The following is a 72089-nucleotide window of genomic DNA, read 5'->3' as shown; positions in this document are numbered from 1 at the left end:
CACACATACTAAGTTTCGTTAAAATACGTCAAGAATTGTGCCCTGTAGAGTGTTTACGAGCAGTTGTGGATGGACGGACGGACCTACGGACATGGGTGACGACAATATACGCCCCCCCCATTTCATGTGGGCGTATAAAAATGAGATAACAGTAATAGTGCTTGCTCTTGTTCACATTCATTTCAACACAAAGTCTAACACCAAGACTAACAGTTTAAATTCAAAGCTGATATTCCAATTTTTTTAAAATAATCATTCTACTTTGATTTGATTACTGCGAAAATAGTTCTAGATACATTAAAACGTTACCTTTGTTAAATATAATCCAGTTTCTTGGTCTCTGTCTGAATTAGGAGTAATCTCCCCTGTTTCTCTCATATCAGCGGGTTCTGCCATCTCACTCGTTGATGGCTGATCGGAACTATCAAAAAAAACAGAATACACAACATTTTTAACTGGGCTTTTTCTTAGTATTAACCTTTTCAGGATTCTCTATAAATCCTTAATATTTCGTAGTTTTCTCTTACGTTTCCAACCAATCTTTTACATGTCGGAAAATAATATTTGACTGAATTAGATAACTTCACTTATTTGTCAAAAGATTTTATGCTAGACTACAAAGCGTCTGAACAATTCTAAAATTACCCCAATTAGGGTAATTACACTCAGATTGAACCCCTGCTTTGATGGGTCCGAATTTAAATATTTAAATTTTAAGTTTTTTTTTTTCCCTTAGAGAACTTTTGCCAGGAGAGCAGCATCAGCCATTTTAACAACTGACCAGGAATTTTAACATCCACAGTCTGCAGCACATGGGATCTTGTTTCATTTTCCAAATCAGCATTATGACGCTTTATTCATTTCAACCTTTCCTACCTCCAACACTTACTGAGCATGTTTTGTGAAGAAAAAAATCGTATGATGTCTCCACCTATGTCATGTTAGCAAACAATGTCTAATTCACCTAAAGCCACTCACAATTAGCAACTCATATGTCCTAATTGGCAATTTATAAACCTGTAGAGGAGACATTCAAAATGGAGTAAAACTATGGCAAACCTGTTGACTGTGATTAAAGGTAGAGTATGTGGCACTTTATTTCGGGGGATGGCTGGTAAAATTCGAGTAGCGTCAATTTGTGTCACAGGAGCAGGGTATGCTTTCTTTTCTGTTGCACTTTCAGTCTTCTTGATCCCCTTCACTTCCAACTGCATGATTCCTCCATTATCAGCAGCAGTCTACAAAAAAGTAATAATTTGAAATTCTTTAAAGTGACAATCTGATTTAATTTCAACATATAGAATTGCGATTATTAGTTTTCATAATCCAATGTCTGCTTGAATAGAAATAAAGGAGCCTATAGGCTCGTAAATGTTTACGTAAATAGACTATTTTTTTTTTTTAGCTGTTTGTGATATTCTTAGTAGGAACTTTAAAATAAAAAAGGGACATATTCCTCTATATGATGGCATGCAGTTTTAAGTATTACATGATTAACACCTTTAATACTGGTTGAGACAGTCCCGCTAAGGAAAGGAAAACTAGACTTAAACAATCTAGGATGGCTATATCTACTTCACTGACTGATTTTGTTGCAGCATATCAATAAGTCTACTTTCATTTTGTATCAATATACTTCTATACAATGAAATGGAGTTTTACATCCTACTTTTGTTTTTCTTTTAGGGCTATAAAGACACACAATACTATGCTATCAAGACAGAACCAGTACAGTAAGACAGAGTCCTGCTATATAGACAGACAAAGTTTCTGATGGTCTGGGCTGAACTGACACCTACACTTTCCTTTGTCGTTCATTTGATACCAATGATGGCTAATAAAAACATTTTATGTTTCTATCTTATATTTTGTCATCTTGACTTTATGGATTGCTTAAAAGGTCAAGGGTCAGATAGAGTCTAAGGTTTCTTTATTCTTTATTTCCAACTGTTGAGGTATCTTACACTACATCACAACACGAGGAGACACTTCGATTCAAGTCCAATCTGTTGGACAAGATACTCAGGGGGAAATAATCTTATAGTTCATTGAAATGTTAACTGTTCTGTTCTCAACAGTTAAGAAGACATGAATTTGACTTACCTTCATGGCTTCAAACAGTTCATCTTGTGTGCTCATCATAATCTAAAATAACATAGCAAAATTAAGTTTTAGAGTTGATAAACTGCAGGTAAGTGTTTTTTTTTTTTCATATAGCCAATCACATTTCTTTCCTCTTCAACGGTGTATTCTAAGAAGCATTAGACAATGCAGCTTTTGTTGTCATCACCAAATCCTATCTACTCAGAAAGCAAACATATAAATAATAAAGTAGAAATACACAAAAAGAAAATAATTCCTTCAAAAATACCTCAAACTAGGAATTTCACTTTCTATTTCTATATAAGCTTATGTTTTTATTGCAGAGTCTCAAGAAAAAGAGTTGTACCGGTATTCTTAACATTCTTAACCTGTTCCTTTAAATCAAATTTAAAAAGAAAAATTTTAATTCTAACCATATCATTGTCCTCATCTGAATATTTGATGATCACATCATCTGGAGGGTCTTCATATTGAGCTATAACCTACAAATACAAATAAATAATTCTAACATACCAAGATATATGGATTACAAATGGGATAAGTGAAGGTTTGACATGAGAAAGTCATTTGTTCTACATTTGTCTTAAAGCAAGGTCATTGGAGGTGATTAAATCAGTATAATAGATATCTTTTGTTTTCATGTGACTTGATTCAGATTATCAATACCAGTACGGTAATACAAGTGATTATCTGATTGCCAATAAGTGACTAAGTGATTTTTTCTGTTTATCCAAACCACTGATTAGCGTCGTTATCATTTACAGAACTCAGATGTGGTCTACTGTAAATCAGACCAATTTTTAAAAGATAACTCTCCAAGATGTCTTTAACATTGGTCCATGATTATTAAAAAGTGTCCTGAGTTGCAATTTTGTATTTCGAGTTGTTTTGAATTTGTCACAAGTAAAAATACTACTGATGTATAATTTCAATAAAACATTATTTATTATTTGAATGACAGATCATTCTTGATTGTGAAAAGTCATAGTCTATTTATAGTTTCTGATGTAAGTAGCAAATGCAATACCCCACCATCACATGTTTCAGAATCAACTTAACATCTAACATTGAGTTAGGCTAGGCAGTTGTACATGTTTTAATTCTGATATGTGCCATCATGTTAAGAGTTTCCAGTTCAGTGCCAGTTGCTAGAGCCTACACATATGATCCTATCTAGGGTTACCAAAAATTACAACGAGCAACTTCCTTCAGGTGTAAGATCCCATATAACATAACATATGTGGGCTAGAGACAAAAACAGAATGGACTTTTAACCCTATCAATGGCTTCCCTTCCATAACAATAATTAATAATAAAAAAAATTATGTAACCTCAACTTTGCTTTAAAATATTAAGATATCAAAAATTGATAGACAATTATATATTAACATGTAGTTAAATTCTCCATGGTATTATAACACAAAAGACCATAAAAATATATCACATAAAGTATAAATATCTAAGACACAGCTGATTAAAATCGCACCAACCAATCGCCAATCGTTATTTGTTTAGACACATTTCTTTAGTAAACAAACACATAAAAACAATGCCCGAGGGCAGAAGCATTCAAATGGACGACAAACTATGCTGGCAATCTAGCCTTCAACCATAATTCGTCTTTGCACAAGTTGAAAATTTTAGCATGACATTGTAAATTATGGACAATTAATATGGAAAAGAAGGCCTCACCACAGCTTTAAAATCTGGCCACATAATATTCGGCTCGACTCGAAAAGGTTCTGGCTGCTCATGATCCTCTTTGTCCAAGTGTCTAGCAGTAGCTATCAGGTTTTCCGACATGTTTCCTCTCGACCCTTCGTCAATTAATTTCTATCTACAATTTTGACGCCAGGATCACAAATAAATTAGAAAAAATACGACGCACAAAATGATAAAATTTTCTGCTTTCTCCTTCAAGCCTTAGTACTTATTTGAGATATTCATGTGCAATAAATATAGTGCGTTGTTTTTTTACCATGATTATTCTTCCATTTTTCGTGAAAATTTGATGACAGTCTCCTTTCACTTGATTTATTCAATATCTAAACAATTTCAAAACGTCAAATGACATTTTGATTTTAAGTCGAAACTTTTTCTGAAAATTCTGCAATGTTTTTGTTTTTATTTAGAGTGTAGGAATATATAATATCTATTTTTAGTAAATGACGTTGAAGACAGATGACGTAACGAGACAGATAGATTCGATTGTCCAGACTCTAACTTTACTATATTGAAGTCAATGTGATAACAGAGACTATAATCATGCTGAAATTACTAGTCTAAAATAAATATTTAAAACAAAAGTGTAGAATCACATGTTATTGACTCAGTAAGCTACTATTTTCTAATAGAGTATGAACTAATAAAGGTATGCTGAAGGCTTGTTGGCCCACTGAGGATATCATTTCATTTACGGAACCAACTCCGCATAAATACCAGTCCTTTTATTTTCTGCGTCGTTGCCTATTAGTTTGTTTTCAGATATCAAATTGTTCCTGTTTGACACAAACCGGATACCGTACTTAATAAGTTATCCTAGGTATAAACGTTTTGCCGACGATTCTTATATTCAGTGTAGCACATGTCACAGCTCAAACATGGCAAGAGTAACATTGTTATCAATTTGTTTAGTATTTTCGTTTCTTTTATTTTTAAGTAAGTATCTAGACTTATTTATACTTTTTTAAGATTTCAAAATTTAGACCAAGAAGTTAACTAGCTAGCTGATAAAGCTAAATATCAACTAGGCCTACCCGGGTCACCCGGGTCATAATGAGCTTAATCTCAGGTTCTCCTACAATCAACGAGATGTTCACTCTCTTTGCTTCAGACCCTTTTACCAATAAGAAAGTTAACGCTCTGGCAATAGTCTACAGTTGAGCGGAATTCTAATTTTGATTCTAAAAAGTGTAATGGGATAGCTGAAAGTAAGCTACACGAATTGTGAGGAGAATATTACAATTTGTTTTGATGGCAATAACCCTTGAAAACAAGATAAATCATTTGAAGATTTGCTTTTAGTTAATGGAGAAAAAGTAATACATGTATATACTGTATCACTGATGATTCAACAAGTGGTTTATATACAAACAGTCTAATGTCGTGACTGTCTTCTTTATTTCAGATGTAGTGACTAGTGTTCCTACGGGATTTGATGTTCGCGATTTGCATGGCGTAAGTACACAATGTATATTATATTTGTGTTAAAAATACCAGAACATTGGGTAAGGGGAGAAGGAGAAGAGGGAAAATATTTAATTCTATTTCATGCTGCTATGTGTTTTCTTATTCTCACATTCTGTCCCCTTCTCTTAAGATATCGCTGATATGAAATTATGCATCTTGTGATGGGCTAACGAAGACAGGTAACGCAATGAGGGAATTTTTAGGACAGCTGCATTAGCCTACTCTTTTTCGATTTCCAACTGTCGAGGGATATTTAACATACACTGCAGTCTGTTGCACACGGGCCTCGATTTATTGTCCCATCCAAACATCTACACCTATCTATTTCCATGTCAGCCCCTCCGACCAGCATCATCATCATCAACCAATCGGGTGTTACTTTCTCGACCTATGCCGGGATGGAACCCTGGAATCTGAGGATAGCGCAAAAATATGCTTTATTCATAAGGTCCTTCGCAACGTCATTCAACACTTTATAGTGTAAGTGGAATTGCAGGAACCAAAATTTGAATAATGCTAACTGTGTCTCCGATATACACACATTTTTTAGACAACTTCTGTACAATTCCTTTAACTACTTGTCTACTTTAATATATATATACATAGAAAAAGCGTCTAGTCGTTCGGATGGGACAATAAACCGAGGCCCCGTGTGCTACAGGCTTTGCACGTTAAATCGACAGTTGAAAATCGAAAAAGAGCAGGTTAATGCCGCTGTCCTGGCAAAATTTCCCTCATGGCACTCTGCATGGCGTTGCCCGTCTTCATTAGCCCACAAGGTGCACAAAAGTAGAACGTAAAACTCCATTCATTTCATTTTTCATTTCATTTTACTTTAATATATTATGCTATGAATGTGAATGTCTGAATAAGAATCAATTTATTTCCTTTCATTTATTTATCTTTTTAGGTGGTAAAAAGAAGTCTAAGACCTAAAGGAATATGTCCTCAGTATGTTTGTCGTGAACTGGATTGCCCAAAATCTAACTACATTCACAGACAATACAAGATACAGGGCGTAGTCTGTCATCAGTGTCCGATCTGTAGGCTATAGAGGGTCCACACTCTTTTCCACGGACCTCCGGTCTGCTATTCTATAAGATCTTGAAGAACTCCTCAGACAGTAGATATAGCAAACGATATTATTAGATCTATGGAGTTAATTGGATTAAATTTCATGTGCACCGGGGGCACTGATATCATCAATTTGCTCAAGTATGTGTTAGAAAAAAAATGATACACAAGTTCTGTATTGGATTCTGTGTTTAAAGTACACAAATCTTGTGTAGATTTTTCAATTATTTTTGAATCTTGTGGTCATGTGACTAATAAAGTCATGTGACAAAGCCGTCCATCCACAATGTTTCTTTTGTCCATCGTGTGCGGTCTATGTAATTAAAGCATATTTTGAAAACACTAATTTTTAGCTGAAATTGCAGGAACCACATACGTCTGACAAGAAATTGAAACGGTGAAAATTGATCAGTGTCCCCGACAAACATTAAAATATTAAGAAAACCCCGTTATTATTCCTTTAAAAGAGTTCATATAGCCAATAATATTATATTTTGCTATATCTATTACATGTACCTTAAGTGAGTGCACATAGTTTATTCTGTTTGTGTAGAGGTGTATTTACGTATTATATTTGTGTCTGTATATTTGATAGTTCGACGAGGTATTAAAAAAGCGTACATATTTGAGTCTTTATAGTGGGTGGTAAAATTAGAGTTACGTCCCCTTAACTATTCTGCCATTTTAGACAGCTCTTGCTAATTAGATTTAAGAGTTATCGTAAAGTAGAATATTAACGTTTATGACTTCGCTTACTTATTTGAAAGATAACTTTTGAAGAGATAGTCACAATGCCAAAACTACAGATCCGACCACTGGCGGTTTTATGTTGCCTATATTAGATGTGATGCCAGAGAAAGGGACCACAGAATTAGCCTACCAACGAGCTTTACAGCTTCATTTAAGAACGTAAACTTGAAAGTGGCGAGGGGGATGAGCCACGGACATGGCTGCAGTCTTAATTTTGGGTAGGGAGGTAGAAACGTCACTACAGATACAGGTCAGCGTAGACCTACCAGATTTATCTAACAAGCAAGGGTTTGCCCTCACAAGCATTGGTCGTGAATTAGAAATTTTTGGGAACGTCGTTTGTAAAGGCAGTACAAACCTGTGACCAGTGTCTTACAAAGACTAAACATTTTGAACATCACACAACACAAGTAGAAATTGAAAATAGTACGCTAACGGGGATGGCCTTAACAAAATTCCTTCATCGCATACTGCATGACGTATAACAGCATCATTATTCCCACTCTAACAATCTTATTCGTCCACATTCAGTCAATTTCATTATTCGATTCCCAATCTTCAATTTCATACCGGGTTCTGGATTCCGTCAATTTACAGCCGTCATGAATTTGGCGTCAGAGTTATCTACTAATCTTGGGCCGGAATAAAGCGCTCTTTGATAAAAACAGTTTTCAAAGCAACAGTCGATTGTAATACTGATATGCTGTAGTCAAGTTTCTGACAAACTCATTCCCAGCACAAGGCCACCACAGAGCAAAAAGTAATGTACTCTATTATATGAAACCTCCATTATAAGTGATAATCCGGATATCCTGTAGTCATGTTTCTTGAAAACTCATTCTGAACAATTATTTTTACATATATTATGAATATTCGTTCTAATGAAAAAAATCCTATTCCTCTTTTAACAAAAATCCCAACATAAGCCAAGTCACATTAAAACAACTTCGGACTATTTCCGAATTTTACACTACACTATAAACAGTTTGCATTTCATTATGTGGAAAGACCGAGGTAGGGCCAAAAATTGGTAAAAGGGAGGGGGGACTTACGGGTAATTACCCCATGACACCCCCCCCCCCCACCCCTCCTCCCCCTGCCCCCCTTCTCCCAAAGACGGCATTCTTAGGGTTGTATACATTTACAACGAGATCTTGCCATCGCCTACGTCATTTCCTGTGATAGTAGACAGGCGGGTGTGGGGAAGTATAGTGTCGTAAGATAGCTCTCAGTAAATATGTTTTTATATTAGTAATTCATTTGCCATCTGTTGCCATGTTAAATCACAAAATTCAACCTTCTATAACTTTTTCCAGAGATCTCGTTGAAAACTTTCCAATTTGTGACATAGAAGCTTAATACTTAGTTTCTGGAGAAAAATTCAATATATCATGACCGTGAAAAACTAGCCAAACTGAAAGTAAACCACTACAATTTATCAACATCTGTCACTGCACACTATTTTTAGAATTACACCTTCCGCATGAAAATGCAATTTCAGGCATCAAATCCCAAATCTAGACCAAATATTAATCAAAAATAGGCAGCGAAAAACCCAAAAGAGAGGGAGAAAGAGGATTTCTCTTAATAACATTCGTGTTAGTGGTTCGAGTCCTTTAGAATTGCAGGCTGAATACTACAACTATGAAATTGTAAAAAATGAAATAAGATGGAATTTAACGTCCTACCAATCTTTCTGTGATTAATACAATAAGATTAATAAAGCAATGCGATGTTGAATTCTGTGAAGACATTAGGCTTAATCGAAATAATATTAATTCCTAGATATCGAAGGAGCGTCTGAGAGGGTGCTCTCGCGAATTGATATGGTGCATTCTGGCACATATATTGAGACAAATACGTATAAAATGTGATTGAGGAATGTATAGCACACAGGGTCTCTATTTAACGTCCTATCCGAACGGAGAGACGCTGTTTTCATGTCAGTACATCCGACCTGCGTGACAACCGATCCGATGGTATATCTAGACCTATTTCGAGATACAAGTCTTGACCACACTCAAAACGCGTTGTACTTGTCTTAGCGGTCATCGCTTCGATATACTCCATAAGAAAGAAAGACCGGTTGCGAATCATTTCAATTTACTCAATCATTCCATTGAAGACCTTCTTGTTATGCCTATAGGAAAAGTACCTGTATCAACATTGAACAAACCAAAAACCAAGCGATTGCAAAGGTATTTGGATAGACCAACTACAAACAGTCATACCTAACGGCCTAAATATCCAACACTATAACGTTTATACTAAAGGTTTGGTCACTGCATATAAAAGAAATAAAAACTTTAGTAATGTATTGGTTCATGGTAGATTAGAACCCCTTTCATCAACTCCCTGAAACAATTGCATTGGAATTTGAGTTGAATATATTTTTTCTTGTAATCTCTCCAGAAGTAATAATCTATGAATATCTTCAGTAGAACGTATCCTGTTTGAATTGAAATAGTTTTCATGTTGAAATCCATAGTCTCTACTTGTGACCTGGGCCAGTGCTTCTATAGGAGAGTATCTTCTATAACACCTATAACCAGGTCAGCGAGCAAACGACTTTAGTAATGTGCAATAATGAGGGAATCCCAAATGGAAATTTACTAGTAAATACTATTTAGTGACAAATAAGTTGGCCACAACATCAGAAGTTCAAGAACTCCCAAAATTATTGGAGAAAAATGATGACCATGATGTCAAATATATTGGCAGACATTAAGGAGGGCGACGAATAACAACAGACATCAATTATTTTTAATTTGGTGTTAATTTTGACACATCCATTAGTGCCCGAGGGTAGTGGCTGGAGTGTTTGTGCACTTAAACATAAAAGTGGCAAAGAATATTGGATTAATTTGGATTATCATTATCGAAGTAACGTGAATATAAAGAGATTTATCGCCCTTTAATTAAAATGCAATCAAGATTAAGGATTTTCAAGTGATGCTTTTAAAGTGTTAGTAATGACACTTGTCCGTTTAAAAATGGACACTGTCAGTCGTTTGATTTTAAAACAGAAGATAAATTCCGAGATCATTAGAGGATGGGGGCAGGTGGGAGTGGCCCACATGGAAAGAGCGTCTAGTTTTTTGGAAGACCTCTACTAAATACGCCACCGCTCATTACGAACTACTTCTAAAAGAACTCAATGAAAAAAGGTCCCAAATCAAATTGTCAAAAACAAATATATAAACGTCACATTAACAATAATCTTTTTGACATTACAGGGCCTGCTTCCTTTCCCACCTCCCGAAGACACTCCGAGCTTGGTGGCCATCTTGCTATTATAGGCGTAGGCATATTAGCCTACAATCCGCAACAGACTTCGACCCGTACTATGCATCTCGCCGGTATACATTAAAGCTAATGATAATTATTAGGTTTACGTTTCCTTTGATTTTAAACAACTAGAAATTTTATAACCTGCCGTTTATTTTAACTCGTAATTGTCCGAGTCTAACGAGACAGAAAGGGTTAATGAGTATTGACTTTTCATCGACATCTCACTCGTTATAAATTTTCAATTGCAACAAAACGTCAGCTTTAACGATACAGAACTCTTTGAATGGTCAAATATAATAATAACACCTGTAGGGTCAGTATCAGATGACAGCTAAAGGGCAAATAACTCTTAATGCCTTATCATCAAAAGGACACTAGATTAATATTGACAAATTGGAGACAATAACATTTCGTTTCATGCGCACCGAATGTATTGTGAAAGTGTTCTTGCCTCTAACGATCCGAGTCACAGGGACCTGTTAACGCTACGAGACAATGTAATTAAAAGATTAAATAAATCTTAAGTGCGTAACCTTAGAAGTGTGAGGTTTTCGAGGACCTGTGATATATGAGTCTAGACGTACATTGTCCGTTTTATGGACGTCATCGCGAAAACGTATTATTTCATCGATTTTTTTTCATTTCTTAAGAAATCAAACTTTATATCATTGAACCTAGTCGACATAATTATATAGTCACATATGTTTATATGTATATTTCGACACCCAAGAAAAAAGTGTAGCCAGGCAAATCTAGCCGTGATATTCGGATGATTTAGGTTTAGGTTCCTGATAACACACCTGCATATCACATCCGAGGAATGGGACTGAGTCGAAATATAAAGTTGCAAGTTTTTATGTGTATATTTCGACACGTAAGTTAAGGTATGATCTCAATAAAGCAAAAGCTATCATCTTTTGTGAACCGAAGCAGGCTCGTAAATTGTATTTTGTTGGATAAGTTGAGAAAATTTCCGTTGGCCAAAATCATAGCCATAAACAATATTTACTCGGGCCCCACAACCCTTTTAGCATCCGAAAGCAAAAAAACTGGATGCCACCATGCGGCAATCCTCAGCAGCACTAGCGTAACTTTCACGGAAGCAGTTTCTTTGTTACGATACAATCGCATAGATCGTAGTTTATAGAGCGACTTTTGCGATAATGACGTCATAGAATGCTTAGTTTTAGTGGTATTGAAAGAACAACAGAACCCCGTTTCTCAAAAATTTGTGCGACTAATCTTGCACGTTAAATAAAGAAAAACGTTATTTAACGTAAAATGTATTTCTAGAAAATTCTTTCGTTAAATAACGTTTTGTGAAATACGTAAAATAACGTTAGACGTTAAAAAATTCGTAACGTTATTTACCGTCAAAAACGTGTTTCTTAAAAATTCGTAACGCTAAATTACGATTAAAGTTATGCGTTAAATAACGTGCACAGTATGGTACTCGTTAGAAGTCGTCTGCGAACTTTTAATTCCAAAATGGCTGCATTGATTTTATTGCAAGATGCATACCGCCGTAATTTACGACGAGAGAGAGTTTTTCGCGACAGGTCGAACGATCTTGAAACTCTCGATAACAACCAACTCATTTCGAGGTACCGGTTTCCACGAGCAGTTATCTTGGAAATAATTGGGATGGTATCAAATGATGTCAGAAGGCCGACATGCAGAAGTAATGCGCTAAAACCATGTCTTCAGGTATGCAAGATAATTCCAAACTATGACGAGAGGTTGCTAAAAGTACTAGTCCCAAAAAAGAACCCCTCGTTCCTGTAAATCGTGGAAAAAGCCTTTTGTTTGATACAAATCCCCCTCCCGATATATAAACAGGTGTCATATTAGCTCAATCAGCTTCACCCTCAGCACATGCGTTAAAACACATAATTTAAATAAATTCATATAATTATACTGTATACGCATAATATTTCATTAAATAGGTTCTATAAATTAGCACGCGCATATCGAGTCACGTAGGCCTACTTACCAAAATACAGCATTTGATGCATGTGCAATGATTATTACACAATATACAAACATCTATCGGTCAATCGTTTTATAAATTTATAGTAAAATAATCATTACCCGATTTCATCTCATGTCGATTAAAGATGAGTTTCCTTATTTACCGATCAAGAATGTTCAAAAAGTTTGTTTATTCAGACTGTAGGCCTTCACACATGAATATTTATGACTAGATATAACTCCAAAATATATAAATTTTCCTTAATGTCTATTCCTCGTGGTCTGTATCTGCGCACATCTTTTTCAGGTTTTGGTGACTTTGCGTTTCCTCGCAAAAGGAGATTTCCAGTCCGAAACTGGTGATATCCATGGAGTCACCAAATCTTCAGTTTCACGATCGATATCAGCCGTTTGTAATTCCATCTGTATCAATATGGATAATATTTTATTTCCAAATGATACAGAAGAATTGAGAAGGATCAAGGAGGAATTTTATGACATGGCACAGGTACCAAATGTTGTAGGCGCCATTGATGGTACTCTAATTCCTATCCAAGGAATGTCATCTGATGATGAACACGTTTACGTGTGCAGGAAGGGATTCCATTCCTTGAACATCAAAGCTGTAGTAGATGCTAAAATGAGGTAATGATAAGAGAATTATTGTATATTTACAGAATACAATCGTTATAATTTTTGTTCAAATTCAGTTGCTATGGCTAATTCAAACACTTTTGATTTTGTCATAAAATTTTAAAAGATGTTAAAAATATGGTATCACGATGTATAAATCATTTAATATATTACATTTACCTGGTACAGCTCTATATTAGTTTTTGAAAAGGAATCTGCTTCGGCCGATAATAATTATTGTTCATAGATTTCCTAACAGGAGTTTAGGCCCTTTCGTCAGCACTTAATTAATTGTGGTCAGGAAGTATACAATCCATTAAGAGTTACTTCCCTCGAAAATGTTTGCACCTTGATATACATTCGTCAAGAAATATCACAATCAATTAATTTTTCCGTAAATTTTATATATTTTTAGATTTCTGAACATCAACTGCAGGTTTCCTGGATCAACACACGATGCTTTTATTTTACAAAGTTCAAGTGTTCCAGAAGCTGTGATGAATCTTCCTGAAGGTGGAATGCTCTTAGGAGACTCAGGTTACCCCCTGAAGACATGGTTGATGACGCCATTATTGCATCCAGCTACTCCTCAAGAAGTGAGATATAATAAAGCCCACTGCAAAACCAGAACTGTTGTGGAAAGGGCTTTTGGTGTCCTCAAATCAAGATTCAGGTATAGGTATCCGTAATTAATCTTTTCTTGGCATATATTAAAATGTAGATTTGAAAAAATTCTCCATTAGAATGTAGACCATCATTATCATTGTTCTTCTCTTTTCAGATGCAGTCATAAGACAGAAGGCAGCCTTCCATACAAACCCCTGAAGTGTTCAAGAATTATAGAGACCTGCTTTAGATTACATAACAAGGCAATAGAGGCTCGTGTGCCATTGATACAGGGAGGCGAAGTACGCCATGTTTACCAAAATAATGTCCATAATCACCAGCCAAATAGGGATGCCCAAGCTTTGAGACAAAGAATAATTTCTCGGTTTTAAAGGTTTCTTTAAAATGTATGCCTGTAGGTACAGTATGTAATGGGATCTACTCCCACAAAACTCGATATGATATGTCTGGCCCTGACCAGTTCAGTTCCTTCGAACTGATATTTGGATGGGATGTCGGAACTGTGTAGGGCCAGACATATCATATCGAGTTTTGTGGGAGTAGATCCCATTAGCATATTAACCATTAGTCATTAAATGGACTCAACCAAAGAAAAAGCATGGTACAAAACCAAAGTCTACAAGTAATTATGGGTTAAGTAAATTTTATTATTGGGGATAGGTTTAAACTTGATGGAGAATATGATAGTGATCTTTCTTTCACAGTTTCTTCTATAGATGAAAGTGATTCTTGGATATTTTTTAAAGTTGTCAGTTTCAATTCTTCAATTTTAAGCATTTTTTCCCTGAAAATTGGTTCATTCTTTAATTTCTGTTTCTTTAAGATTATCAGTTCATTTGGTAGGTCTATACTCTCAACTGAAATAAAAAGTTTACCAGTTAAATTCAATATAAAAAACACCATTTCTTGTTTATATGTTTAAAAAATTCAAATAATAGTTGAACAAAGATTGATCTTCATACAGTTCATGGAATTCATTGAATTAATAAAACCTTTGCAGGCTTTTTTCTGAATCTCTGAAATACAGTGGTTAATGCAACAATTAGGTCAAAACAGGTTTGGTGATTTTCTAATTTTTAATCAGATTTATTTGATTAAATTGGATTTCTTTTTTAGTTTTATACTGTTGAATTCTCTTAATATGCACACAGAACCACAGATGTCTTTATGAAATTCGAAATGATGCCAATCGATGGTTACTGTGTCCTTGATACATACAAAGTTTAGAAAACTTCTTCACAATCCCTTTAATCAGATTGGAACATGGTGCAGGAAAGTAGGACGTAAACTCATTTCATTTCATTTAATTTTAATCAGATTGGTACTTGAAGAAAAAAAAGCACCTTTAAATATTTATAAAAAGTAATTTATGTTCACCCATGTTTATACTTTTTGACGACGTTTGTAGACATTATGAAACCTGACGTGAATTTCAATTGCTTTTACTATAATTAGCAAATGATCATTATGTATCTAAAAACAACTTTAATTTGTTCAAAAGAACTTAATCCTGATCAAAATAGAAGGAAATATATTACACAGGGAGTCATAACTTCCAATCTCATAAGCATATTAATTTGGAATTGTTGGAGTTCTGTAGCACAGTCGGTTAGAGCGTTGATTCTTATATATCACATCATTTGCTTGTTTACGTCGAACAAATGCTGGTCGCCATGCTTCACTCATAAATCAAGTCAATCCAGCTGTCACAAAATTGAGCCCCCCTTAAAAGATTGTGTCCCCCACAACCCTCCCCCCTCCTTCTCTGTCGTAAATCGTTTCATTTAGTCAATCCGACTACGGTGGTAACATAACCAACTAAATATCAAACGAGATGCACAATAATTCATGCTGAAAACTAGAACTAGATTCTTCAACTTGTCTCCCTTGACAGTGATTTCTCATGGGTTCTCATCGTGAAAAAGAAACAAATACTTAACTCTCACAAAGTTAACCTTTGTGAACCCAAATATTGACTTAGTCGAAATTAAACTCTTTTTAGCGGAATAATCCATATAATTATGTACATACCTTCAACAAAAGGAGATTACGTTGTTGTGCCGTGAAAGATAAGGGGCTACAAATTAACCCTTTATTCCCCGTAATTAAGCGACCAATCGAATTCACGCGTTCGATATTATAACTCGTCATAGACTTTATCATATGTCATGTTACGTCACAAGCGACCAGCAGAAATTACCTCGTGTGACGTCATCTTTGATAAAACCATACCATGTAGACATCCTGTCGCCGCCGCATGAAGGGTCATTAATACGATTATCCAGTACTATAGTAAACGGATAATATAGTTTGTGACTGGTTGATCAAGAGTGATGGTCAGATTTCAGTTCTATAGTTAAAGGTTCAGTAATGAAAGAAGAAATCAACGGTTGGTGTAAAACACGTTAAGACCACCAATCTTATCAAAAAACCCTGTGAAGCAATATTTTGTTCATTTCCCCGTAAACTGATTTGAATTTAGATTTTTTGGAAAGTTTACTAACAAACTTTTGTCTTTACTCTTCTATCAACGTTTAAATTCTGACTGACTTGTATAACCTTCGTAAATCATTGTGAGATATAAAGGGCATTTTTCACCATCCTGAATCTAATTATCAGTGACAGAAATCTAATCGGTCAGTGTCAGTTCGGTTTAGACATGGTCATCACGGTGTTAAGTCCACCCTCTAACAGCTGTAGATAGCATCAGCAAGGATTTCCTGGCGACAGACATACCATTTATCTTACTGTTGTATCAAAACAGACACCTTTAATCCCTTAGTTCTGCCGACTGAGAACAGTGATTGTTATATATCACCTCACCAGAGTGAGTGAATAGAGAAAATAGGAATTAGACTTTCCTCCAAACTCTGAGCCACATGGCATAACAACATGGAATTTTCTATCTATGCAGCATCCTAGTCAAGTCGTATCAATATCTATCAATGATATAAAATAAATAAATAAGAAAAATAGATTTTTGATCACCCGTTGTCCTTATGTTTATGTCCGACCTGGAGAGTGTTTCTGCTAAATTTAGGGTATATAGGGGGAGGGGTGAAATGATAGCATGAAATGCACTTTTATCTTTTAAAAGCAGTAGACCTAGGGCCTATGGGGGTAGCATTGTAATGGGGAGAGCGGAAGCTCTGAGCTTTATTTCGGTACGTGGAGATACGAGTCCCTATACTTATTCAAACTGTCAGAATGAACTCTTTTAAGGAGTAAACAATTAAATTGTGTTTCTTTATCTCCCCCCAAGAGATTGAAACCATCGATACGAATCCAACATGGCCACCATCAGTCAAATAAACAAATTGAATCACTTTGATGATAATTAGGGTCTGATTTAATTAGTCGAAATAATTAAATTGGCACCATGTTGCTATAAATAGTAACAATATTTTATTAGCTTCGTCTGGGGAAAATTAACAACATCATCGTCGCCATGCCGCCTGTCTCGAAACAAAATGGCCGACCCGAAAATTGCAGATTATCTTGGACTAGGATAATATAAAAAACAACCTGTGTATCCAAAAATATATCGTCGGAATGCATGAATTTATATTTATCGCGACCCCAAAACGTAACTACTTCATCGGTGTCAATTACCAAATTCTAGAATTACTCAAACCCGTCGGTTCCGGATTAACGACGTAATGACGTAACGATGGTTGTTAGAATAATGCGGCTCCATCGTTTTAAAGGCTGATTGTTTCTTACTTTAAACTAGAATTTTTATATTCATGTCCCAATCAAAAGTTTAACGCATGTGTCTGTATAAAATTTAACAACACGCACACTGCATGGCGTTAAGGTACGTCGGAATCTTCATGCATAAGCAATTTTAATTGCACATCTTGACATTTGGGCATTACTTTGTCTCCGACTGTGTCATTGGACTGATTGTTGCGTCTACGTTTCTGTTATTATTTAACCTAATCTGAAACAATCTGGAAAGGCGTAAAAGTTTGTTTTATGATAAACACAAATTGTCACACAAAAGTCCAGTCGTAATCATCATTAAGTCTCCGTTTCAACTAATCATTTACGTTTACTTAGCAAAAAAATATTACGAAGATTAGGTCTATTGTTCTATATGAAGAGCAAGTAAATGTAAGAGTCGTACTTTGTTTAGTGAAATCGGATCAAAATCGGTCTAGTAGTAGACGGATTGATTGTTACGGCTTCGTTTTAAGTAATCAAAATTAACGTGATTGGTAATCGTTGAAAATAAATCTTATCGTAAAAGTTTGTTTCGTATTAAACAAAAATGTGTCGTAAGCGATGTATGAAGTTCAATTTATGTCTAGACCGCAGGCCGTAGACAACATGTGAACGGAGTGATTAACCCATTTGTCGCAAGATAATCGAAAGAATGTTATAGGCTAGTAAGGGGGTGGATGGGGAACAAATTGATATAGAATTTAACCCAATTTGCCAAAAAATGAAAGTTTATTTAACTCACTTTGTGCGTAAGGTGAGAATCTATTTTTTAGTTTCGGACCTATGAAGACATGCAACACCATGTTTAATGCAATGGAGCGAATTTTAATCAGCAAAGAACACTGAAATAAGTCTATTCCTTTTTATATCCAACTTTCAAGGATTCTTTAACGTGACCAGAATGTAAGACCTTCATTACAAAAAAGTGTACAATAAGAGAAAATGTCAAGACAGTGGCATTAACATATTTTGGTTCCACGGGATATTTTTATGAAGTAAAGGAAATGTACAATTTGTAAAAAAAAAATGCATTCAAAAATGTTGAGATTTTAAGAATATTCACGGTGATTCAAAAATAAAAAGTTGGAAAATGAAATAGAAATATATAATGTGATAAATTGAAACAGACGAATAACTGTTAAAAATGAAGTATATGAGATAATACGACATTCTTGTGTATTTATTTAGGTTGCCGAGTCGTTTTTATTCGCATTTCAGCCCAGTCAGTACTGCAGGTATAGGAACAAGAAGTACAGACTCGATCTTCAATAAAGTAATGATATAAGTGGCCTCTAAGTGCAAAAAAATAGTACCGGTAACCAATGAATCAAACAAACAAATCATACATCTATAGTCACTACAGAATACTGTTGCTTGTTATGTTTAAATTGTGTTTAGTTTTTCATCAATTATTATTTGTATTGTGTTGAGCGTTGTGTTTGTAATATTTTATTATTATAACCCTTTTTGATCAATAGCCAAATCGAAAATTTGGTCTTCCTATGGGACAATAATCGGGGGTCCAATATGCCACAGACTGTGCACGTTAAAGATCCCTCAACAGTTGGAAATCGAGAGAGAGTAGGGTGATGCCACTGTCCTGACAAATTTCCTCGTGTACACTGCATTAGTCCGAAAAGTAGGAAGTTAAACCTCACTTATTTTGTTTCATTTTTCCCAACACTTATGTATCAAACGTAGCCTACTGTCTGTATGGGGAACTATTTCTTCACGGTGTGTATCTTAACCTAACAGAATGTAGCACAGTAATTCTCTCAACTCGAAAACTATCGATGTCAAAACTTTGCCGACTGTCTTTATGATTAATGGCCTTGTCCGATGTTATCACTACCTAACAAAGTGAAATTTGATACACTTCTATTTACTTGACAACCCTTCAAACATAATACCCAACAACCGCCCTCAATCCAGCATTTTGAAAAGGGCGTACACTTGGCAAGTAACAGTGCAATGTGCGACGAATTCTGTCCTTTCAAATCTACTTTTAAGAGCATGTATACTGTAATAACCTTTAGTGCGCCCTTCTTCCTCTGCAGGTCGTGGGGGCTATCGAAAAAGGCCTATCGTCCTTCGAATACAATGACTGCGTGTGTCGACGATAAAATTGTAAATGTAAAAATATACGCTGCTGGCGAAGCCTTTACAAAATATTCCTCATTATCCAAATTAAGATCACTAGAATGACGTAAAACTCCACCCAATAAGACCTATATCACCCGCTTTTTTGTTCAGACATTAAAGTAGTTTGCATGTGTTCTCAAATTCCAAGACTACCAGCATGTTCTCACTCTTGCCAAGTGAGTTTGGATCCTCAAATAAGAAAGCACGCATAATTTCCCGAGCCCCGCTCATAAGGAAATTGAAATAAATCAACGACCCTTGACTTCCTCCTTTAACCAAACAACAATATCAACAAACCATTTAAGCACCTCTTTAACCCGAGAGTCGGATACAATAAAAAACACACAGCTACAAGGTTTTTGCTCATTTGGTTAGATTATATAATCTGAAACGAAATGTTTTCTGGGCAATTAAAATAATTACCCATGTTCGACATAATTTTCTCCTTGACGGGGGGCTGAAGTGTCATTCTCTATATTTAAATACCCCGATCATTTCAACAGTTCTTTCTTTACATAAAAAACAAACGCATAAAAAGTGAACAGTCGGATATCGTAAGGCCACCTGTTGCGACCTGCAACCTCTTACATGCCGCCTCTGCTTCCCCTTTAAAACTGTTTTCTTGCGACTTTCGGTTTGTTACGGACTATTTCTGTTTCTGACGTTAGGTCGGACATCTGCGAATTTAGGCTTGTGTTACATACTCTTCTGGTTTTATAGCTCGTTCTGTCGTACCGCATACGAAAAACTGTTGCGAGTTTTTTTTTAGTTACATACCGGTTTTGTTTCTCGTTATATCCCACATATACTGTATATAGGCCCTTCTGTCTGCGTAGTTGGCACAAATTAAATGGAGCTAATTCTGCGATTCTTTGCTCATGTTTCAACGATGTTGCATTAATGATAAATGGGGATGAACCTAAGTTTTCTATACAACCCATCAGATATATTACGATACCCCAAAACAAATGAACAAAACAGTCTATCACCCATGATGATCATAAGAAAGCCGCTCGGATACAAAAGTTGCTACTGTAGACCGCTTACTGCCATTCCATAAATCTTTGAACTATTACGACCTCTATTTTCGAGAACTCTTTGACCATCCCTGACGATGCGCTGTTTATGGCCAGCTGTGTTCATGTTACACCACAAGAAACGAACAAATGAACCATGTGATAGTATTCAATCGCAGCCTCACATAGCCAAATTCTGTAAATAGAATGCCTGCGACCAGCTGCGATCTTGTAACATATTTTGTATCCCTCGATTAAAAAAGAAATGAGTAAATGAACCATTTGAAAGCTGGCGACCCGCTGCGTTGTTGTAAATGGCCATCCGACTACCTGCGTCCAACTGCGTTCTTGTAACACGTTTTTCTTGTTCTTATTTGATACGAAAAGAGCAAATGTAGCCTACAATCCGACCATATACAACAAACAGATGCGTTGTTGTGAATGTAAACAGGGCATTACAAAAGGCGCTAGACAATTCCAATTATCTCTGTACTCGAAAACAATCTTTAAATTGCTGCTAGACGGTTATTATCGACTAGGGTGAAATCACTGACCACTGCTGTTTGTTGGACACGATTCTGCGTAGGACTGTGGAACTGAATATACTTAAGTTGTATCTATAAGAATACGGTCGAAGAAATTATACGTCGCAACACAAATCACCATCCGTCAAAAGTACAAGAGCAAGTGGCTTCTTGGAAAAAAATGATGGTTGTCGGATTTGCAAATCCAAGCTGCCGGGGTTGTTGAGTTTGACTTTGAGGACACATGCAAGCAGAAAATTCGATCTGCTGGTCCGTTTTTTATTGTATTTTCGTTTGAGTTTGTGTATACATCTAATCGCAGCTTAAACCGTTGTTGTTGTTGTTTTTTTCTGCAAACATGAAAGAAGGGGGAAGAGAACGGAACTGAACGCAAGAGCGTCGCAATATGTAATCCATCACTACGCATATTAGTAACATTGCAAAAAAGGTCTTCAAATGATGGTTGCTCGGATACTGTTTTGTATTTTCTTCGAGTGTTCGTGAAAGAGAGCGCGGAGCATGAAATGCGCAAACGCAAGCCAGATCGCAACATTTCAACCGGCGCTACGCGTATTAAACCAGTAATTATTGTGAATAGGCCATAAAAACAAAGAGTATTATAGTAATCAGGGGCCATCAGTAAATATATACTCGGATTTAGAATACAACAGACGATTTCTCGGTGACATTACTTAATGTACTCAAGTCTGCTCGGACAGCCTGGCGCCATTCAACATACAATACCCTCCATACCTCTCAACCAACTACTCCGCCTTAACTCCTCCCTCTAGATAAACCCACCATACAAATCCCAGATTAATAGACACGATTATTGTTTTGTTACGTCTGGACATTAAATATATCAATAAGATTGACAAGTGGGGTTTAATGAGAGGCGTGGCTTACATCGAGACAAAGAATAGACTTACGAGTGTCTGGATGACCTAGACTACGTTGATTGACAGGAGATGGAAAGATATGGAGTATACTCTAATAAAACTGGGTTTTTAGATACAATAAAATATGTAGCCGACTAGAACATGACGTTGATGGTGGAATATGTTTGAAAATCGTCGGATTATTGTCTTGGAATATTCGTGGTCGATCTAATGGCGACTCAGCCCGGGTTTCTCTTCCTGCTTGGAACATGTTTAGCCGTCATTGAAGGTAAGGCTTGTGTTTATAATACGCCATCTCGACTCGCACCGGGATATCGTTTTGTATCATTACATTTCGTTTGTTTAGCACCGTGTTGAGAAGTCTATTACCGTTCTGCTAAATCATTTCTTTTCTTTTACAAGTTCATGTAACTTTTCTAAGTTGATATGCCAAACGATAGTTAAAGTACAGTCCCAACTTTTCAAGTAAATGGTAATTTAAAAAGCTATATAGCGATGTCGTGTGTGTGTATTTCATCCACCGCTACACGTCAACGGCGATATTGATTATATGAAATGTTTACTAAATGTTTTGGGATACAGACATGTGTTTTCATACCGATCGAACAAATTGAGATGAATTGTTTTTTTTTCTCTGGGATGGGGCTGGATGCTTACACTTACAGGCAACTTTCAGAAATTCTCTTCTCGACAGTGACAAATGCACAGTGGTAGAGATCATGCAATTTATTGCGTACTATTATTCCTGGATTTTATGAAATACAACGCTTATACAATTTACATTGTTATCATCTGTTAAAAAATATAGTACACTACTCTTGTATATTGTATACGACGTTTCAATAATGTACATAGCGATAACAAGTATATTTGGGGCGCTTCCCCGGAGTCTAAGGGGACCGGTACACAACGTTTCAGCAATTTAAATATCATCATCTGTTTATATGAAATACTAATCATGGGTTTTATTGAAAGCAACGTTTCAACAATTTACATTGTCATCATCAGTATCTACTGGATTTTCGTGTACACGACGTTTCAACGATTTACAAAGACATCAGTTGTTAAGAGAGAATGGGTCTGTCGCTTCCATATTCACCAAAAGCATCATTCCTGAGCGACATGTGTACCAAGCTAACATAAAAGAAAAAGCTAACAATAAGATTTATAGAGATGAAAATGATAATATTGATGTTGACAGCGTAAAACTCAAGCCTGTGATGACTATTGTGTTGTTCGTAGGCAGGCAGTGGACCGTCACCTTCCTTCAGTCACAAACCTTTAATTTTCAACCCTTTCAAAATTATGAACTTTGCCTCCAACATTTTTTATCATATCTTAATTCTATTGGTAGAAATCCTCAGTGTTGATGGTAAGAAAAGGTGCAATGTCATGGAAACACATCAAAGACTGCAGAAAATTATTGATTTTTTTTGTTTACTGTACGCAGATTTATTGCTTTATTTGTTAGTGGAATGCTTGATGATGGAGGGTGGGGGTCAGTTTTTAATAGTTCAATAGGCTACATGTTAGTCTAACAATAAATACGATTTATCCCGACCACAGGTCTTGATTTTGTAAATATTTTGTTCTTGTTTTAAGAGTTGACCCTTGTTTTTTTTCGAAGCAAATTGCGAAATCGTAATTTGAAAAAGGGATTCGTCGTAAAATTCAATTACCATTAGCCGAAAAGTAAAATGGCGTCTGGTTAAGTCAATAGTTTAAATAACATAATGTAATCGGTTGTAACTAAATCCATTTTTTACCTGTTGAAATATTTAGGAAACAAGTACACACACCTTTGACCTGCGAGGAGTCGGAGGAATGAGGCGAGTTGGGCTGTCGTCAAACAAATAATAATGACTGAACTAATTTGACGTCTGGTTGGCAAATAACGAGCTGGCACGACATTTCGCTTACATACATCAACATCATGTTGAATATGTTTGCTAATTTTTAGTGTAGGTCCCGAAATTTTCAAAGTCGACTTTTCGTTAAGTATTTCGAAATGTTTAAATATGTTCAGTTCCCCTTTTATTGGTGAAATGGTGAATGTTCGTATCTAGTTAAACTATTTTTCGTTTTCTGTGGCCTATAATGTCACAGCTTCGACGAGTCAGAACCATTGTCATCAAAGTGAGAAGAAGCTTATCTGTTGCTCTGTGACCTAGTTCAGTGCTTTTATTGAGAGTCAGCCTAGAGAGCTGGATTGTCGTCTTCTTGGCGATTATATGTGCCTAAAGGCAAGAAAAATTCCGATGCCCTAATACTTAATATGCTACCAATTTCAAGAATTGTGTAGGTATAAGTGACACCACATTATAAATCCCTCCCACGATTTGGAATAGTGAATCTATCACAGAAGACTTCTCTACCGGAATAGAGTTATTGTCACTTCACTGGAAGTTGTAAAAAATTTGAAAACTTCTAGAAGACCATTTTTTAAATTGGACTATTTGTGTTGCCCAATTCATAATATTGAAATGTCCTCCTAAAATCAGCGTGACGCCGTTTTAGGCAAAACTGTACTGTGAACAGGAAGTTCCTGTTTACTGTGTCAGAACCGACCAAGGTTTTGGATGCGCAATTTTTTGTTAGGCAAAGTATGATTTTTAAATTTGTCCATGAAATAAAGACTATGAATACAATAGTGTCTTGATAATCCCGGCGTATGTATCCATAACTAAAGAGAGTATTTAGTTGTGGAAACCCACTTCATTATGTTGTAATTCAAGAGGTAACCGTCATTATCTGTTTATTAACCGACTGAAGACTGGAAAGACAGGTTATTCAAGACTATTCAACCGGAAAGTGAGTCTATTATAGTCGAGATAATCAAGTCGCTGCAGGGCTCCTCGTTTTGAAGTAGGTTGACAGCAGGGCGCCTTTCTGATCGAGTGTCATTTTATGCTGAATGTTTTTACGGTATTTTCTTTACATGATTTGACTTGACGTCTAGTATTTTTTAGTCGGTTATGGTTGGGATGAATGTTATGGAGTTTTACGCCATTAATTTAGTAGACAAAAGTAATTTAGTAGAAAGGGGGGATGGGGGGGGGGGGGGGGGGGTTGGGGGGATACGCTCTTACAATCGGAACGAGATCTTTACTGTACTGTACTGATCAATAATTATACAACAAATTTTATCGCTTACATTTCACTCAAGAAAATCTTCAGAACCCGTTATTGACCAGAATTTTTTTGGCCATTGTTTATGGCTTGGGCTGGTTAATACACAAAAGATAATCGCAAGCAGTCCAGATTGTCAAAACCACCATAAACATTCTGAAAAATGCATCGACCGGTATTTGACTCAAGTTGAAGGCCATTGGGTCGATTGGTGTGTTATAACAGTCGTAAAGATTCTGATGGTTACAACCACAGCCATTAAGAACATTCTTTAAATTGGTCAGTGTTATTATCTATTTCAGATATATTAGATAATATTGACCTTTGCCCTCATTGACCCCAGGGTTCTTATTAACCTCCAGGTGGCATACATAGATAAGAATTGGGTAATTGTTTCAATCATACGAAATGGCATCTCAAAAAGAGCAGATCGATAATAGCGAGCCACCATTAATTCAAATTGTATACGTGTGTTTTTTGTGAATCGTATCAACAAGTCTTTTATGTCCATATTCTATGGTTGTCATGTATGACTGAAAATTGCATTAATTAATCTTGGATGTTTTGCAAGGTCCTGTTAAGTGTGCCTTTTCCAGTTAATCTTCTCGAGATGTTATGTGGACATGTCCCTTAAAGCTATCTACGCGCGCTAGCCCTATATGCTATGTTTACACGGGATGCTATGTTTCTTTATGTTATGTTGGTATCATTACTGAGTAGCTTTATGGAAACGTTTCCTTATGTTATGTTTACAAGAGAGGCTATGTGAGTATCTCTACATGAATTGCTACATGGTAACGTCTCTTTAAGTTATGTTTACACGGAGTACTGGGTATGTAAACATGATTAGTGTGTAATATCGGAGAACAGAAGAAAAGTTTAATCTCCGACTGCTATACGCCATCATGCTTAAAAGTTTGACGATCTGTATCAGATTTCTCTAAATATTGAAGTTTATCTTAATCCGGCTTAGCTTGTTCGTCACTCCTTTTACTATGTTTGGGGCAATGGGGGTCGAAACCGACACAATCGCTCAGTCATCAGAATTTGTCTGTCTTTGAAGAGGGTTTGATTTCAAACGACAATCCAACTGGATTCCGACTCAGGGTAATTGTTGGATTGATAGACGTGAACATCACAAAAGCGCTGGTCGTGTTATCCCAATTTGAGTTAGTTTTTGATCTACTCGAATCCACGACACTTCCTCGCTCAAGTAGTCAAAAGTCATTGTCGTTATGTCAGATTTTATTTCGTAATGGATGTTGTGAGGTTTAAGATAGGTGAGGTACCCTCAGAAAAACACGAAACGAAAACTATAGAGCTGTATTTTTTATCAGATTGTAACATTATATTATACCGATACAATATAATATCATTTTGTATATTAAACTATTTGACTGCGAGGCAAATCAATTAAATTATAATCGATGTCGAGGGTTTTAAACAGTCTCGATATAAAGATTACTCTGAATGCCCGGGGGTAAATAGAAATTTTACAGCTTTGGTTAAAACTAAATAGCAAATTCGATATTTATCTGATATAAACCGAAGTGGAGTAATATGTTAAATTTTCTATTTGTTATTAAGAGAAAAAAGAAACATTATGCAGTGTGCAATAATGGAAATTTAAACTTATGCAAAGCCAGTAGTGGTGCGAATTTCCATTTCCGATTTTTTGACAAATTGACATAAAGTTTCTACGTTAATGTACCTAGTCTGACATCATGCAATGAGGGAAATAACCCCATGTATTGTCTTCGTGGATTAAAACAACAAACTGAATCTTGTCGTTTCCACACGACAAAAACAAAATAGCATGACTATTTCTAAGTAAATTGCTCACGAGCTAACGTACATTCATATCAAATTTACAGCCATAAATAATTACTAGGTATTCTAGGCTATAGATAATAACTATCATAAATAACGTCATGTTATACGAGACTATAGACGGTGACAGCCCTGCCGAGTAGCGGGTAATAAAACTACTGTCTTTTGTCAAGTGCTCATTGTTCAAAGTGGCAGTGATGTATTTGTTACGACCACGGGATTTCGGAACGTGAACCCATATTTCGGCTAAAATTACTTATTTCTCTTTATGCAAATTCAGTCGGTCAGAACGAGTCGGATTGTTTTCAGCTTGTTTGTTGAAATTTGAACAGATAAAAAGAATTTTGGTTTCTTCATGATAAATCGGACTCTGGGATTCTTGGGACTTCAACACTTTATGGCATTAGCCTATGTGGGTGCCTAGAATTGTGACAAAATCCACTTCCGGTCGCGAGCATAACAGACGTCGGAGAATCAGAAAAAATGTTTTTCATAGCAGTCCCAATTTACTTGATTAATACAAAATATTTTAACTTCTTGACATTTTTTATTAGTTTTAATGGTATGTAAATCATGAGTAAAATGGGCGTTGTGGTAGACGTGATGTCTTGGCATGCGATATATGACGTCACCATGAAAACCAGACGTGGCGTCATAACCGGAAGTCGGGACTTCTAGGGCGAAAGTGTCACACGAACAAAAATGCCCCGTGGCAGAATGTAAACAATGCTCTTTAAATATGGCAATACCAGTATTGAAATTTGTATTTCCATTGCGTTAGCATGGCCCGTTTTTTGCCATTTATATGGCTAGGCCTACATGACACAGGCTACGCGGGCCCTGATGTACAGGAAAGGATTCTTTTTCGATTTCCACGAACTGATGAGAGATTGTTCACACTGTAGCATACGAGACATCGGTTTATTGTGTAGTTGCACACAAACCCAATACAATGCCACGTTAATGAAGGCTAATGAAGGTTTTCGGTTTGAAATAAGTGATCTGCACTCTACAATTTAAACGTTTATAAAGAATTTGAGAAAGTCGAAACATATGTAGGCTATTATCATTGCTCACATTTCGACGATTTTGTTACAAATGTATTGAAGAAAGTTTCTATTTTTGTGGCAGTCGACGGGAATTTATAGAGTGGAACACTTCACCTGAGTTCAGGAATATGACTCCTGTTTTACGTCCTATGCTTGCGCTACTGATTTTGATTTATGTTATCCAGCAAAGCTCAGTTTTCATTCAAGATGGTGACTCAAATTCAATTATCAGACAAACTCTGGCTTCTTAAATGAGATTATGTCGGGTTAAAAGTTTCCTTAATGAAAACCAATAATAATATGTCGTTTGGCTCCATTTCGCCATTTTTCCTGTTGATCTTCCGGTTTCGTCTGAGTATGATTCAATAAAACGAGTGGGGAAGTTGTAGTTGATGTAAAGTTTATAAGAGGAAACTAATTAAGATGTTTGAGGAAACAAGTGCGGACAACTTAAAATAGTTGATAAGATTTCACTTTCATTATGATTACATTTCAAGATTAGCATCTTACTAGAAACAAAATCATTTGCAAGGAGTTAGGCCCACATACTTAAAACTTTGAGCGCTAAGAAAATGTGATTATTTATGGTCTGGTATCTTATCATATGCTAACTTCCGGTGATTCGGAAGGATAATCATGACCCGCCTTCATGTTTCATATTTCAGACCCGTACTTGTTTTAATGCCGTAACTGCTTACTCTGTCGCATCTTGATTGTACAACAGTGTACGAGTCGAATAACGTCACCCGTGTGCCGTCATGACCATCTCGTATGTTTTGTCTAGGACCACACAAAATATACAAGTCGCAAGAGATCCGAGACGTATTTAAAATGAAACAAGGGAAGTTTAGCCTCTATTTCTAGTTTGATAGCTTACGTCGTTTGTATTATTGACTTTTGTTAGACAAACTGCAGTCTCTTCACTTTAAGGCCCTCTTACACTGTTGTTGGGCAGCTGGGTTTCTAGGTAAAGACTCAACAGTGAAGAACCGCACTTCAATGAAAACAGTCGTACTTGCTCTTGGCACAATCGACAATCTCGAGGACTATAATAATTGAATGATTGAGGTTCGGGATTCAAACTAATTGTGACCTTACTTAGGCAATTTGATCCCATGATTGCCTGTCAGACTACCTGACTACTATCACACTTGATATGAAGTTTGACTTGAAGATGTCACTCGAAAGCACTGGTCAAGGTTCAGAAATATATCACGGGATTCGAACCTGTGACAGCATACGAGTGGTCAGGGATGTCTTCGAGTTGGCCCTAGTTGCCTTTCGTCTTATTAACCCCCGATTTCCCTATATCACAGTGAAAGCGCCCTTACCAGTCAGTTAATATTTATTTAGTTAAGAGTTTAGTCAAGTAGCCTTCAGGTTTAAGGGTCGTCCATGGAGTTGATTGTCGCTAAGTGAGGTCTAATGATCATATAATGTAGAAAGTATACATAGTTTTAGATAAGAGAATCGTTTGCCCCGGCCATGTTGTATTGAGAGCCGGGCACGAGGTGCGTCATTGGGTATTGTGCGGTTTAGCAAATTTGATATGGCCCAGTTATATCAAGGGAGGATCCAAAATTTCTTCGAAAAATCACTTTGGCACTATCTTCTCTATTTTATTGGTCGAAGGCAAAATAATGGACTATTTAAAATTTAGCTTATTCTGATCGTCAATCTCAAAGGCTAGATTTCGATATCTTTCATTATAGAAGAAACTGCAGGGATTACCTCTTTAATCGTAACAGTGTTGATTTTAGTTTTTCAAAAAGCTATTTATCTGAGTTATTTATCTTTGCCTACCCAGCAACATAGGCTTCGACAATTTTTTTTCTTTTTCCTTATCTCAACTTAAATAACATTACCTTTTTTTTTGATAGTTTTGTTGTGTGGTTTAAATTTCAATTTTCATACAAACGTATCTAAAGGCCTACAGCGATCTAGTCGTCCAATTAGACTATAGAGCTCATCTCATGCTGCCGACACGCGTTACGGTTAAACTATCCTCAGAAGCACAGCTTTGTCGGAAATTGGGTTAACTTGCATGACCAAATTTCATCGTAAAACTCTTACGTAAGAGAACTCATGGAACTATAAGTTAAAAGATAAAATTTATATTCACGGGCAACTCTTTTGAGATTTAAAATTTGACGTCCGTTTCAAATGCAGAAGAGCAATTTGCGCAAATCTACTGACTATCAAAGAATTCAAACAAAAACAAAAGTCGCTTTAAGAGCATTCCTCACCGATTTCGATTGCCCAACCTTACTTAACTTTAAATACAGTAAAATATACTATAACTCATAATTATTTGATATGTATGTGTATCCTAATGTTATATTATTACTCCTAGCCCACTAGGTAAACAACAGAACAACGGAAAATCAACCTTTTATAACACTAAATATTGTTCATAAACCATTAGTCATATTAACATTATCATATACACTAGACTAAACAGTAGGACGTAAAACTCAATAATATACACTAGACTAAACATAGCAGTAGGATGTAAAACTCTATAATATACACTAGACTAAACATAGCAGTAGGACGTAAAACTCTATAATATACACTAGACTTTTCATAGCAGCCGGGTGTAACACTCCATAATATACACTAGAATAAACATAGCAGTAGGACGTAATACTTTATAATATACACTAGACTAAACAAAGCAGTAGGACGCAAAACTTTATGATATACACTAGACTAAACATAGCAGTAGGACGTAAAACTCTATAATATACACTAGACTAAATATAGCAGTAGGATGTAAAACTCCATAATATACACTAGAATAAACATAGCAGTAGGACGTAAAACTCTATAAGATACACTAGACTTAACATAGCAGTAGGACGTAAAACTCCATAATATACACTAGACTAAACAAAGCAGTAGGACGTAAAACTCTATAATATACACTAGAATAAACATAAAACATAGCAGTAGGACGTAAAACTCTATAATATATACTAGACTTAACATAGCAGTAGGACGTAAAACTTTATAATATACACTAGACTAAACATAGCAGTAGGACGTAAAACTCTATAATATACACTAGACTAAACATAGCAGTAGGATGTAAAACTCCATAATATACACTAGAATAAACATAGCAGTAGGACGTAAAACTCCAAAATATACACTAGACTAAACAAAGCAGTAGGACGTAAAACTCTATAATATACACTAGACTAAACAAAGCAGTAGGGCGTAAAACTCTATAATATACACTAGACTAAATATAGCAGTAGGATGTAAAACTCTATAATATACACTAGACTAAACAAAGCAGTAGGACGTTAAACTCTATAATATACACTAGAATAAACATAAAACATAGCAGTAGGACGTAAAACTCTATAATATATACTAGACTTAACATAGCAGTAGGGCGTAAACTCTATAATATACACTAGACTTTTCATAGCAGCCGGGTGTAATACTCCATAATATACACTAGGCTAAACATAGCAGAAAAGCAAGACTAGATAATTGACGAGATACGGCCCAGAACAGAATGGCACTTAACTCTATTTCATTTTATTAGCACAATAAGGTGCAGGGCAGTTTGGCGCAAAACTCAATTTCTTCTTTCAAAGAGGTTCATTGCATTTGAATAAATTTCAAAATTGATAAGATGTAAGTTCCTCCAGTTTTAGAATCACGTGATCTTTTTTTTTTAATGCCCCTGCGATTTTCTTAAAAGAAATTTTAATACACATAACCTGTCTTTCTATAAATAACCTGTGCCTATCAGCAAATATTATCATTATTGGAAACAAAGACAAGCTAGTCTAGATTGACGAGATAGATAAGAGAGTTGATAATCGCAGAATAACGCCATTCTGACTAGATGGCGCCGCGATAAAATAACTGACAAGCTTGAGCGGTCTGGATGTTTGGCGTTATGTTGAATTCTTCATTCCAGGAATTCCCGCCATTTAGCAAACCTTTGGCACCAAATAAAACCGGTGATTGCCAGATATGTAAATATATAAATAAAATTGACGGAGGTCTATTAACTTTAAAGCTACATTACCACGTATGAAAGAAAATAAACATCGGGTTAAAGGTGCAGTGCCACATACATGTATAGGTTTTGACAATCATGAATGTGCCATGAACATTTAAAAAAACATAGAACCATGAAAGTGAATTTGTTTAAAAGTAGTAAAATGCCATAAATGTGAAACAAACAAATGATAATACTTAGTAATAAAGTCCAGTGTGAGGCCTGAATGGTATGATATCATTTAAATAGATTAATTGTCCCATTGTAATAAATAGAACATCAGTAAATAAATGACACTGCTTCTTGAGAGAATGTGAAAATTCATAATTTGTAGCATGAAAGAGTCAAAGAGACGCCAAACATTTCTAATAACCATTATTTACAATATTAGTCCCCATTCTGGTTGTCGTAAATAAAACTTTTCGTTTCCGACATGACTTGCGACAATGGCTTCTGGTCACGCGATTTCTCGCCGACGTTGTCTCGTTAAGCGTGATTTACAATGTGATATGGAGGCTTGAACACGTTATTATTTTACCATGCTCTTGAACATCGAGACTATAAAATCATTCAATGGAGACAAGAAATAGTGACTGCATGATCGAGACAATCAAACAATTAGTTTAATTCGTCTGCAATAGACACGAGATTTGTGCGTCTACGTGCAATGATATTAATTCTGTTACGTTAACGTTTTGACGTGTAATTTACGGCTCCAAACATGCAAATACTATTCAATGCGTAACAAAGTCTTCTATACAATTATTTTTAATAATTCTTCTCCAACCTTCAGTAGAAACGCCCCTGGGTCACTAACCATCTATACAAGACCCCACGATCTGTGTGTCGTGAAAGAATGTTAAATAGATTTGTTCATCTTCATTGCAGACAATCCTGTTACCAAATTGGTCGTAAAACAAAGCCGGTATTCACAAAATATAAAAAAAAGAAAACGAAATAAATCATATACTTTGTATTTTGTAAATAAATGTATTATGACACGAATGATTTATCAGTTTAGTGTATCTAAACTTTTGTTTTTTTGTCTTAAAGTTGAACTCCTCCAATTTATGGAAGAAGAAAATTCCAAGATAAGATTTTTTTACTCTGTTTTAGAGCCTATAACAATGCCATGAAAGCTGAGGTCGTGGACCAATAATGTGTTCATTACAGCATCGATATGGATCTTATATAGATTCCGGCATTTCCGATTGAAATTATATTTACGTCACGGAAGTGCTATGAAAATCTCTAGTAACCTAGAAAGGGTCAATTCCAGTAAGAATAGATTGACGGTACAGACGGATCATGTGCACACGGTCACTTCCGATTTTGTAAACTTGACGTCACAGTTCTATGAATGTTTAAAATGCCTCATCTAGTGAAACTGAAAAACGGAACCCCTCTGCGACAAACTCATTCACTTTCACCTTTTCCAGTAAGGAAAATCCTATAGTTATAATAGTCTAAAAAGCCAAATCTGAAATACACTCAACTCAGTTTCTCGCATTCTAGACAATGCTGGATAAGACTCATATCTTTTAAATGTTAAATACCAAATTTTTTGCGAGGTAAAGATTACACGGGAAGATCTATTTACGATCAGATCTTAACTATCAGTTCAATTCTTAAAGTTCAAAGGTAAATAGGCACAGGAGCTGATGTAAGAAGGAAAGGGTTATTGGGCTATAGATTCCCCCCCCTTTTTTCACCCATTTAAACGCGATCTATATTCCCATAGTTTTTCAGTATAAAAAATCTAGATAGCTTTTAACATAATAGATATAGGTGGTACTTCACAGTTTCTATCAGGACGTAAAACTCCATTTTATTTTATGGTTTCTATCATGGTTGAATGACCCCTCCACCAACTTACACCCGTCGCACGCTCATCATTTACGAATACAATGATCTCTAAGCTATCTTAGCTATCGTCATTTATCCTCAAAGTAAGAAAAAGCAGGCGCACAAGTGTCGTGGGTTCGAATCTCAGTCTTACACATTCACGGTCAGTGCTTTCGGGGCCTAGGTCAATGCCTACTCACTAACTACAAGTTTCTAACATTTTAATTACTGTAACCAGACCTACGTGTAATATTACGACATTTATAACCCAGACTTATTTGCGATAATACAGACTCATTTACGATAAAGCTGTCATCTTTCATAACCTATTAAGTAAGATTTGGCTAACATGAAACATGCCTGTTTTAAAATATACCAAGGAGCCAAGGGGGAATTTCATGTTGTAAAATATCACCACCCATCAAGATATGGGGATAATAGGATGAGTAAGCTTTTAACATGAACAACGTCGACGCCATTTTGTATTTCAGATACCATTTTTTTTATTCTTTTCATAACTGGTATAATTAAGATATAAGGAAAGAAAATTGCGCAAGTAATAGATATAATAGATATATTATAATATTTAAAAAGAGTATCCATCCGGTTTCTTTTGCTTGGTGACCATATTGTTTTGTTGGGTGCCATTTTGTTTTGTGTAACTGCACTTGAGTTTCTACTTATGCCCGTTTTGAAACGTATATATTTTACATTGAGTCATCTTGTTTAATTAGGCAGCATTGATATGCAGCTATTTTTATATGTTTGGCAGTCATGTTTATGTCTGGCAGCCATTTTGAAATTGACCTTATTATCTCCCTTTGTCTACTTTCAGGTGAAATACGCTGTTATTGTAATGAGTCAGGGTGTATCAATACAGGCTATATGTGTAAATCAAACATTGGGCAGTGTTACACAGCAGTCAGATTTGACGGGGAAAGGACTCGATCCACTCATGGATGTGCGGACACCTTGTCCAATAACCTTGACCTTTGTACCAAAGGTCAGAAACTGGTGAAATCAACAGACGAATCTCAGGTGCCGTTTTTAATGTGTTGCCATGACGACATGTGTAATTATATAGACAATATAGATATTAATATTATTCTAAATACCAACTCGAACGACAGTGCCCAAAAAGGTAGGTTCAGTGAAATCATTTCGTCTTCTCACACCCGAAACCCGAATAAATGAATCTCTCAAGGGATATCGTCTATGAAACCGAAATTGAACAAGTAAAGCAAATATTTAGACGAACTTATCCTTTTAATATTCAAAAATTGGCTTTTTAAGCCTTACCTTTTTAAAGTCAAGATATTCTTCAGAGCCCAAACAAAAATAATATTTTGAATATCTTGGAGCATATATCCGGGACTAGAATCAAGTGACTTAGATTGGGTTTCACAAAATGTTTGCTACTTTTAATTTCCATTCCAATCTTACTGAAAAATTCTCATTTCAACCTATTTCTCAGTGAGATAAGCCACACGAGATTCAAATCGGAAGAAATCTCTCCATATCTCGGTTATGCTTCCAGACTGACTGTCCCTACGATAATGGAAAATTCTGAAACGTTAGACATGAGTTATCCCACCCTTATTGAATCTTCAAAGACGGAGATAATTAAATTACAAAACATTAAGAGAAAAGCGCCGTCTGTAATATACGCGATTATCAAGTATACCTCTTAATAAATATAAAACATATAAAATGTCTTGATAATCAAGATAATTGAATTAGGAGATTCGGTGCAGCGCCTTTAGTAGTCTAGATTATTAAGTATATCTGTTTCTATTTCTGGTTAATTTGACGCGTCTGGTTGTTCGCGATGATATCAGTTTCTATTTTCTCAATATGATACAAGACCCACACTTAATTTATATCGTCGCCAGATATAAATGAATGTTCTAATCGCCCGTAGCCGCTTACCGTTTTATTCCGAAGAAAATATTTGGTTCTGGCGGGAAACCACCCTGGTTTTAGGCGGCAGACGATATCCTATCGTCTAATCACCTTTCTAGCCTCAAAACACGGGAGAGTTGGCTTGTTTATAAAATTTGTTAAGTGGAACTGTGAAGAATTCGGTGTCTAGTCCGAAACTCTTACCAGATGAAATTAGCCTTAGAAATAGAGATTTGCGTCCGATTGTAATGACTGGGGCTCACAGCGTGCTACGATCGCATGTTCAAGAGAACTCGCCGAACAGGTGGAACACGAGCTATAGAATGTCGTAATCGATGTCACAAGGTTGCCTGGTTGCAAATGTGGCAGAGAGAAACTGCAACAGAAAAGAGCCCGGATATCTGTCCTGAAGGTCAAACGAGTTCATGTTATCAGGGCAATCGAAACGTTTGGCACCTCTATTGAATCTATTATCTCTAAGAAGGAGATGAAATCTTAGAGGAATTATTAAGAATGACACTGGTTTGATAATCCAGTTGATAGCATCTCGTATCAGATTGGATGGTTATTTATGTCAACCAATCAGAACATACCAAATAAAATGTTTCGGAAAGCGGTTAGATTAGGATTAAACTCCATTCTTAATCGGGATTTCGATATCTCGTCTTCAATTGGTTATCTAATGTTATCAACCAATCAAAAACTTGTTTTCCGAATTCCAGAATGAGAGTAAACAATAGAGATTAGTTTACAAGTTTGAGGACGTAACAAAAGGTCTGAGAGATGAGGGATAGATAATGGACGCCAAGTTTTAGAGAGAGATAGCATCTTTTGGGTTCGAGTTACCCTCTTAGATTGAAATCTACTGTATAAAAGAATGAGCCAGGATTCACATGGACTCGCCAAAAGTATAAGAAAAACCTTTTTACATGTCCGCGTTGACATCTCATGTATCTCACACAATGTCTTATGTGAAGTCATTCAATTTCCTTAGTTTCGGTTCAACTCCCAGGGAATTTCAGTTCATTCATAAATTTCAAGTAACTTTTTTTCTCGTCGAATTAAAGAGAATGATTCGTTTTTTTCGGGGTTGATTTGGAATAGTAGTCTTTAGAAATACAAGGATTGCACTTTCACTAAAACATCACTATCGCAAAGTTCCTTACATATCAATTGCAGCTTTTAATTTTAGTAAAATTTTAGTGCAAATTGTTAATATCAGTATGTCCGATACACATTTCAGCTAAAATCAAGTCACAAATCAGCAGTTATAATAATATAAGGTTTTTAGATGTTTGAAAAATTGAATCCATTTGAATTTTGACTTAGTGAGTGAGATGTCGATCTTAAGTATATCGGTATAAAATTTATTGCTCTATCGAAAATATATTATATAGAGAAGTAGGCCTTGGCTTAGCTCCCCTTGTCATAAATCCCCGAACATAATCCCCTAAAATAAACTCCATTACAATTTTAAAAATAAAGTCAACAGTACACTGAATAAGGATTAAGTATATTTAAACAATATTTATAGACGCAAAAATTTCCTTTCTTATCTCAAGCTGCGAACCACTTGTTTCTTGACGTCTTTAGAACAATTTTCGCCATAATGAATTTGTCTTGCCTTTGAACAAGATTATAAGAAAATTCCTTATTGGAATTGATGATTTGTAACAATTTCTGCCATTTTGAATTTTTCATCCAGAATTTTACTTGTTTTAAAGCACATTTATATCAGAGGCATCAGAGAACTGATCTTTGCATAACACTTAGCCTTATAGTTAATGTTATTTGTTTTAAGTACATTTAGACATACATGTGTGCTACACATATCATGGCGTCGAGCAGCATCAGAGATCAGTTCTTTGCGTCTAGTCTATAGCCTTTTAATCAAAATGTAAATTCGTGTTCAAGTGGCCGATCTGAACCACTTACAGTCCGCCTCGCAATTCTGCGGCTTGAATCTTATCCATTTCATCTCAAGTCCCACAAACTAAACAGTTTTAGCCAAATAAATTTGTCTAAACGTTTTGAGACGTTTTCAAATGGATTTGAAGTAGGCCTGGGTTACATTAGTCTTTTTCTAGTGTTTGGTTAGTTGGAAAGTGTAGGATTTGTTAATACTTCGAGCAGGGCGAGTTCTAAAGGACTGAATGCATAGAGAGACATACAAGTTAAACGTAAAGGTATGCATTCGTCAAAATATTTATTTTACTAGCTGATAGAGTCAAATTTAAAGCCTTGTTCGTCTACAAACAAGAAAGACGTACCTGCGTAAATAAAACCTGATTTTTCAAGGTGTTGCTAATGTTAATAAGGATTGTCGTCATTTCCGCTGGTACGATTTATCTTATTGTTGACAAATTGAAGTAGAATTTACATTCTGAAAAGACAATAATGTTGTTTGGATTGAGGGTTTCGTTTTGCGGTTCGTTAGTACTTGGTTTATTTATGTGAATACTTAATTAGCTGAATATTGTGCTCTAGCAGATTGTTACGCAAATATTCGATCACTCTGAAATACGCTGGAGAAAAAGGCGGTAATACTTCGTTATGAAAAAACAAACTCGCAATACCTGATACATCATTGATTAGAAAATACATACAAGTCTGAGAGATAAAGAAAGGGTGAAATATTGGTGAAAATGTTGGTGCCAGTTAATAACAGTTGTATACTCTCATAAATCTATTGTTATATTTCTTGTATCAGACATTCGGTATGTTTCGTTGGGTTTCGTCTCGGCACACTATAGACTCATATTGTTAAGCCTGCCACAGACGAGAGGAACTAGCTGAGCTGCATGCCCTCATTACTTTTTTCACCGAAGACGAGAGCTATTGTCTCACTTCGACCAATTCCGTACATCAACGAAAACAACTGGAGAACGTTCAGAAAAGACCCGTGTCACGTTAGTGATCAAAATGGCCCCATTTCCCTGTTTTGCAAATTCGCAGAATAAACAGCCTATAGACACAGATAGTCTTGCCATGTTTAGCAAGTTAAAATTCAGTGTTACCATAATGGTACCACGTGATCCGTCAACGAGTTTCTTTTTAGGTTTTATTCTGTTGAGTAGAAAAGGAAGGTTGACGGCTACTATAGAGAAAACTACAGTTTTGATTTTGTTGTGATTTTGTCAGACAAATCTATTGTAAAGAAGGTTCACAAGACAATAAATGACTGACCTATTGTCGGATTTGTCAAAATTATTGATGTAGGCCTTTGTATGATTTCATGGTACCTAGTAGACTCCAAAGACCCTCAGCTACCCCCTCCATAACTTCGACTCATTGTATGATGATTATCTAATAAGAGGACAGTCCTTGCTGATTTTTTATCATTTCGATTTCATTTCGCAAGCCCCTTTATGTTTAGAAAAATAGAACATAAACTTTTATTGCACTTCTCATACAGCGTAGAACACAATACTCCATTTAACCAGTGTAATAGTTAATGGGAAGTAGTATGTATAACTTTCATGTATACTTATAGGAATCTTCCCCAACCTGGGCGGAAATGACCTCATTGTGCCTAATGTAGATAGAAGAATTGATGCCCTGTACCGACTCTATGCAATACAATATCAAGTTTCCTCTTATCGTGTTCCTTTATCATTTTCTACACTGATATATCTAGTGCAGTCTGCTCATAACTCAAAGCCAACATTGGATATGGTTTATCTGATTTACCGGATCTCCACAGCTCAACCATCGCTCTCCGGGTCCGATATCTCATCAAAAAACTCATAGCCAACATTGTATATGGTGTATCCGATTCAATTTTCCAACAACTCTGGATAAGTTACCTTATAAAAAACTCTAGTATTGTATATGGTGTATGATCGAAAATAATTACTCATTGGACTCAATTTGCATACGGAACACTATAGCTCATGATTCATAGAGAGCCTGGTTGAAAACCCAAGTCAAAGCGGTCTGAAAACGGCAGTTCTCAACCGCCGTATAGTAAGAAAAATATCTTTACATAAAATGGGCGATGCGGTACATGGCAGTTCACAGACACCGTATTATGCAATAAGAAAAAATGCTGTTGTAAAGAATGACATAATGAATGATGGTAACTCAAGTTTTGGCCATGATTTATTTTCCCTGTTATTTTGTCTCCCACTGTTCGCATAGAAATTTAATAAACCAAACGCATTTTACAAGTGTATACTATTATTCCCCTCTGTCAAAACTTAAAAATTATTGCATTTTACGCCTTTTTAGTGGTAAATTTAAAGAAATTTCAAATTATAAAGATAGCTTTTAAAACTATGAACTGAAAAAGGGGCTTTGTACATGTTGTGAAAGTTGGGAATTTTACGTATTGTTCATGGTTGTGTCATGAAGACAGACAACGGCACAGTATGCAATGAGGGTTTATTTGGCAATTCAGTGGCGTTGGCGTAATTTATTAAAATTTTAATGTTAGCAGCTTGTAACACAAGGGCCTCGGTTAATGTAGAGTACACCTCAGTTACCTGAATAACTTTAAGTATAAAATTAAGTCTGGTATAATAACAATAAGGAAGGAATTGTCGAAAATGGAGCTATAAAATGATTAGATGTTCAATAAAAACAACGAACAAGACATTTCGTAAACGAAGGGATCAATCATTTCTAATCATTAGTTTGAATATCTGGAAAACTGAACTGAAAATTCAGCCATCATCTTTTGTTGTCCTTAAGTCTATAACTATTTAAAACAAAACCGAGCCAAGACAATGAGATGTGTGTTTGGGGACAAATTCACTTCAAGCTATTGACCCAAACAGCCAAACGACTTGGATAATTATTTACTTTAAAATCCCTCGGCTGAGAAACACAAATAACAACGACATCGATTTTCAAAATGGCGGATCCTGAATTCCAATATGGCGTCCAAGTCTGCAGAAAAAGGAGACACACTGGCGCCATTTTGTTCGAATTGTTCAAAGAAAATCGATTCACTGACAATGTTTTCTCATTTATGTTTGTTAAATATTTGATTGCTTTCAAACTTTATGATCCGTCTCTGATTGAAACTAAAATGTTGCTAGAACCACAGTGGCTAAGTTAACTGGATGCTTGTTGCTTGACTTTGGGTTTTAAGACCTGGAGGTCGGAGATAATATGGGAATAGCCTCATGTGCAACAGGCTTTACATGAAAATCCACAGAAGTTAATTCGAATAATTAGGCCTACCGTGAAAGTTCTGCGATCACCCTGCAAAATAACACGGTAATGAATGACAGACACCATTTACAGGAACTATGTCTAAATGTCAAGTTATTCTGGTAGTTTAATTATCAGAGACTTGTCGTTCAGGACTACGACTGTTTGTAAACAAAAAAAACATGAAAACAAAAACTACGTACGATATGGATACAAAATGATTATAATTGGTAATAAAAATCTGTAAGCCTAGAAGCAAGACAATTCCATTCATCAAAATCTCGTCCAAAGTATGACAATCGAAAGTTGTAAAAGTTATATAGTTGTAACAGTAAAATATTCAATGCATAATTTTGTGCTAGAATTATCCGCGAAGACTTTAAATTTCTGGCCTATATTTAGGTCGCAATATTTCTATCTCTTGACAATTAAATGTGAAATGCCGGAAGTACCAAGTCTCGCCCATTAAGACACAACGAAATTCACCTTTCATATTACCGAGACAGGTTCAGCTTTACGGAAACCTTGTAAAAGTAACGTCAATTGAATTTGAAAAACTATTTTAATTATTCTTTTTTGAACACAAGTGTTGAATTTCTGATAATCATTTCGTTCCCCAGTCGGAAACTGAAGGGATATTTTTGCTACAACTACAAATCTCCATAACCATGACAACAAGCAGAAATAAAAGAGAAAAATATTCAAGGGGGGGTAACCGAGATAGTTTTGAATGTTGGTGTCTACGGCTAAAATATTTATATCTGTAACGAGATCTCCCGCCATGTTACATTATCACCAAACTTAATTTATGGCGAAGTCTGGCTCATAAAAACCTCGGGTGAAACCTTACTTAAATGATAGACCCCTTTTCAAACCTACGTCAAGAAATCAAGATGAATTACGTCCCCTGCTGTTTAACGAGGGGAACGCCAATCACGATTGACCAGACGTAATGATTACGTGATGATTTCGTCACTGGAAAACTATGTCTAAAGCAGTGGGGGACACACTGTATGATCACCGACAAAAGCATATCAAAAGACCATACAATATAATGATGAGAAACTACTTGGGAAATTTTGATGCAACTTTTCACGTAACATAATTGAAAAAGAAACTGATTTTATCTCGAAAATAATTATATTAAATTTTCGTTTCTCTTTTCAGGTGAAACTCAAATTAACGACAGACCACTTAAACATGATGTCTTCTACGCAAGAAATGAGGACGCCAAAGAACCAGAACGCGATTTGTGGTTTAAAGCAGCCGTCATCGCCGTTCCAATCGCTGGTGGATTCATCCTCGTCTTATTAGTGCTTTTAGCTGTGCGCATGCTCAGAACAGACACCAGACGACATAGTCGTTTGATTCAAATCAGACGCGAACACAGTCTGAAAAAAGCTCAACTTTACGTCACCGATCATTTTAGTGACAAAGCCGGAAAACATTGCTCATTATTTTCAGATCGGCATAAGACAAAAACTGATTCGCATGGCCGAATTTACAAACCTATACCCGAAACCAAAAATATAGTGACTCCTAGTACACAGATAGTGACTCCTCAATCAACGGTAGTGACTCAAAACCCCTCCATAGTGACACTGACTGGAATACCCCCTAAACACGATCTTGCTACTGTTGTTTGAGTTTTACATCATCAATATATGTGTAAGTGATGTATTTGATATTTGTTCGAAGATTTCGTTTTGTGAGTGTGATGTAACCCGTGTGACGGTTATGATTTACGCGATGAAAAATGTGATACTTAAAAGACGCGTCTTAATGTGTTGAACTTTTTATTTTGAATGATTGCGTGAGCCTTATGTAAATACACCGAGTGCGCATGCTTGCCGGAAGACAAATGTTATTTTTCGGTGACAAGTTAAATATCACTCAGAAAAAAAACAACAAAAAAACACACAATCTATTTTATAAAACTTCGTGAAATATTTTATTATGCTTTAGCAAACATTGTGTTCACGTCACCAATTTATGTGCTCATTTATGTTAATCAGTGTGATAAACGTCATTGAAAGTTGTGTATCCAACCACGTGATGTTATGAATATAAGGGACTTTCGACACATTTTTTGTCAAGAATCCGAAAGGGTATATATTTCTATGAAAAGCATACCTATCTATTCATGGTTGGCCGGGTAAAAGAACAGATACCACCAACATGCTATATGAAATGAAGGGGAGATTTACGTCATTTCTTTTCCTAAGTGGTGATAAAGCTAAATGAATATTGTGCCGAAAGTCTCTGTTATATCTAAAAGTTGCTTTATTTATTATTGTCCAAAAATTTAAATCTCAAAGATTAAAAATTTATTATTTTCAACTTTTGTTTTTCTTGGAATCTCGAGATTTGACCATTTTCAGGGCCGTATTCTGTGTATTCTTTAAATTTGCAGAAATGAAATTAATTAAATGGAGTTTTATTTCTTGTTTTGTACCTAATTGGCTAATAAAAGCGGTCAGCACCATGCAGTGTGCAAATCTTGCCAGGACAGTTACATTAGTCTACTCTTTCGATTTCCAATTGTCTTAAAGTGATCTGTAAGAAGAGCAACTTGTAGCACTTAAGGACTATCCGAACTAAAGAGCTTTTTCCATCACAGCTCCTTGTGAAATAAGAAAGTTCGGAAACGACTAGCCAATTTTTGAATTACATGTACTTCTTATTCGAATTTAATCGAAATCGAGACATAGAGTGAAGGAAACAACAAATACAAGTCGCAGCACCAGTGGGGATACAGGAGGCATTGGTCCCCCTCGAAATAAAAAAAATATATATTTTTTGCGCCTAAATGTGTGTCTCAATGCACCAAGTCAATACAATTTTTCGACAATTTTCTTTTGGGAGAAAGCACTTTTTTAATTCAGCCTCGACAGTTTCCCTCTCATTGAGTCAGTTTGTCCCCTATAATGCGTACCCCCAGACTCGGTAGACTGGCATGTTCTTCAGCCGATAGAAAAAAAGGACTAAATTCTTTTTAACTACTGTTGAGATGGGGAGAAAATACCCTTATAAACCATAAAAATATCGTAAGCGAAAACGAAGCTAATGTTTAATAGAAAACGACAAAATGGCGGAACATTAATTTTGGAAAGTTGTCAGTTTGGCGGGAACGTGGCAGGTCCTGAAGGAATACACAAATCATTTTGACAGTAAATTCTTGTTATCACGTTTCTATGGCAATATACCATAAATCATGGCAATAGCTTATATACACTATATCGGTTTTGGGGGATATCGAAAAGGAAAGTGTGTGTGTGTGGAGGGGTGACAAAATCTTCGTTTTTTTCTGGTATTTATTCCATATTAAACACATAGCCTATTGCAATTTATAGTGCGTAAAGTGTCTTCTGTCGTGATTATATAGCTGATCCCTCATCCCACAAATACTGTCACCTCTGATACTGAGTAATAGTCTATTCTAGACCTCACTTCTTAAAATAGCCTTTGGATCTTCATATAGGCTATTGAATAGGCCTATAATCAAATTCCTGAAAATAAACAAGATATAAATCTTACAATAGGCTACTACATTCAATATGCCTATTCAATGCGCATTGGATGAAATAGATAAAGTTCTATTAAGCCCGATATTTGCCTTAGGCTACTAGGGCTAATAAAGATCTAGGCTATGACACACGGTTATCAACTAGAACACTGTAGGCTACGAGCCATCAGCTCAGGCTTAATTCATTCGTACACTTCTCCTTAACGAAAGCTTCCGTGTGCGGGTAAATTTATATAAGATTTTGGTCATTAGTGGCGAAAAGTTGAAAATTAAAGTAACGCGTTTGATAATTTTTCCACGAATGAACAAAATTAATGCTTGTGTGTGCGCGTAACTAAAGCTCATTGTCGAGTTCAACTGTCGAGGTACTGATAAAGGGTCCCAGTCCCGACAGAATAACCACTCTGCATCGATAATAAGGTTTAATCTAGGCCTATATGCTTGTGCTGAATACTGGACCTTAGCTGGCAAGCACGAGCCTAACCCACTAAAGCACAGTCCTCCCCGAGAGTCCTTTAAAACATATTCTATAACTCGTATAGCGTTTTTCCAACCACTGCTGTATTACCAATTACCAAAATACTTACAATAGCAAAAGGTTAATAAGCAAAGTAAGCAAACCTGATTCGAAAAGGATTCCGTCCATCTTTTACATTGTCAAACAGAAACACGATGCTTGATAATGATTAATATATACGTGAGACTGGGGTCATCGAGTCTAGACCGTAGATTAACCAGTCTTTTGTACAGTGGTAAAACGAAACTTCCCGAAATAACGCTAATGGTTTCGAATTCTCGGTGAAAATTTTGTTATATTGGAAGCAAGGCGTCTCAACTTTCGTTCTGTTAATTATGGCGTCGCTGCTAAATGGACTATTGTCACGCGCCACACGTTTTTTGCAGATGGCTCGTGCGAGAAATTTGAGAATGATCCTCATCAGGCACGTACAGATAGCTTGATACGATGAGACAAACGTTGGAACAAAATCAAAATTTACAGGCAATGATTTGGATAAAAAAAACATACACCCCATCAACAGTGGAATAAAAGAAACAAAACAAGTGTTCATAAAAATATGCGATGTAAACTCCATTCATAGTTCATATTCATCATAAAAACTTTTAGGAGGATAAACTATTTAATATTCCTAATCAATCAGCCGTATTACTTTTTAGAAAGACATTCTGTTGTTGGTTCGTGTGCAGCTTAAAGTGATACTACGTCTTAGAATACACTCGTCCTTTTGCTAATATTTGTGTTTAATAGTGACCATTGGTTAAATAAGTATGCATCCCACACTTTATCAAGTTTGAAAAATCGACAATACAACTATAATCATAATTGAGCAAGCTACAAGTCCGTTCAGTTTGAGAAAAAAGAGTCTAGGTAATCAACGCTAAAACGGGAAACAATCATCTTCCGGTGTATACACCAAAGTTTGCCAATGATTAATATTCGTTGAAAATTGTGTCAGTGGTGGAGTATTCATTCTAAATTATATGAATTGCATTTTTGGGGATTCGCTTAATCTTTTACGAGGCATCATTATTCCGTCTCCAAAATATGACAATGTCGAAGTCAATTCAAGAGTAGAGGTCAAGGACGCGGGAAACCCCACTTGAGAGTTACTTCCCCTTGAAAATTACACCGGATTTCCCAGACTCACGATTTGAAAATCGCTTAATGGATGTATTAAGCGTTTTATAATTAATTACTTGATTTTGTGGATATATCGGATTATAGAGGGATTTTGATGTATAGTTAGGACACCAGGTAAGTCCACTGATGGATATATACTGTTATTGGCCAAATTTGAGCAAAATTAAAACTTAGAAACTAAAAAATAAGAAATATCGTACGAGTGAAAGTTACAAAGGTGTAAATCGGAGTCACAGTTTTTATAATAAGTTGCATATTCTTTCCATCGACTATTTTAGTAAAACAAATGGACTATGATAGAGACAATAACCGTCATGCTGTGTGCAATGAGGGATATTTTGCAAGGACAGTAACACTTGATAACATTTCTTCGATATCAAATGTCGAGAAAAGAAGTCAATGATTAGTGAGAGTTGGCGCCTTCAACCAAATCAACCACGTGTCAAATAATATCGATATCATCACTTCCCTATCTCGTATTTCCACGTTTGTTCTCGTGTCGTCTGCCAGTCTCGGCGCCATTGTTGTTGTTATTAAATTTTGCCTTCTGTTTCCTTTGATCTCGAGGTATAATGACTTGTAATTAATATTTGATGGCACAAAACTTCGTTTGAAGACAAAGGGAGCTAATGAGACGTCCATTAGCTCGATTCGATCATATCATTGTAACCGTATATAGTCCCAATCATGAAGACGTGGCATTTCATTGGCTAGAAGAATGGTGCGACGCTCACAAAAAAACCCTGAGATAAGGCGTGATTAATGGCAGGGGTGATGGGTCAGGCCCAACTTAAAAATAAGTAAGTCCACCCCGAAATAAGCCACTGTTTCTGCGTGCTCTGTATTATATAATGCAGTTAAACTAATGCAAGTTTAAATTGCTTAAAACCAGATGTCAAATTCCAAAATTAAAGTTTTCTACATTACATGTAAATATCATAAACTTGCATCAAATTAATGTTTTTCTCTTCTTTTTAGGCGCCATTTTGATTCGCCGGCGACATCTTGAATTCCTAACTCTTGTTTTTTCCCATATCACTCGACATTGTTCGTCCGCCTGACGCCATCTTGTACATTTTGAATCAAGAAACACAATAAATTATTGGCTTACATTAGAAATTTGTTGAAAATAGTTGGTATTTATTACATTTATCTCTAATTTTAATAGCATTTAGAAATAAAATGAATTATGAAGTTTTACACCCTACTGCGATTTATCATCAAGCCTTAGGCCTACTGGGATAATGTAATGAGATGCTGCTTTCTGTTCTGCAGAATGACATGATGCGAAAAATCCTATTTTGGGGGATAAACTTAATACGATGGAGTTTAACATACTACTATGTCATTGAAATAAAATAGAGTTTTACACTCTCCTGTATACAAAGTACCATATTATCAAAGGATTTTGGGTTTTGTGTGACGAGAATATCAATTAATATGCTTATAGGGATTGCAAAGTGATTTTCTTAACTTTTTGTGTATGGGGGACACTGATAGCATCGATTTTCACCATTCGAATTTTCGAATAAGGAATACCTACACTGCCAATACTTTCGACATCCGTATAGTCAGACTGTAATTTTAAACCTGCACTGTTAGATAGAATAAAATGTAAGCCGTTAAACCAGTTTGTTCCCATCCTTCAAAAAGAACATTATTAATATATGATATTACAGACGCCATTTTATTCCCATCATCCATCATAATGTAGCCGCGGGCTTAATTCGCAGACGATATCCGCTAAATTTGTTACATTTGAACAGAAAATGAGTGTTTTTTCGGTCAGTTCGGCTACAACAAGGATATTAACTGTCACTGGATCGATTTAAAATATAATTTAAAGTCTGTAGTTTACCCTGTTAAAGTGGGGGTAGACTTGTTTACGTTATTTTTTTTTAATCTTAATATTAAGAGAATGTTTTTTTACGACTATATTTAAAATTTAGAATGAATCATATTCTAACATTAAGTTTTGCCCTTTGTTTTAGTCAAATTTGACGAGTCTTCTTTTTAAGTTGTGAACTCTATAAAAGGGATGACGAATTGACAAATTTCAATCTATGGGCGTCGACGGACGAATTCCAACACTGGCTCAATGATTCAAAAAAGAGTTTATCGAGCCGTTTTATCTATCATGATCACATACATAGGCTTGACAACCATTTTTCGATGGCGTAGACTGAATGTTTTTTGAAAAAAAAAATTATTCAATGTATCAGATAAGTGTCTAAATGGTGAATTTGAACGATATTATTAGAGATAAGCTGAGAGGGTACGGACCCGACAGGACTGATCACATCTCAGCATTACATAAAGCCTGGGCCTATTATTTGTGGTCATGTGATACATATAATTATATTCTTTGCGCCTGAAAGCGTATAATTAAAAGACGTATTGAAATCAAAGGGGGATTACTGTCAACGTCTGTTGGATTTTTGGTGTTTTGGGCCATCCGATTCAATGAGCGCCCTTGCCTCAAACTCTCATATTCCACCTCAGTGGTATTTGAAAAATTTGGGCAAGTCAATTATCATTTACGGAACTCCCATTCCCGATAAAAATTTCACGATCAAACTCTATACAAATGGTGCTTTAACTTAAAAATTTGAACCTACGTGCCAATTAAGAAATAACCACCCTCCCCTATCAAATAGTACTTTATAAAAAGGGACAAGGCCAGGTATTTTCCGTGTACGCCTGTGTAATTCTACACCTCAAATCACTTAGGTTGACCAGGTAAATCGTCGACATGTGACAAACCTATATTTATTCAAATATTTAAAGTAGAATTTGATACACCAGCGTAATCATGATACTAATGCAGCTTAAAAGGGATATAGTTGTCTAATATTCGATTTAACAGAACTTAGTCATATAATCACCTGTACCACTTTCCAGAATACTATCCGAAATGCGGCAAGACTACAATTACATAATAATTAACAGTTTTAATCGATGGTGGCAACAACCAAAAATGACATGTATTTCTATGTTTTATGCATTTTGTTTCTGATTGAGTTTACTACGACGAGCAATACCTGGAAGTGTGCAAAGAATAGAATTTTCCAGGATAGTAGCATTATCCCATTCATTTTTAATGTCGATGATTTGTTTAGGTCGATAACATGCAGCGCACTGGGCCTTGGTTTATCGCCACAGAATCGTACCCAAACATCCAGGGTAGAAAGCAAGTGATGGTTTGTTAAGTTTAAAGGGACAGTATACAAAATTTTTAATATAAAAAATATTGTAAATTATACATAAAATAATTCCTTATATTATATGCTCTTCCTTCAAATTATACATTTCAAATTGTTTTTAAAGGGGTAAATTAACACGGAGAGTACTAATTGTTCTTTAAAAAATCTGACTGCCCCTTTATAGAAGATATTCAACATCATGTTTGAATTTGGTCATATACCTGTCTTATCGTGAATAGAACAGTGTATCTTGGTTCAGTTATGATTATGTCTCTACTATAACTCACGAACTTTTTTGTTTAATAATTTATTTACATTATAAATGAAAAGAAACTTTTCTGCACCTATTTGGGCTAATGGAGACGGTTAATGTCATGCAGTATGCAATGAGAGAAATTTTGTCGAGGGATCTTTTACGTGCAGGGGTCTCAGTTTATTGTTATGTGAACGATTAAACACTTTTTACCTGACATTTTTTTGACATTAAAGTCGAGTCAATAAGTTAATGTCTTAAAAACTGATAAAAATTATCCCTAACACAAAATATAATTCACACCAGTAGCGTATAGGTGCGAATAAGAATATCGGTCAAAATTTTCCAACTGAGCTGTAGGGTGCGTTTGGAACTCATTGCCAGTTTCATTATTCATGTAATGGCCATGGTTGGTTGGTTGGTAGATGACAAGTTAACGTTCGCTTCCAGCAGTTGCTGATATCGCAAATTAGGTAGTTGTTGGTAGTCGTAGTTGGCACCTTAATATTGTACATAAATCATTGTGTTACAAGGGAATTAACTCGATTTAATTACGTCAATACAATAATAAATGCGGTCTGAAGCTTTACGTTTTTCTATAAAAATAGGGAATAATCACAAATAACCCATTGAAATAAAATACCTTACAAGAAAAAATTTGCATTGAATGCAGCTTAAGCATACTTTTCGGTCTACAATAAAAATTACACACGAAAATGCCTTAGTTTAAACTTCCAGACTTCCACTCTTATCTTATTTTCCAATCTAAACCTTTTCCATGTCAGGCCTTTCGAACTGAAGTACATTGGACAGAAAGAGCTTTCTTTTTTCAAGAACATTTGGCTTTGTATTCCCTTTCTGTATCAAATTATCCGAGTTAGCCATCGACAGCTTCAAATAAACTTGCATTATTTCCTCATTGGGCCACCATACATATTGATATACGATGACTCAACAAATTTTATACAAACATTGCTATCACAACTAGTATATTTTGGTTATATCACAACCATTTCATCAAAAAGTTTTTATTGAGGTATTAAAGTAGTACGAGACCTACATTTTGTCGTGAAACGCTGATAATTGCCTGGCGTAGGTCCTATTTACCACACAAACCCTGGAGCAAAGGTAAGTGAAGTGAAGCGTTACTTTCCATGGAATCAACCGCTTACAGAGAATACATCGGCGTCACAAAGAACCATAAGGTGAATCGGGAGGGGGTCGAATGGGTATGGCCAAAAAGGAACACAGAAATGGCAAGGGATTCTCACGTAGCCTTATTCTTTCAAGTGACATTTGAGGTGTAAGGGGGGTGGGGCATGAAACGCCACAGTGATTCAAATGAAAGCTTATAGAGTTTTACGTACTAATTGTTGAGCTAATCAAGTTGGGCAACGCAATGCAATGTGAAATGAGGATATGTAGCATAGTTTTTATTCGATTTGTAACTGTCGATAGATTCTATACGTGCACAGCCTAAAGAATACTTGGACGGTCCCGTTTATTGAACACCCAATGTCATTCTTTGGCCGAGTTCCCCTTTCGGAGAGTCAACATTGCTAATATTGCTTCTTCGGTATATGTTTCATGAAAATGTAGCCTATATTTTAAGATAAAAGATCAAATAGGGTAATAGATAAAAGTTATCTTGTCCAAGTTTACTTTATCCTTAAAGGGACACAAATGAATAAATATATTAATATAATATATTATGTTTTAGAAAGGGCAAAGCATATCTGTTCGCACGTTTCCTTTAAGACCAGGTTTCGCCATTTGATTCGGGTCATAAATATGTAAAATAAGAAGTATTAGAACTGCACAAAGATAAAGTACTTCAAACTAGGAATTTAACTTTCTATTTCTATTTTATGTCTTTTCAATATATATGACAGAATCTCAAGAACAGACATTTCGTCATTATAACTTTCAAACGTCTGTACACAAAATGAATTTGAAGAGTCAAATTTCGACAGTGAGCTGATTGGCTTGGCTAGAAAGATTCCAGCTTTTGAGACTTAGGTACGATCGGTCAAATTAGACGTATCTCTATACCTGCCCGTATCTCGAAATACTAGGGGTTTACGTCCACCCTCCACCCCGCATCGCCACTTTGTAGTCCTTTTAATTCTACCTTAATTCTTAATTCGGTAACAATTATTGACAGACCGCATTTAGGGGTACCCCAAGAACTCGATTGAAAATCCGACTTCCAGGTTTCAGTAGGCTAGTGTCACTGTACGTCAAGGTGTCCTCACTACACAATGTATGGGTTGGCCCATCTTCATTAGCTTAATCCAGAACAGAAAAGTATAAAAAGTAATACTTCATTTTCATTGGTGCAATAGTACCAGAAGTAGTTTTTCATGTGCATTATGATTATTAAAAGAGTAGTCTCCCATAGTACATTACAAGATCCAATGTTTCAGTCTAAGTGGCTGTATTCGCTTGTATACAATCAACTCAAATTGTTGCTTTCTGTGACACCAGAACAGATCCCAATGAAGTCAAGGTATTAGACATAGTTTGCAATAGCTTGACGTTGTGAAGATGCACTTAATAGTTTTGATTCTAGTGTTACAATGAGTGATGAAGCGGAGTGGGAACTGTACTATCATGATACCAAACTAGCTGGTGTAGGACGAAATGAATTTGCTAAGCTGATTTTTGAGGAAGTGGGTGTGAAATACAAAGAAGTGAACGATAACATGTATGAACTTTTCAGAGGTGACAAATGGACTGGCTATCCCACGTTTGCCCCTCCTATGATTAAAAAAGGTACGTAGAATAAAGAGTCTAATATTTTTATCATTATTATTGTTCTTGTTGTCTGAGGACTAGAGTTATCTGTTCTTGCTTTCTAATCCAGGTGATTTCAGTCTGTCCCAAGCGGGTGTGATCAGTAGATATTTGGGGAAACAGTTCGGATTGTATCCGGATAACGAGGTGGATCAATGGCATGCTGAACAACTCAGTGCTACTGTCCACGATTACTTAGCTGAAGGTAAGACGTCTTGATCCGTTCACCTTAAAACGCGTGTATGCCCTTCTTCGTATTAGGGAAAGGAGTCATTTTTAGAAAAATTAATGAAATAAATGGAATTTAACGTCCTGAATGGACTGTCATGGAATCTTTAACCTGCTTAGAGTGTAGCACATAGAGTCTTAAGTAATTTGTCCCACCCGAACAACCAGATACGTTTTCCATGTCAGCTCTTCCGACCTGCATTACTGACTGGGCTAGATTGGGTTGAAAAATAAAAAGGTATCATTTCCATCTATGCCTGTGAAGAGGCGATTTATGATGTCGAACATGAAAACACGAAAAACAATAAAATGAAGTATTTCGTCCTACTTTCCTGTACTATAGGTTGAAGGGAATTTTGTCGGGCGTACTTTTCTTCGATTTCAAACTGTCGATAGACCACAAACGAATGAATAAATGTACCTCTATGTCATGACCCCCAAAATAAAAGTGGCTGGCCAGGCTTTGGTCACCCCAATTTAAAATGTTTTATCATTTTGCATAGTGAAAGAATGGCCTGTGGCCCCCCTGGAAAAATTTGTGGCCTCTGCTCGCACCCCTCAACTAATCTTTCCTTGAAACGCCACTGGAACCCTCATAAAGTTACACCTCTCCAATACACACACTTCAGCTTATAACCCTGATTCTATTAATTTTTTTACAGGTAGATTGGCGTTTCATGGTGTATATCCTACAGATTCGTATTTCTCTCAGCAAGAAGGAACCCAACCCTACATCAATAGATTCGTAGAGAAAAGATTCCATCAATTCCTAAAACATTTTGAGAAAGCCTTAACTTACAACAATAGAGGGTAAGATACGCGTTTCAATTAATCCCCAACCAATCAATTTCTAACTACAGCGATAATAGCCTCCTAGGCTACACTCTGAAGTGAATCTTAGTGGTCAAGAACTGCATCTTCGACCAATCAGATTCTTATTACAGCACTAATGGCCAACAAGGCTACACACTCACGTGAATCGAATTGACCGAAAACAAAATCTTTGACCAATGAAATTGTCATCTATAGCCACAACAATAATAGCCGCATACTCTCTCAAGGGTAAGATACATATTTCAGTGAATCTAATTGGTCGAGTCTTGGTCTCCGACCAATCAAAAATTAGGCACAAGAGTAGTAGTCTGTCGTCCTTGGTAAGAATCTGTTTCAATGGATGTTATTGGTCGAGTATTTGATCATCGACCAAAAAAAGCCAAAAAAAGGTAAGATGTTCTCATCAAACTAAAATAAAGGACGAGATGTCTTACTTCTGTATCAGATGTAATATTCATTGAACCAACTCGTCCACACTCAAAAATCAAGACGACAGATTGTAAGCATATAGCTATATGTGAAGCAAACATATTTGTCAAGGTAGATACATTTTTTTCTATTTCAGTTTTATGGTCGGCAACAAGCTAACGTACATAGATCTAGAGGTCTATCACATACTAAGAGCCACCGAAAATCAGTTCCCAGAAGCTTGGAGAGATTTGTCAACGATACCACACCTCAAAGCCTTCAAAAACAGAATTGAGGTGCGACCAAATATCGCAACGTACCTAAAATCAACCAGATGTAACAAATTTCAGGGAAATAGCATGATGTAGCTTCTGTAAACTAATTCGATGGGTACTGTTTTTTAGTCGTCATAAATACATGTATTCATACCTAACCGACCTATCACTCAAATTCACAACTCAATGGCAACAAATTCCCCTCTCCCCTTCCCCAAGAATAAACAGGCCAAATTGCCTGACATTCATAGGAAACCGAAAAAAACGTCACATGATATTCGATGTTTCTATGAAATTGGCACCAGAAACTGTCGAACTATTGTAGCTGGTCGACTTTTGTCATCAATAGCTATTAGATGTTAGGTCAGAGGCAACAAATACTAGACTAATGCAAGATCTAACAATGGACAACAGTTCAATAAAAGTGTGTAAGAGTCGTCTGTTATGAATTTGGAAATGGTGTATTTAAATTGGAGAAACGGCTTCCGTCGTGGAATTTCTAGTAAATTCAATAAAACACCAGACAAATTGATGAAAAGAACGTGATGAGGACAAGAAAGTTTGTTCGAGAGCTAAATATTGCGTAATATTGATAAAATGTTTCAATCCCGAGGTCAGATTTATTTCATTTATTTATGTGCAGAGAGTTTCATGGCCTCAAACCGTTTTAGTTTGTAGAAATTTTAGTTCATTAAAGGATATAGTCTTAATTACTTTACTGGTTGATAGAGCTCAATTTTAACTATCCGTATCTCTATTCAGAATGCTAGTCCTTTCTTATTAATGATGATAACGATCAGAAAACGTAAGCTTGTTTCCATCACTATGCGTTGCATTTTTTGTAAACGAACCAAACGCCGAAATTCATTTTTGATAAACGATACAGATAGCTGAATGTTAGCTATCAATAATAAATATTCGGACGATACCTTTACAAGTAATAACTGAACCTTTCCGATAAGTTAAGGGACCCATTTTTCTAGATTTCGGTTGCACCTTAATTTACCAACAAACTTTAAAAATCAGACTGCCGCCTTAAGTAACAAAATTTCGAAGAAATTTCTACGCTCATATTCTCTCTTGACCCCCAGTGGGGAACAGCTAAAACTTTCTTTGAATCAAAATATCAAACGGTCTACCATGAAAGTTCTGCTAGCGCTTTGCAACATACCATGTCAACAATTATTTATCGCAACTATATGCCCAGATTATCACGTGATCATGGGATTCAAACACCAGACCCTGGATCGCAAGTAAAAAGTAAGAATAAGATAATAGTAAAAGTAACACCTTTACTCTTAAGCTATGGACTAAACTGAAGGCCAAAAGAAAGTTTATCACGGTTTGAAAATACCCTGAATAAAAAACAACACAATATAAATGTAATCTTTGTAAGACATATAGAAGCAGGAAGCTAAACATTACGAACACAAGTTATATGGATATACTACTTATAGTTTTATTACGTACTACGTTTCAAAACACGTACAGGTAACGTTATCAAGTAAAACTGATAACTACTTGATAACTTTACCTGTATGTGTAAGTTTCTGTTGACCTTCAATTATATTTAGATCGCGATATTACTGTAATGTGACAAATCATCGCCCTTGAAGACACAACGAAATCTACCATTCATTACCAAACCAGATTCAGCTATACGGTAACTGCCGAGGATTGTCAAATGTTGTTCTCTGTTCTCAATTCTCTGATGGGAACAACAAAGACTTAGTCTTGGATTTATAGAAGTAGATTACTGCCTTCGACATTCTGACCGAAATACACCCATTCATTAACCAAGTCTGGATTGGCTTAAAGCAATACTATACATACATATTTCACAAAAATAAAAAGACCGACTGATCAAGACCCCCCTAGTAGAAACGACAATATACGCATTGTCAGGAACGGTCTATTCAGAGACTTGCGTGGTATTGAGATTGTCGTCTTCTTATAGTGCACGGGTTTGCGAAGGACAAAAGACAGTCCGAAGGAACAAAGAACGGAACTTTTCTTTTTTCATATCTCATTCCCAGAGGCCGAGACATTGAAAAATGAACAGGAGCACAATTATAGAGTGGCACCTGCATGTGACACATTTTCGATAAAAGAAAAAAAAATCGGAATGGCACAATACGATTTATATATATATACGGATATCGACATGCAATATGCAACGAAGGTAATTTCGACAGGATAACCGGAATATAACTGTCTTTGAACCATTTTTGAACCGCCCTTGTATTTCTTTTAAAATCGTCCACGTATCCCGGTCCCGTGATTTCCAAGAGAATCGTGTCCTTCTGTATTTGTTCAAATCAATGGCAGGAAATTTCAACGTATCGACTTGTTGACATAAGTTAAACGTCGCTATCCAATCAGGAGCTGTAACAACAAATAAGGCTAGCAAACCGATCGTGATACGAAAGCAATGAACCGCCATTGATCTCAATTGCATATTACAACAAATAAGGTTAGCAAACCGATCGTGATACGAAAGCAATGAACCGCCATTGATGTCAATTGCATATTGCATATTAAGTAGATTGTGATGCGATAACAGTGAGTCACCATTTGATGAATCGCGAGTAAAAATATCGTTTCCAACCTGATTATGACTAGATAGTTCAACTGGCAAGTAGATTGTGAAATGGCAGTATTGAACCGCCATTGATTTCAAATGCATATAAGCCTATTGTGTTCAACGAGTTAAAACGAACTCTGGGAGAACTCTAGTTGATTACAATGGAGACGAAATAATCAGAAAAAAAGAAACGAAATTGTGATGCTTGCCTCTTTTCACTTCATTGTGCTGTAGTCTGTACAAAGATCTAAGCCTCGCCTAAAAAAAATGCAAAAAAGGCAATGTTCTGTTCTGGAGAAATGGTAGTTTTCTGTGGTAGAATGCTATATTGCTTGATAGGATTGAAAACTTGTATCCTGTAGCATAGTGCAACAGAAACATTGCCCACCCCACGCTGAGACAATAAGAACACCACGTTAAGCACCATTCCTTCGAGAGCCGCCATCAAACGCCGATTAATAGACCAGCCTGGTTCTAATTTGTTTTCATATGGTGAATGATCTTGATACTCCTCTCGTGGTTTCTGACTAGACCCAGGGTCTCTTGGGTCGCCGTTTCATACCTAGTAATACGCCAGACTATATTACACATGAAAACAATATCCTAGAAATTTTGATCGCTAGTTTTTGCAGCGAAATTCTCAAAAATAAACGATCATAAAATATGAAAGACAATCAGCTATTCAACTATTGAGATCAACTTTAAAGCATGATAGTCACTTTAAAGCACTTTAAATAATGTTAGTCACTTTAAAGCATGATAGTCACTTTACGGCATGATAGTCACTTATCGGCAGGGTAGTTACTTTACGGCATGATATTCATTTTACGGCATGATAGTGACTTAATGGCATGATAGTCACTTATCGGCATGGTAGTTACTTTACGGCATGATATTCATTTTACGGCATGATAGTGACTTAATGGCATGATAGTCACTTATCGGCATGGTAGTTACTTTACGGCATGATATTCATTTTACGGCATGATAGTCACTTAATGGCATGATAGTCACTTATCGGCATGGTAGTTACTTTACGGCATGATATTCATTTTACGGATGATTATAGTCACTTAATGGCATGATACTCACTTTACGGCATGATAGTCACTTTACGGCATGATAGTCAATTAATGGCATGATATTCATATTACGGCATGGTAGTTATATTAAATCATGATAGTCACATTAAATCATAATAACCACATTAAATCATAATAACCACATTAAAACATGAGAATCACATTAAATCATGATAATAACTCTAAATCATGATAGTCACATTAAATCATGATAATCACTTAAGATCATGAAGTCACTTTAAAGCACGATAGTCACTAAAACATGGTGAACCATGACCTTTAAAAAGCTGACAGAACCCAGATTAAATATTCTAGAATGAAATTCCAACTTTTTAAGGTACCATCATAATATCTGTGTTCATGTGGGTTGAAACACATTTAAAAAGCCACGTGATCTCAATTGGGTATATGGAGTTACACCTCGAATTCAGAGTATCTATTTTCGACATTTGATAATGAATTCTCTAAAGATATACTGATCTTAAACAAATATCGTTTTCACCAAACTGTCATGTTTTGAAAATTAAAAAAGATATCATTTACCATCTGATCGTTAAAAAATATTTAATTTCATTCTAATATGACGCTATTGTGACTCTTTCATTGACCTTTTAAGGTCCTTTTCAAAAGTAGGCCTTAAAAAGATATATCCATCCAACCATTTGGATTAATACCTACTATTTTTTGAAAGCAAAAATTTGTAATAACGGTTAAAATGAACTTCCCTATACATAATATGCAAATTGGATCTACCAAAAGTACTTTAAAGGGGCAGTATGCAAAATTTCATTTTCGAAAACGTCGTAAATTATTATTGAAAATATTTCTTTAATATGATTTTTACATTTATGTATCTACTTGAAGCTAAAACTAGTTTTAGACAAGTAGAAGACGTACATATTATATGCCTTCGTTCATATATAGGCGTTCATTTGCCTACATTCCAAAAAGAATAACGAACTTATCAGGGATGATAAAGAGGTTTTCTTTTTTTGTTTGTATAGGGGACACTGATAGAAAGATAGCATCACTTTGCACCATTCCAATTTTCAATCAGTCTTTGATTCTTGCGATTCCACTAAGTGTTTGATGACGTCACTATTCGCAAAGGGCCTTTAAGCGTATTTTGCGATTAGCAACACTTAAGAAAAAATCTTTACAATCCCTGTAAAAAATGTTTACGTAAACTTTTAAAATAGTTTTGCCGTTAAAAAAAGTTAACGGCAGGTTTTTTTAATTACATTTCCAGACAAGTTAAGGAACAATTTGTTTCAGGTTTTCAGTATTCATAAATTTTCCGGCGAAAACATTATGCCCCTTAATTGTCTTGATGTATCATTATAGTAGCCTAACTGAACATATTCCATATTATATTTTGGACTACTATATTTTTTTTATCATTTTCTCTATATGTCATAAAGTTCTAAATTAACTTCCATACGAAAAATGCAAATTTGATCTACAAAGAAGTTTTCCATTTATAAGTCATAGCGGCCATAATGCACCTTCATAAAACATGTAAATCGAATCAATCAACAGTGGTAATTTGTCGTATAATTGTCTTGTTATATAGTGAATGGAAGACTATTCATCATCATCTGGATCTCTCATCTGGTTTCTATCAGCTGCGACATCAACGTGGTTTACAGTCGAATCATTTAGAAAAGAAGGCGGTGAAGATTGATGACGAATGATACTTTCTGTTCTTGGGTAAAATCATTTTTGCATCTTTAAAGGGACATATTCACAGCTCATGGTCGACATTTAAGCCTTCAAATTCATGTTTGTCCAGTTATTCACAAGACTTTCAGAATGAAAATACGACGCTCGGTTCGTGAACAATGATGAAAGGAAATTTTATTTTTTGCATCAGCCTACCCATTTTTGCCTCGATTTATTAACCCATCTAAAAATGAATCTAAGGTTCGTACCAAATGGCCTTTTGTTCGAAAGTTCAACGTGATTCGCCACCTCATTATCGCAATATAGAGCATCTCAAATATAATGTAATAACATAAATACGCTAAAAGCCACCGATAATAGACAAAAAATGTTATAAAAGTTCTTTGGCCAGGCTTGTTAGTTTGGGTGCAAACTATTTAATATAATATAACATATTGTTTATTACAGCACGTTAATGTCGTTTTTATCAATTCTTTCATTTTTCTAATGTAGTTATTCTGTTCTTTAACAGCTTTACCATTGATTGTTATCGACTGTTCAACTCCAATACGATCTGTTCTTTACGACTTGAGATCTCGGTCATCATTAACCACCATTTTGTCCTACTTCTGGGACGACAAATTGGCGAATCCGTTGCTTAACTATTGCAGAAATAGACTTTGTGCAATGCATAAATCGTGAATCAATAATCATGGTTGCTCCATGAAATGCAAAAAGGACTCTTAAAAAACTGGGGGGGGGGGGGGGGCCCACGCCTCATTTTTCCAAAGCCAACGCCTTAATTTCCAACGGCTATGCCATAATTTTCCCACAGCCTACGCCTCCGATATCAAAAACGTAATGTGGTTAAGGTAAAGGCGGAAATTTTCTGGTTCTTTTCCGCTCCGATTGTTTGTTACCTGACTTCCATGTCATTTGACGGAGTTTTATTGTTAACGAATCACGGTTTTGCCTCATTTACAATTGGCGTAAATAATAGGTTTATATGTAAAAATAGTCGGCGATTTCTATCTTTAAGCTATAATCAAATTACAATCAAATGTCACGTAACAAGTCGTTTGTCCTTGCTGAAGAAAAGGGGAGTTAACGCTAACTTTAATAAAATTTAGTTTTCAACGCCGACGTAATAGAGGGCATCTGATGAATGAGAACCTTGTATCCTGCTTTTTTGGGGACGAATAGAAACTTATAATTTCCTTCAAATCTATGTAAGAGAAAATGATATAAGCTGGAGTTTGCGTTCTATTTCTAGTTGGGCTAATTTCATGTAGTGTGCAATGGTGAAATTTACCAGGACAACAATATCGGCCTATTCTTTTACGATTTCCATCTGTCTGTGCAGATCTGTAGCTGACGGTTTACTGTCCCATCTCGACAGAGAGAGAAGATCGATTAAGCACCGCGGATCAAATTAAAAACTTAAGTGTTCACGCTGACGCAGTAGAAAGCATCAATAATGATGGATGCAAACTAAAACAAGCTTCTTCCGAAGAACAGTTCTTCTATAGCTCCAATTTTCACCAGAGAAAGCATCTATAGTTAGTTTGAAAGTTAGACACAAAGTCTCCATTTTCACAACAAAAAACTGTTATTGTGCAATGCACAGTTAGTTTGCCAGTTTGACACATAGTGTCAATTTTCACAACAGAAAACTATTATTGTGCCAGACTCAGGTAGCTAGCTAGCTGGACACATATTCTTGATTTTCACAACAGAAAACTGTTATTGTGCAATGCACAGTTAGCTAGCTAGTTGGACACATAGTGTCAATTTTCACAACAGAAAACTACTATTGTGCCAGACTCAATGAGATAGCTAGCAAGACACATAGTCTTGATTTTCAGAACAGAAAACTGTTATTGTGCAATGCACAAGTTAGCCAGCTAGTTGGACACATAGTGTCAATTTTCACAACAGAAAACTATTATTGTGCCAGACTCAATGAGCTAGTTAGCTGGACACAAAATCTTGATTTTCACAACAGAAAACTGTTATTGTGCAATGCACAGTTAGTTTGCCAGTTTGACACAAAGTGTCAATTTTCACAACAGAAAACTATTATTGTGCCAGACTCAATGAGCTAGCTAGCTGGACACATAGTCTTGATTTTCAGAACAGAAAACTGTTATTGTGCAATGCACAGTTAGCTAGCTATAGATAGACACACATTGTCAATTTTCACAACAGAAAGCTGTCATTGTGCCAGACTCAGTAAGCTAGTCAACAACAAAAAACTGTTATTGTACCAGGCACAGTTAGCTAGATAACTGGACACATAGTCTCAATTTTTAGCGCAGAAAGCATCCCTTTTGTCAAGCTAGTTGGACACATAGTTTCAACTAGCTAGTTGGACTCATAGCTTCAACTAGCTAGTTGGACACATAGTTTGAACTAGTTATAGCTAGCTAGCTGGACAAGACAGATTTCATCAAAATGGAAAAACTGTTATTGTGTCAAGTGCAGTTAGCAAGGCATTTAAACACATGTGTTAACGCCGCCGTATTAGAATCGACGTAATGGCCAAAAATTGATAGAAACTCCGCCTTTAAACGATAATTATTTTAATAAAAAAGATCAATTTGCGGACAAAAAGAAAATAAATAAAAAGCACTCGTGGTAAATGGAGTGTAGTATCTTTTGATTGACAGGGAAAGGTGTCAGATTCGCCCGTAGTAATTAAAGCGATCGCTCTGTGTTTATAAAACACTACAAACTGAAGGAATATGTTAAAACATTACTCCAACAGTCACTCAAACACTTATAGAAAAATATCATTTCATAATACAACATTAATAAAAAAAAATCATTCAACGAAATGTTTACAGAAACTCATATACAGCTGTAACATATTGAAATAGAAATTTTTATTACTACCAGATACTTTGGTAAATGTTAAAGAAAGAATAGACGACATAATATGGCGATATACCATTTGACTTATGCCGGGTTGGAATCTAATACCCCTTTTACACTCGGCTCCGATAAAGTTTTACTTCAATTTTACTAGTGTAAACGGAATAAAGCGAGCCAATTTAAGCGGGGCCTGGCACCGCAATAAGATGTGGGCCAGGTCCGGATCGGTGCCTGGCCCACTTCAATTTTACTAGTGTAAAACGAATGCATGCCTGGTTCCGTTTAAAAATTCTTCTGCGCATGTGCAAGGTTTACAACTTCCGTATCGGCGGCCATTATAAATCTACAAATAAATAAAATGTCCTCCAACAGAGGTAAAGGGTGGACGACAGAAAAAACAAAATACCCAGAATCAATCGAAAATTATTGTTATTGTCCGCCATTTTGGACCTTTTGTAATCTTTTTAATTAGAGAGCACACGCTTAGCCCAGATCACAGAACGCGAGTGTAAACAGACGTTTTGATCGGAGCCAGGCACCGATCTCTTTATCGGGGTCTGGTGTAAAAGGGGTAACAAGCTTTCTTCCACTGTGCATTTCTAATGACGTTACTTTCAATCATTCAAAGCGTGTCATTATATATTTCTTGAACTTGTAGATGGCGAAACCCAATATTTCGCTATCCCACAATTTGCCATCGTTATCAAGAAACGGGTTCTATATGACAGGCTTTGATTAAATACAACTCGGGAGAAAACTGGTTAGATTACTACGATAGCTTATTAGGCACACCTAAAAAAATATGTTTGTTTTTTTTTTCCTGAATATATTTTGCACAAGTCGAAATTTCGGATTACACAACTTGAAATTTAGGATTTCTAACATTTTTTGTTACTGCTATAAATCGTTTTGCCTCAGATTTCTCGGAATGGCATTTACGGCTTCTTATTCTTAATGTCCGCGATAACCCCCAACTCCCCTTACAATACCGTCGGTGCTCATGCCCCTTTCTCTACCCCTGAAATAAAACCGCCCATCAAAGCATTGTCGTCTTTTAATCTTGATTGATAAATTTACATGGTCTAAGCATATGTTTAATCTGATAGAAACTCTAGCATTTATTGAAGTAACAAACTATTGATAGAAATCCGAAATTTCCAGTTATGGAATCCGAAATTTCGACTTATGGAATCCGAAATTTCTTCTTGTGGAATCCGAAATAATATTTTAAACTGTATTTTCTTTGGGTGATAATGTCAAAATCTGGTAAGAATTGTGCCTTCAAGACTGCTTTGTGAGCTAAAAATTGAACGCGTTTTCAAGAACAAAGGCAATAATTCATCGATACATAAACCCAGCACTAAAATAATTCACTACAAAGTAGCCTCAGCTGTTGAATGGCGGCCATTAAGTCTTAATAACTTCCGCTTCCGGTTCTATGAATAGCCAGGAAGAATAAGGCAAGTAATGAAATAGTAGATAATGGAAAAGGGTCTTCATTCTTTCAGATTACCGATTGAACGACGTTTAAGCTCTTAAAGTTTACATATCTAATAAGGATTTAAGAATGAGATTCGACCCCGAGGCACGAATCTGTCTTGAATGTGCAGACGATGAAACACATATGGTAAAATTTTGTAAAGGCAACTCAAGGATATTCCAATGTGGAGCAATTGCGCACCTTTACTGGCTGCTTACCCGTTCTCGTACGAATACATAAACCACGTACTAACCATCCGAACCGCAAATCAAATCTCGAAATCCAAAACAACATATTGTCGAAACATTGTTGATGAACTTTTCATATAAGCAATGATTTTGGTCTTCTCGTGTGCCCGTTGAAACTCAAGACAAGACTCTAATCGGCGACAAATGTCTCCGACCAAGACCGCTCGTGTACCCGCACCTTTAGGGTATTGAAACCGACGAGGGTTGCAGTATACCCTAGAATAAGCAGAAAATATCTCGAGAAAATTCAATTTGATTCACATATAGTCGTGCTAAATTTTAATTAATTCAAACAGTTGGTAGCAACTCGGGCTTCGGACACCATAAACATTTCAATTGTACTCTAGGAATAGCAGCTAATTGGTCGACTTTGTTTTAACTTTCTTTTTAGACAGCTCATAAATTTTTCGCTCTCACGTTGATTTTTTCGATATTTTGTGGTCATCAACGACCGATCTTAGTTATAAATAAAATGACCAAACTCAAGTTTCAGTAATGAAACAGGGGAAACCATGGATGGCACGAATGGAAAGAATTTCCTTGATGCATTTGTGATATTCACTCCGTAACGTCCAAATGTGACTTAATGAGAATCCAAGTCCTTTAGTAAAGTCTATATTATAGCGTACTTAGTCATTTTCTTCCAATTTGACATCGATCTTCAGCACCTTGACCAAGTCTATTAACACAAGGCCCATCTGTAAACGTATCGTCACTTCTAAAGGTATGTGTTTCTTTAATCTTAGACAGACATCCGAGTTAAAGTTCTATCGATCATTACGACAAATATTGCGACATTAAAGTTATAGAAAAATGAAAAGAAGTTTTACTTCCTACTTTTATAGTGTGCTTGAAATAAATGAATACAAACAATAGGGATAAGTCACACAGCCCAACAATCAAAACATGACATACCCTAATAAAAATATAGCTTGCTAGGCAAGGTGACATACGCCCACAGATAGCTTTGATTGTAAGTATTATGAAATTCGATATATTTACCATCTTCATAATGACATTGACACACAAAATCAAAAGAATCTAAGAATGTAAAGAATTGTAGCTTGTAGAGTGAGCACAAGTTGCACAATATAGCTAATAGAGTAAAATTTCAAGTCAGACAGGATATTTTGGTGAAAAATTATCCGATCATCAAAAAAATCGATAGGGATCATCTTCATAATGACATTGACACACAAAATCAAAATCAAAAGAATCTGTAAAAAAGTGTAGCTTGTAGAGTGAGCACGAATTGCACAATATAGCCAATAGAGTAAAACGTCAAGTCAGACACGATATTTTGGTGAAAAATTATCCGATCATCAAGAAAATCAATAGGGATCATCTTCATAATAACATTGGCACACAAAATAAAAATCAAAAGAATCCGTAAAGAACTGTAGCCTGTAGAGTGAGCACGAGTTGCACAATATAGCTAATAGAGTAAACGTCAAGTCAGACAGGATATTTCCGTGAAAAATTATCCGATCATCATGAAAATCAATAGGGATCATCTTCATAATAACATTGGCACACAAAATAAAAATCAAAAGAATCCGTAAAGAACTGTAGCCTGTAGAGTGAGCACGAGTTGCACAATATACCTAATAGAGTAAAACGTCAAGTCAGACACGATATTTCGGTGAAAAATTATCCGATCATCACGAAAATCAATAGGGATCATCTTCATAATGACATTGACACACAAAATAAAAATCAAAAGAATCTGTAAAAAATTGTAACCTGTAGAGTTAGCACGAGTTGCACAATATAGCTAATAGAGAAAAACGTCAATCAGACACGATATTTCGGTGAAAAATTATCCGATCATCACGAAAATCAATAGGGATCATCTTCATAACAGCAGTGACATACAAAATAAAAATCAAAAGAATCCATAAAGAACTGTAGCCTGTAGAGTGAGCACGAGCCAAATGTGAACGGACGGACGGACGGACGGAAGGACCGACGGGGTGATTACAATATACGCCCATCTTATGTGTGGGCGTATAAAAATTGATGAAACGCCAGGTGCATTAAACACTGTCGATATAATACGCGTAGTCTAATCCTATCGAATGGAGACATAATTATTATATATGACGTGACGGTCTATACACGGCGTTGTTATTCATTCATGACATTTGCCTTGTCAGTTTTCCACACCAAAAGTTGTTCAATAAGTCATATTATTATAGTCCGTGAGTGGTTGAGTGGGAATCATAAGTCGTTGGTATTGATCTATAATGTCTTGTTTATTGGCCATCAAACTTTTTTCACTATCAAATATGATATTATTGAGGGCGTGGCCTTGTATTTTTGCAGTTTTCGGTGGCTCAAAAGGAGTATAATCGTCTGAATTTATCTCATAACATAAATGATAACAGTCACTATGCAGTCTTGACGGAAACTTCCTTCTATGGTGTTGGGGGTCTACTTTAGTTTTCAATGTTAGTGACTTACATGGGAAATAGTCGTCTAAATTTAGCTTCAACACATTTTCTAAACTAGTCAATACATTAAGTTATCGGTATAAAACTATCTGTAGTTTTCACGGAAAATTCCTTATACGGAGTTTTGCAAAACTTTTCCATTTGGGTGATGCGGAAGGCATAGCCAATCAGAAGCAATAGACCATATAAAACACTTTGTTGTAATTTGCGAGGCAAAAATGTGGACGTGCAACTTTTCGTTCGTTAGTGCTTTAAGGAGCACGTAAGTAGGCGCAAAATTTTTTCACTTCATTTGGACAGCGCAAAACTTAAAGAATTTCATTTCGAACGTTAGCCTTTCACGAAATTATGAATTTTCGCGGATAATTCTAAATATGGTAATGTAGGCGTGGCTTACTCCCTTGTCAATCAATTTATTTGAAGTCAAGCTGACAGTCAATGTCATACAGTTTACAGACTAATAATATATCATCCCCCGCACTTTCGACAAGATCATATTTCAAAGTTATTTTTTTCACCAAATATTCAAAGAAATCACGTTAGGAATACGTTCCAAAACTTTACGGGTTCTATTGAGATCCAAGTGCATCGCTTATTACTTTTTGTTCAATGTTTGGCTTTTGGTTGCAATAACGGGTGTTTTTGGAGTGTTTTAGTGGGAACTTGCAGCTTATGCAGGTAAGAGCGATCTTGATTTGTAAAGAATGTAGGAGTCAGACTGCATCGAACCCTTGATACACCAGATCGATAGGCCTTTCCTTTTCATTTATTGTGCTGGCCACGCCACGTTTCTGTTTGAATGATAATCGATCGTGCTGTAAAGTATTATGGGTTTCTATTCAAATAAACGTCTTTTAATCCATCAAAAACTGAATGCCCGACCCTCGACCAATCAAACTTAGTGGCTCATGGGCTTGCTACATCAAGGATTAGTGGTCAAAATGACCCTTAAATCCACGTGACTTTGACAAACCCCTTCCCATTCTATGTACACTACACGACGCTACTGATCTTCAATTCACCCATCATTGTAATGTTGACAACAACAAAAAATGGTAATGTTGTAAAAAAGAAAAAACATCAAAATTGTGGTCGTTGACATCTTATTCTGGTCCAAAGAATTTGAGGGAAGGTTCTTCATTTTAACAGAATTCAATTGTACAGTCTAACGAAGACCTTTGTTCCCTAGTGCTATATCTAGTTAATTTCGGTCAATAGCTTCGTCAATTTGCTTTTAGCTTCACTAATGCGTTAATTCAACCTCAATTCGTAAATTCCATTGTAGTTTTAAAATATTTGAAATTGTACTGTAGTGCTAACCTTTCAACGATTTTCAAATCAAATTGTACAAGTCGACATCAATTTCCGTATTGCATCATTACGTATAATATTGGACTTTCTCTACATTTTAATGACTCCTTTAATTTTCTTTTTCGGACGTTGATTTGAATATTGTTGAACTGAACAAAAACGCATATTTCTTCAAATATATCTAAAACTAGAAATTTAACTTTCTATATATGGTATATCTTTTCAACATAGATTCTATATCTTTACGCGTCGTCATTTTAACGTTCAAACGCGGATAATTATAGACACACATGGGTTGGAAGGCTCAAATTTCGACGGTAAGCTGTACACGCTATTACTGATTAATTAATCTAAAGAAAATTATTGTTTCTGAGATAATGATGGATTCATTGAATAGTCCTGAATCTGTAGCGAAAAGCATCATCCACACACAATCACAACACAGTAGGCTATTGGAATAATATGATATGAGATTGATACACACCTCCGCAATGATGTCAGATTGTCCAAACTAAAGTCTATTAGTTAGGAAAGCAGTCAAGAAAATCAAAAGAAACGACATTGAAGACTATTTTAGACGGAAAAAGGTCATCAAATTGTATTTAGGCGGGTAAAATCGGCCATGTTTCGAAGCAGACGTGATAAGTTCTAAATTAAATGTGAAATACAGGAGATTGATGAGTGTATTCGGCACGTTCACTGGAAATGGCGTTTACACTAAAAGGTTTATCTTATTGTTGGAAAATGGCACACACTGAAATTTGGTTCTTGAATAATCTTTAGCCTTAAGAATAAATGGAATTATCCATAAGAATCTTTATTAAATATGTCTTTACTTCAGGCAACGAAGGTCACAAGCATAAATCCGACCTTACGAAGAAAATGACTAGAAAAACAAGTTCTATATATACGTATTATTAGCTATGTTGACTCTAATTTCGAAATATCATGCACAGAATTTCTTTCGGAAAAAGAGATAAATCCTCCACAGCAGAGTTGTTGGAAGAAAGTTTTATGAAAGTTAAAAATTTTAGAGCGCGTAATATCGAAAAGATGGCTTCCCGTCTCTCGGGGATTGTCCTGTTATTATATAAACTTAATCTAGACGGACATACTACGTTTTCCTTTACTTAATTGGCTTTATATATGACAGATGCATTATAAAATAGATATATATCGGCATGGTCCTAGCTCGACCCCCACGGGATCCGTTTTGATGTGTATTTTTTTTAATCTAAGTGGACTTTCACATAATTAAAAAATTGTATACCCAAAACGTAAAGAAGATCTATAAGGCTAGCCCGTACCCACGGGACAAAGCCAGATCTTGAGTTTTTTTTTCTTTTTTCATTTGATGCGTCCGTACATTAAACAGTAAACCAAAACTAGAAGGTGTAGTCAACGGGTAAACTTTTCACGACGTCTCATTGTCGTTGTTTCTCTTCGACTCTTGTGACTGTCTTTTAGAGCCGTGGCTTATGTCGTTTCATGTCTTAACCTAGTTTCTTGCCGATTCATTTTATTGCTTTGTCGGTTCATATTGGTTTATGTCGTGTCTTCTCATTATTTCATGTCGACTCACACTGTTGTCTGTTTAGGTAGTGCTTTGTCGGTTCACGTGGATTAATGTCGTTGCATAACTCCATTTCAATCCGATTTCACGAGGTCCATTTTGAAAGCCGAAAAAACACGACCACCCCAACCAGGAGTAAAAGAGGCACTTTCAGAAAGTCCACGAAGCTAATAACGACACATTGTTTACGGTTTTTCTATTGTATAAACGAAGTGTATACGTTATATCGTAGAATTATTATCAAATTATGTTTTAATCATATTTCCACCCTACAGGCCAGTACCTTGATGAGATTATCATCCACAGTCTTAGCTATTTTATAATTGAAAAACGCAGAATAAAATATAAATCGTAATCATGCCCTGCGAAATAATAAAATAAATAGAGTTTTACGTCATACCTTTTCTTATTGAAATACTAAAGACGCATGATGTGTGCAATGAAAGGAATGTTGCTGAGACAGATATTAGCCTAATATTGCTCTCGACAAGTAGTATCATATCTTATGATTGCACAAATATTATAATATCCTATGATTGTAAAGTAAATGCCCGTGTAAACAAGTTCGAATTTACTAACAACATATCTTAAGATTGCAGAGTTATTGCCCTTGTAAAGAAATAAAATTATCTTTTGTTTGTAGAGTTTTTGTTCGTCTAAAGTTTATGTAGTACATGTCATAAGAGTAAATTAAGCCGACATCATGAAAATGTGCCAGAGAATAATTGTCTATTAAACAAACCATTACTTTGTTAAAGGTGATAATATAGGAATTAATAAATAAATTTTAGACAAGAGCAATCGAGGACAAATAAAAGCACTTAACTGTAAACACTGCAAAGAATCTATGAATCATTAGGTGAGGGGCCAAGTAGGAGCCAAAATATTGTCAGGGGGGAGGGGGGGGGGCTAAAAATAATACTTACACTCTAAATTACTCTTATTTGCACTTAAATTACTCTTGTTTGCGCTTTGTTTACCATTGTTTACTCTCGTTTTCGCTTTGTGTACATTGTTTACTCTAGTTTGCCCTTTATTTACCATTGTTATCTTGTTTGCGCTTTGTTAACCCTTTGTTTATCCTTTGTTTACGATTCTTAACTCTGGTTTGCCCTTTGTTTACCATTGTTTACTCTAGTTTGCGCTTCGTTTGTTCTTATTTGCGCTTGGTTTTCAATTGTTTAATCTTGTTTGTGCTTTGTTCATCGTACTTGATGTGCTTTGTTTGCTATACTTTACTCATGTTTGCCATTGTTTGTGCCTGTTTGCACTTGCTTCCACATTTAATACCACATATAATTATATCGACAAAAGGAAAAAGTACGTATAGTCTGGCATAGATAATTTAATTTTTTGTTAGGGGGCGGTCATAATTATAGACAAAAGCTTTAAACGTCTGAAAAGAAATCAGGTAGAAAAATAAAAATCCCACTGGGAGGTCATTTTCATTTTAAAAAAAATAGATTTGGTACTATACTCTTTAATGGATGGATTCGGCATACGTTTGACCAATCTTACCTTAGTCTCAGAAACAGGAATTGTTTTTAGCTAAGCTAATCAGTAAAAGTATTCAGAGAGCACTATCGATATTTAAGCCCGGAATCGTCACAATTAGTCGAAATCGTCAGTCGTATTTTATTCACCAGTCGTCGTCGAGTCGAAAAAAAGTAATTGTGTAATAAAACATTGTGCTCACTGCTTTTTTTGGCATAGCTTTCTGGAAAGTTAAGTTTATGTCCCTAAAGAGAAGGTGTCCTTTACTGATTTTGAATCAACAATTAAGCTTTTATCATGCATGGAATATGTAGCATTAGACTATTAGTGCCATTTTGCACCATAAAATAAATAATAAGTAATACACATTGATTTTAAAAATCAATCACAATCTACTGGAGTCAGTCAAAATTTAATTTCATTCCATACTTCAACTGCATGTGTGTCCAGAATTATTCGCATAGAACGTTAAAAGACGAGTATTGTTTTCTTTAGACTTTGCCATATATAGAAGACATATTAAGAAATAGAAATTCTTAGTTTGAGATATTTTGAAGGAATTATGCTTATTATGCTTAATAATAACTATTTAGATACATTCAAGACACAAATTACACCCTAAATAATGGCTGACGTATCTCTTTAACCTAATCCCGGTTAACGTAACCCGAACAGAAGCATTAGCAAGGGTTTATATTTAATTGAGATATCTCTACAATATATAAACTAACCTGGCTGACTAGACAAGTCCTTTTTTTTTACTAACTCTCTCAAAATTGTTCTCACGTTGCTGAACTTATTGGTCAAAGACAGTCCCTTTAAACATCAAAGTGGAGTAGGGAGATGCAAATAGATGATTTACGGTATCCCTTGCATGCGAATAGACGAGGTACAGTATCCGATGAATTAGAATAGACGAGGTACGATATTCGTTGAATTAGAATAGAAGAGGTGAGGTATTCGTTGAATTAGAATATAAGAGGTAAGGTATTCGTTGAATTAGAATAGAAGAGGTAAGGTATTCGTTGAATTAGAATATAAGAGGTACGATATTCGTTGAATTAGAATAGAAGAGGTAAGGTATTCGTTGAATTAGAATATAAGAGGTACGATATTCGTTGAATTAGAATAGAAGAGGTAAGGTATTCGTTGAATTAGAATAGAAGAGGTAAGGTATTCGTTGAATTAGAATAGAAGAGGTGAGGTATTTGTTGAATTAGAATAGAAGAGGTGAGGTATTCGTTGAATTAGAATATAAGAGGTA

At 35.7% G+C, this 72089-nt stretch overlaps 4 protein-coding genes across 4 annotated transcripts in view; 3 read left to right on the top strand and 1 right to left on the bottom strand.

Annotated features, from left to right (window-relative positions):
* The window catches only part of LOTGIDRAFT_238738 (hypothetical protein), a gene marked incomplete at its 3' end in the record, with an annotated part of 10926 nt that extends 6908 nt beyond the window's left edge, over positions 1–4018 (bottom strand). The window contains exons 1-5 of the mRNA XM_009051356.1: positions 3796–4018; positions 2517–2585; positions 2104–2145; positions 1060–1238; positions 310–421 (exon numbers count right to left, since the gene is read on the bottom strand). Coding sequence (XP_009049604.1) covers positions 310–421; positions 1060–1238; positions 2104–2145; positions 2517–2585; positions 3796–3906 — 513 coding nt within the window. The remainder of the gene's footprint in view (positions 1–309; positions 422–1059; positions 1239–2103; positions 2146–2516; positions 2586–3795) is intronic.
* Positions 4019–12811: 8793 nt separating this feature from the next.
* Positions 12812–14009, top strand: LOTGIDRAFT_173581 (hypothetical protein; the record flags this gene model as incomplete). Its single annotated transcript, XM_009051355.1, has 2 exons — positions 12812–13023; positions 13793–14009. 2 exons carry the CDS (start codon positions 12812–12814, stop codon positions 14007–14009), a joined length of 429 nt encoding a protein of 142 aa, XP_009049603.1.
* Positions 14010–22071: 8062 nt separating this feature from the next.
* On the top strand, positions 22072–43314 carry LOTGIDRAFT_151562 (hypothetical protein). The gene is made up of 3 exons (XM_009051354.1): positions 22072–22213; positions 34658–34963; positions 42049–43314. Exons 1-3 carry the CDS (start codon positions 22156–22158, stop codon positions 42525–42527), a joined length of 843 nt encoding a protein of 280 aa, XP_009049602.1. The 5' UTR covers positions 22072–22155; the 3' UTR covers positions 42528–43314.
* Positions 43315–52102: 8788 nt separating this feature from the next.
* Positions 52103–54157, top strand: LOTGIDRAFT_141723 (hypothetical protein; the record flags this gene model as incomplete). The annotated part of the gene is made up of 4 exons (XM_009051353.1): positions 52103–52298; positions 52390–52524; positions 53177–53357; positions 53947–54157. The coding sequence occupies 4 exons, from the start codon at positions 52103–52105 to the stop codon at positions 54155–54157; spliced, it is 723 nt and encodes a 240-aa protein (XP_009049601.1).
* Positions 54158–72089: the final 17932 nt, after the last annotated feature.

Source organism: Lottia gigantea (genome assembly GCF_000327385.1).
Source record: "Lottia gigantea unplaced genomic scaffold LOTGIsca_165, whole genome shotgun sequence".
NCBI lineage: Eukaryota > Metazoa > Mollusca > Gastropoda > Lottiidae > Lottia > Lottia gigantea.
This window is presented reverse-complemented; position numbering and strand designations above follow the sequence as displayed.

What these genes read in the sequence shown, in the direction of transcription:
- LOTGIDRAFT_151562 (XM_009051354.1), top strand. Translation starts at nt 22,156, where the DNA reads ATGGCGACTCAGCCCGGGTTTCTCTTCCTGCTTGGAACATGTTTAGCC. An exon ending in ATGTTTAGCCGTCATTGAAG is followed by an intron (nt 22,214 to 34,657) that starts GTAAGGCTTGTG and finishes GTCTACTTTCAG; the next exon opens with GTGAAATACGCTGTTATTGT. An exon ending in GAACGACAGTGCCCAAAAAG is followed by an intron (nt 34,964 to 42,048) that starts GTAGGTTCAGTG and finishes TTCTCTTTTCAG; the next exon opens with GTGAAACTCAAATTAACGAC.